This window comes from Vombatus ursinus, unplaced genomic scaffold (assembly GCF_900497805.2).
Source record: "Vombatus ursinus unplaced genomic scaffold, bare-nosed wombat genome assembly UNPS02007284.1, whole genome shotgun sequence".
Lineage (NCBI taxonomy): Eukaryota > Metazoa > Chordata > Mammalia > Diprotodontia > Vombatidae > Vombatus > Vombatus ursinus.
The window spans coordinates 16,591,198-16,663,286 of record NW_020947062.1 but is presented as its reverse complement, the minus strand read 5'-3'; the positions used below and the strand labels follow the sequence as shown (position 1 = coordinate 16,663,286).

At 38.6% G+C, this 72,089-nt stretch overlaps 2 protein-coding genes across 5 annotated transcripts in view; both read left to right on the top strand.

Moving 5' to 3' along the window:
• LOC114033657 (solute carrier family 22 member 4-like) overlaps positions 1 to 1,599 on the top strand; it is an 84,921-nt gene extending 83,322 nt beyond the window's left edge. For all 3 annotated transcript variants that reach the window (XM_027849301.1, XM_027849302.1, XM_027849300.1), the window contains one exon: positions 1 to 1,599. This exon is cut by the window's left edge and continues 227 nt beyond it. The gene's annotated coding sequence lies outside the window, so the exon portion shown is untranslated.
• Positions 1,600 to 13,535: 11,936 nt separating this feature from the next.
• On the top strand, positions 13,536 to 70,353 carry LOC114033647 (solute carrier family 22 member 5-like). Of its 2 annotated transcripts, XM_027849277.1 has the most exons (11): positions 13,536 to 13,923; positions 37,916 to 38,019; positions 50,582 to 50,736; positions 51,990 to 52,161; positions 53,545 to 53,671; positions 58,118 to 58,218; positions 64,586 to 64,800; positions 66,347 to 66,529; positions 68,822 to 68,957; positions 69,662 to 69,800; positions 69,928 to 70,014. In XM_027849277.1, the coding sequence occupies exons 1-10, from the start codon at positions 13,537 to 13,539 to the stop codon at positions 69,771 to 69,773; spliced, it is 1,692 nt and encodes a 563-aa protein (XP_027705078.1). In that variant the 5' UTR covers position 13,536; the 3' UTR covers positions 69,774 to 69,800; positions 69,928 to 70,014. The 2 variants fall into 2 exon arrangements, with proteins under 2 accessions (XP_027705078.1, XP_027705079.1); XM_027849278.1 differs by lacking the exon at positions 69,662 to 69,800 and having other exon boundaries at positions 69,928 to 70,353.
• Positions 70,354 to 72,089: the final 1,736 nt, after the last annotated feature.

Genomic DNA, 72,089 nt, shown 5'->3' with positions numbered 1-72,089 from the left:
TTTTGATACTTTGTCTTGTCAACCAGGATCAAAATATGTTTCCATAGAATTCTCAGATGCAATGGCTTCGTTTACATCTGTGAACGAGGTCCACAATGCTTTTTGAGGACACAATAACTAAGAAGTGAAATGCTCAGGGTGTCTCACTTATTTTTAGACATGCAAATACCACCCACATCAGAAATGTCTCAGACGTTAAAGGCAGAAGTACAGCTTTGGGTACTCAGAGGTATTTAGGTTTTATTTATTTTTTTTCATTGATGCTGCACTTCCAATGTAGTCATCTCTGAAGCAAAAATATTTGGTATTCCCTATAAAGAAGAAAGAGTTTCTTAGTATTCGTATCCTCAATATTTGATGTACACTAATGTAAGAATCTTTTATCCTAGTATTTGAAAACATCTTTAAAAACATTTACTCTGTTTCCCAGATACCCTTCTTGAAATAAATTAATGGCAAAAGTCCTTATCATTGTGCGGGTAAATTGTAGAGGTAAAGAAGCTGGTCAGAGTGACCCACCTGCTATTACCCACAATGGAGCTAGGAGGATAATCCTTGGCATCATAGTCCATTACCAGCATCCCCATCCAATACATTCTCCTAAAAACTCCAAATTTTTCAGTATTCATTTTAAATATGAGAATTATGCTGTTGTATTAGGCTTGTTTATAAATCAGATATTTCTATTGTATATTAGGAAAAGTTTGAAATAAAAAGTGCTGTTCATTGTTCGTGGTGACAATCTTACCTAAACATATTTTAAAATGGAAGTTGCTCAAAGCTAGAAATAGGTTTTTGTTTTTTAAAAAAACATCATTAAAAACATCTCCTTTCCAGAAATAGCTTCTCTGTTCCTGAGCACAACTATACAGATGTGCTCCCACCTTTCTAATTGTACATTGTCTGTGGAAGGCATAAGGGTTTACCACTGGGGTAACTGATTAAGTTAGCACTCCTGTTAAGATGCAAAAGTTTGTATTTGATGTTGGTTAACCTACACACTAAACAATCAGACTGCAAATGCCAGTGTTCCTACTCAATCTTTACATGGCACTGTCTCTGAAAGCAGCTGAAGACCAAGCCTTGTTATCTAAGTGTTGTCCACACACATTCCTCTTTAAAATAGAGTTTTTCTGAAGAAAAATACAAAAGTGCTTGAAGCATCATTGCAATAACCTGACTCATCTTACTCCCCACAATGTGTAATACTACAGGATATATGGAATAAACCACTAATGGCCACCAGATTTTTATACGTTTTCTGTGACTCCTGAAAATAATTTTCTGTGACAGAAAAATTCCATGTAATAAACCACTAATAGCCACTAGTTTTTTGATATGTCGTCAATGGCTCTTGAAAAGAATTATCTTCAACAGGAAACTTTCCAGGTCTAAGTATTTTTCAAAGGAACCTCTGATTTGGCATGTAGAGAAGTTTTTTGATCATTTAAAGATGCTCATCTCAAAATCTTTGACATTGATATCAATTATTATCCTCCTTAAAAGAGGATTTGTCAGAGGGTACTATTATTGTGTGTGTGTGTGTGTGCGCGCACGCCTGTGTGTATATGTATGTATACAAATACATATATATAGTATTGACACACTGAACCTATTATATATTATTACAAATACATATATATAGTATTGACACACTGAACCTATTGTATATTATTACAAATGAAATTTTAAATATATTAAAGGATTTTATAAATCTCATGCCCCTTATGGAGCAAAAAACTTAGATATTCATTTTTTAAATGTTTGGGATTGAGGGGTTCCCCCCTTGCCATTTTCACTCATTCACTTTACCTATTATTCAGTCTCATAAATTCTAGAGGGGACAATCTGTCTCCTCTGGGCCTTAAGGCCTCTCTCATTCAATCCAAATAAGCGTTCATTAAGAGCATTTGATAGGGATGTAATGTATGTATAATAACTGTCAAAGAGCAAAGGATTTATTCAGTAACAACCCCAAGCCACTGTTTAACTTATGTAGTGTGGTTTTAATTTTTAATTATGGTTTGCTTCCTGAAAATTATATATGGTCAAGAATATAAAGTGAAACAATCTCTGAGAAATATTTTTGGAAAGGTCATAATGCATTCCCTAACCAACAATGACTTGAATTTCAAACTGTGTCAGTGATTTCAAGATGGTACAATATATAGAATTATAAGTGCCTTAAACTTTTCTGTATTATTCAAAGATTATAAATGTTAGAGCTGAAAGGGACCTAGAGATTACCTAGTACAGTCTTTTCATTTTGCAGATGAAGATACTGAGACAAAGAGGAGTGACTTGCCCACAGTTACACAGCTAATGGCTAGAAGAGACCTTAGAATTCATCTAATCCAACCTCCCCCTCACCCATTCTACAGATGAGTAAACTGAGGTCTAGAGAGGTGAAATGGTTTACCAAGGTCCACATAGCTAGTAAGTATTTTAAATGGGATCAAAATGACTCTAAACCCAACAGTATCTCCTGCAATGCACTGCCTGCTCAGCTGGGATTCAGAGTGAGTCTTTTGATTCCAAATGTACTGGAACAAGGACAGATATCACTAAGAAATTATTTCATTTCATTATATTCATCTTTCACTTTCTTTGGAAACATCTGTTGCTTTGTATTTGAACATTTGATATTATGAATTAGTAAAGAGTAAAATGTTTCTATTTTTATTGCCTGATGATGTGTTTATTTAAATTTTATTTAAACCTTTACTGCTTTTTCTCCTAGATGGAGGCATAATCATCTCCCTTACCCAGGCCCTGTAAATATAAGTCCAAGAGTTAGATATGTCTGTATATTAGCAGACTAAGGGGTCTCAATACTGTCTTCCACAGAACAAATTAGTCCTGTGGGAATTTTAGAAGCCATGATTTAAAGAGAGTCACAATAAATCCAGTATCATAATTCCTTTTTTTTTTAATCTCCCTCTATACCCCAGTTTGATCTCATTCTGAATTTTTCCTTCAAGTATCAATGACAAGATTAATTAGTTATTGGCCCAGAACGCACATCAGGAAAGCACACGTTTCATTAGGGTTTTTAGAATGTCAAATTTTTAACTTTAAACATTTTCCCCTTTAAAATGAAAAGGTCAATATTCTATATTTTACTCCTATAGTAATTTTAGCATATTTCCAAGTTCTTCACATTAAACTTAGTATCTTTATATATACACATATATATGTATGTATGTGTATATATATTTGTTTGCCTATTGTCTTCCTGATTAGATTGTAAGCTCCTTGAGGGCAGGGACTGTCTTTTGCTTCTTTTTATATGCTCAGCACTTAGCACAATGCCTGGCATAGTAGGTGTTCAATAAATGTTTATTTATGGATTCATCATGTGTGAGCACATTATTACAAGTTATGGAAATAAGATAAAGATGGAGAAGAAATAGGAGATGATGGTTCTGCATGCAGGCCAGAGGTCATGGTCATTATAATCAACTGGATAGGCACTGTTGTGACAGTATGAGGGCCCAGATTGGAATAGGACCAGTTTACCCCTCTGTTACTAGCTGATATTACCCAAAAGACATATTTCATTCTTCTGTTTGATAGTGCCAAAAAAAAATAGTACTTAATCATTGTTAATGATGTATTAAACTAGCTGTAAAGACGCTATGCCATGATTCATTTATAGTGTCTTTTCCTGAAGGAATTAAAAGGAGTACTCTCATTAAACAAAAAACAAAAAACAAGACATTCATTTGCTAGACTTTAAATAGCTAGACAATAATCTCATTCAGGGACTAGAGGTTTGGAGTTCTTTGCAGAGGAGACTCCTGGAAGGAGGGTAAAGAAATAGGGATTTCTCTTTCTTCTTCCCACTCTTCATTGTTCATAGGGCCTAGTAGTGACTTGCCCAGCTGTAAACATCCCATTCAGTTCAATAGTTCTTTAGCTTGAGAAAATTCAAGGCCCAAAGAGGGAGCAGAGACACCTATTCAGAGAACCACTCTAGGGAAGAAGCAGCTTCAGGAACTGTGGCTACCCTCTAGGGATCAAATCATCAAGTGTGAGAGAAAATTGGGAGAACAGTCCAGAAAAATAAATTGATCCTGGCCCAGATCTACCTTTTCCTCTACTCTTGTTTAGTGTCTGGCTCAGAGAAATACTCTATAATATCCAAATAGAATTCTGATAACTGCCCTAAAAGATCTCAACTTCTTACAGAATCTAGAGCGTTGCACATTTAGGAGAGTATATTTTGATGGGGTTTCGGCCCAAGTTGAGATCCTCACCCCTTGTCCCAAAGGGAATCTGGCTCTACAGGCCCCAGCTCCTTATTTCCCTTTGAAAGCCTTAGCCTTATGATCTTATTCAGATGTACCTTCCTCCCTAGCCCTAAAAAGAATCTGGCTCCTGTTTATTTACGGGTCCCAGAAAACCCTTAAACTTTTAAGTTCCTTATCTACTCTCTTTATCTCTCTTTGAAAGCCCTAACCCCACCTTCTGATCCCTTCAAACTTCTACCTTCCAGTTCCCTTTATTATCAATTCCCATTGTTTATTCAATCTCTCAGACCTTCCAATTGGAATTCTCATCTAGACCCTTTCCCCAGCCCCTTCCTCTGGCCACCCAAAATTTCTTTAGTGTATAAAAGATCCACCCTGGCCCCCATTCAAAGGCTGAGAATCTGTCATGCCCAGAGGCTGAGCTTTCTCATGCTCGCTTACGGCACCTGGCCTATATGTTTTCTCTGGCTGGAAGAAGATTTGAGTTGAATTCTTTCAGGAAGGGCTCATGCCACAATCTTGGGGTCCATTCAAGGAACCCAAAACCTCTATACCTCTTCATATTTTATATACTTTTAAATATATTTTATATATTATATTTATTTATATTATATATATATATATCACCCATATATTTTAACTGCATCTATGATTCAATTTGCTATTATTTAAGAAAATTTTTTGAGAGATTATAGGTAACACTCACCAACATCTCTAGAAGGAAGTGTGTGCCTTTCTTTAGAAGCCAAACAATGCATTTAGCTTCTCCTGTGTCCTAAAGTCATTTTCTAAAGCAGGGCTTCTTCACCTTTTTTTCTATCATGCACTTCTTTGGCAGTCTGGACCCATTCTCAGAATAATATTTTTATAAGTGCATAGAATACAAAGGATAAAAAAAAAAAGAATTGTATTGACATACAGGTATAAAAATATTTTAAAAGTTCACTGACCTCAAGTTAAGAACCCCTGGTTTATAGCCACTAATTCCTGATTTTAGAATATCAAGGTATACTAAGGGGATAATCCCATTTGTTCAAATTCATAATTATCTTTCAATTATTTAATTATTTAATTTTTTTACGTTTTCAACATTCACTTTTATAAGATTTTGAGTTCTAAATTTCTCCCCTTCCTTTGTCTCCTCCCTCCCCAAGACGGCATGCAATCTGATATAGGCTGTACATGTACAATCATATTAAACATATTTCCACATTAGTCAACTCATGATTATTTCAGTGAAAATTTCAGACCCCCTCCTTTAAAATAATATTTTATTGGTGCTTTTTTTTGTTTGTTTTTACACCACTGTCACTTCCTGATATATTACCACCACCATCTTCCCTTGTACAAAGAACAGTTAAACTCTGAGAGAGTTTAACCACATCTGACTAGCATTTTTCACCAAAAGGAAGTGTGTATCAGCATTGGTCCTCTAGAGACAAGATTGGCCATTGCATGTAATCTGAGATCTAATGTCTTGTGGTGTTGTTTTCATTTACATTATTATGGACCATACACTCACACACACACACACACACACACACACACACACACATATGACATCACCCTTATGATGTCATTGGTCCTCTTTGAGAATGAAAGACTAACAACCATATACATGTGTGTATACACCCCCACATACACACATACACACACTGCTCTTCATCACTTCATATAATTCTTACCATGTATATTTGAATTCCTCATTTTTATCATGTCTTATGGGACAATAATCCATTAAATTAACATACCACATTTTTTTTCAGCCATTTCCCAAAAGATAGAAATAGTTTTGTTTCCAGAGACTGCTGCTAAGAATATTTTGTGGAATATGTGGAACGTGTGAAATACTTCTATCACAGACCTGCTTGAGGTATACGCCCTGTAGTGAAATTGCAAGGTTAAAAAATATGTATGGGCTGTTTAGTAGCTTTTCTTACATAATTCCAAATTGTTTTTCAGAAGTCTTGGACAACTTCACAATACAACAGTGTATTAGTGTACGTCTCAACAACAACTTCCTATAGCCCACTATCTTGCTGGACATGAAATGAAACTTCAGAAATGTTCACTTAGAACACTTCATATAGTTCCTTACTTCTTGAATTTATTTTCTGGTAAATTGTTTGTAATCTTTGATAACATATATTAGGGAATGGCTCTTGGTCTTCTATATTTATATCTGTTCCTTGTAGAGCTTGGCTTTCAGATTTTTATTGAAAATATTTGAGGCTGGGGCAGCTAGGTGGCACAGTAGATAGAGCAGTGGCCCAGGAGTCAGGAGGACCTGAGTTCAAATCAGGCCTCAGATGCTTAACACTCACTAGCTGTGCAACTCTGGGCAAGTCACTTAACCCCAAATGCCTCACACAAAAAAAAATTGATGCAAAAATTTCTTCTGGCTCAAAAGTTTCTTTGTATGCTAGTTGTACTGATTCTAATTATGGAGGGATTATTTTTTTAGGTTTATGTCACCAAAATTATCTATTTTGCCTTTTACAATCACCTCTATCTCTTGTTTAGTTGTGAGTTCTCCCCTTAATCAAAAATTTTAAAGGTATCTCCTTCCATTCGTCTCTATTTTTATGATACGGTCTTTTACATTTAGATTGCTTATTCATTTGGAGCTTATTGTGGTATATATGGCACATGTACTGGTCTAAACCTATTTTCTTTTATACCCTTCCACTCTTCTCAATAGTTTTATGGGTTAGTCAAACACGGAGTTAATTGTGTTTATTTGCTTATATCTATTTATCTATTTTTTATCTATTCTCTTCCACTAATCTACTTTTCTGCTTTTTAAACCAGTACCAAATTATTTTGATGATGACTGTTCTGTAATTATATTCTGAGATCTGGTAATGTTTATTGATATTTAGTCATTCCATCCTGTTTGACTCTCGGTGACCCCATGGGCCATACTGTCCAGAGGGTTTCTTGGCAAAGATACTGAAATGGTTTGCCATTTCCTTCTCCAGTGGATTAATGCAAACAGGGGTTAAGTGACTTGCCCAGGGCCACACAGCTAGTATCTGAGGTCACATTTGAATTCAGGTCTTCCTGACTCCAGGCCTAGCTCTCTATCCACTGAGCCATGTAGCTGCCTCTAACATCTGGTTATGCTAGGCTTTCTTTATTACAGCATTTAAAAATTATTTCCCTTGAAATTCTCAAGATTTTTTCTTATTTTTATTATAATTTTGTCAAGTTCTATAAAGCAACTCCTCTGCTCTCTTAAAGGTGAATTGTGATCTTAAATGATAGACATTGAGCTCATAAAATTAAGGAGGCCTATTTCTCTAAGTAGTTTCAAGTAATTAAATGTGTTGTTGGTTTTTAACCCCATATTTCGCAAACTTTGATCAGTTTTACCAACATCTGCAAAATGTTTCAAGCCCCACTCTGATTTTAATTAATGTCATGCACTCAACTGTGCTGACAAACAAAACAGGATAATAAAATCGATAATTACAAGGTAGAGTCACCTAGAAAATCCTATTCCATGAGAAGAAAGGCAGAAACTAATGAGCTCCAGGAAAAGGAAAGAGGTTTTAAAATTGTATAGAGCTGAGTTTGAACTTTGGACACATCTTCTGAATCTTCTGCTACCTTTCTCCTTCCTGGTTATGTTAGGATAGAATGGCCATGTTAACTCTTTACCTAATTCATTAACAGGACAAGGCCTAGAACTTTGAGTCTCCCAACAAATTCTTTCTCAGCTAGTTTATGAATTGAAAACGCTAGCTATCAATCTAATTCTAGATTTGTACAATCATAGAGCTGGAAGGGACCTCTTGAGAGCATCTGGGCCAGTTTGTTGCCTTCAGGCAAGTGAAAGTCTAAGCCAGGAATTGTTAAACTTTTTTTGTGACATGCACTCACTTTGGCAGTCTGGCCAAAACTTATGGACCCCTTCTCAGAATAATGTCTTTAAATGGATAAAATAAAATATATTGTTTTACAAAGGAAGCCAATTATATTAAAATAAAGATATAACTTTTTTCATACCTAAGTTCCCAGACTCCCTAAAATTTATCTATAGACCCTAGGTTAAGAAGCATCTAGTATAGGTAGTTTATTCATCTATTAAAGATATATAACTTTTAATCAAGTTTTTAATATTTTTGAAGAATTTCTCATATACAATCAAAATTTCAAATTTTTTTTTAGCCCAGCAGTTCTTAATCTGAGGTCCAATGGATTTCAGGATATGGATGGATTTCTGGCCGTCTATGAACCTGGACATGAAAAAAAAAATTACATCTTTATTTTCACTAACCATTAAGTGAAATTTAATATTTTCTTCCATTACAAATGTACGCCACAAATCCCTTCTGAGGTGTCATAGATTTCATCAGTCTGCCAAAGAGGTCCAGGACACAAATCACTAATTTAGATCCACTTCATCTTGTTTTTATCAAACTGTTAACTAATCCTCAAGTACCAGTGAGTTCTCAAAGGTTACATATATACAAGCAGAGCCAAAGTTCTAGCTGGTACAAGCCTTAAAAGCTTTTTGAGGTTATGAGCCTTTGAACCCAATAATAAGTAAAGAGCAGCTTAGATAAATTCAAAGTAGACTCATTATCAGATTGGACTCAGGGTGATGAATTCTTACCCACAGAAACTCAGTAAGATCATATAATATGCAGAAGGCTTGTGATCTGCACTGTGGGGTGCCCACAGTAAGGCTATAATAGATATTTCACTTTGAAGTATCTAAGTATTGTTAACTGAACAAGGAAGTGCTCATTTTTAAAAAATCCTTCACATAATTGAAATCATTGAAACACTTCACAGAGAACAACTCTGGCAGATTGTCCCAGAAAGGGCTTTGTTAATTAAAACAAAATATATAGAAATTAGCAAGATTGTAAAAAGCATAGCCAGTCAATTCTAAAAGAGTAGGATCACAGAAACAGTGAACAGAGGGGCAATGATCAGTGACATTTTTTGTAATGCTAATGATTTTAACCACTTTTTTTAAAAAAAATTTTAATTTTAAAAATAAATTTTATTGATATCTTTCATTTTCAATATCACCTTCATTTCCCACTCTACTGATCCTCCCGGAAAGTCATTCCTTTATTAAAGAAAACAAGAAAAAAACAGGTCAGCAAACCAAGACATTGAATAAGTTTGACCTGTATGCAGTGTTTCACACCCATGCTGCCCCACCTCTGCAAAGAAGAGGGAAAGAGGTGGTATCTTCTCATATCTCCTAAGAGACCAAGTTTCATCATTATAATTTCACAGTATTCAGTTTTTATTGTTTTGTGGTTATTCCTTTCCATTTATATTGTTATACTCATTGCATATATTGTTTTCCTGGTTCTGCTTACTTCACTTTGTATTGGTTCATACGTCTTTCCACACTTCTCTGTATTCAATAAGTCAGTCAGTAGTTATCAAGCATTGTGCTAAGTACTGGGGATATGGAAAGACAAAAGACAGTCCCAGATCTCAAGAAACTCATAGTCCAAATGGGGAGAAAATATGCAAACAGCTAGAGACAGTTCTTGCTTTATGTAAATGAAGACCTTCTGGAGACTTCTACATAAACTCTTACACAATGCAAATTGCCCCGGACTTGGGAGAGGAAGGGAGAGAGGGAGGGAGAGGGTAAAGGGGCCATGTGCCCATGGAGGGAGGGACCAACACACAGATTAGCCAGTCAAGGAGGGACCTGGCCAGAATAGACAGGAGGAACGTGTGGAAGGGGGAAGAAGGGAAGACCGGACGGGCTACATGGGACCAGGATGGTACTGGAGGCCTGACATGTGGGCGGATGAGCTGAATAGGCAAAGGTTTTCTTTCTCAGTGCTGGAGGTTTCAAGCCAAGCCTCTAATCAGGCATAGCCATAGTGGCAGTCTCTCCAGTGCATCCATTCTTCTGAATTCACTTGGAAGGTTGGTTTTTTTTTTTTTTAAAGGTTTCTTGGGAGGCAGAGAGGGGAGGCTGCAGAGGGCTGAGCTGAGGGGCATGCGCAGAGAGAGAGATCACAGTACTGAACATTAAAGTTTACTTAGGGTTTGGAGTTTTTTTAAAATATGGATTTCTTTTGGAATTTTTTATGAATTTATATAAAGCAAGAATTGCCTTATGTACAAATAAACTATATTCAGGATAAATTGGAAACAATCAACAGGGGGAAGGCACTAGAATTAAGGGCAATCAGGAAAGGTTTCTTGTAGAAAGTGGAATTTTAGCTGGGACTAGAAAGAAGCCAGGAGGCAGAGATAAAGAGGGACTGCATTCCAGGCAGAGGGGACAGCCAGTGAAAATGCCCAGAGTCAAGAGATGGAATGTATTCATCATACTCATCCTTTCTTTCAGCAGTTATATTCCATTACATTCATGTACCATAATCTGTTTAGCCATTTCCCAAAGTACTAGCATCTATATATACACTTTGTTTCAGTTCTTTGCTACTGTGGAGGAGGTGACCTGTAAGTTTTGGGTAAACATCTCCTCAGAAAAAGTAACCTTAGAAATCAAAGAAACAGAGCTACAGGGTTGTGTAAATAGAGACCCTCAAGCTAGCAAGGACAGGATGAGACTTACTGATTTCTATGTTGAAGGAAGCCTCTACTACCTTAGGAATTTCCTACCCCACAGGATATTCTGAAGAGATTAATTTCAGAAAAAAACAAACACTAGAACAAACTTGATCTTTGACAATTCCTGAGACCTGGAGGTTACCCCAAGGTTAACACAGTCTCCAGCAAATCACCTGACCTCCTGTCCTTATTACTCAATATCCCAAATAAGAAGCTGAAAAGCTTCATGTTGTAAAATCCTAGATATGCCTTAACTCCCTTTGTTCTAGGCACTGCTTATCCAACTGGCAACGACCCTTCAGCAGATGCTAATTAAACTGTTTATCTTCTGACCCTGCCTCTTGATTTATTGATATCCAGTCAAATGGACCTAGATGGGAGGAATTATTCTCCTTGAGGATTGTAGGACCTTTGGGTTAAAGAATTCCCCAACACTAACCATAGGAGTGCTGTGGTAAATATTTTAGTGTACATTGGGCCTTTCTGTTTGTCATTGACCTGTTAGGCCAAACCTAGCAGTGGAATCTCTGGGGCAAAGGGTACCAGACAGAAATCTTTGAGTAATTCCAACTTACTTTCTTGAAAGGTCAGATGAATTCACAACTCCACCAATACCTTTCCAGATCCCTTCAAAATTGACTTCCTGTCTTTTGTCATCTTTTTCATTTTGCTAGGTGAGGTGAAACTTTACTCCTTTGTAACTTCCCACATTTTACAGAACTGGCTACATTTGCTTGTGCCCAAATTACCAGAATAAATGTTGTGATGCTAGGAGATTTATCTTTGTGTTTTGGTGTTGGAACTAAAATATATTCCTCATTAACTATGACTGCGTCCAAATGACAGGGTACTTTTTCTATTACCAGCTCAGTTGTATCATAGCAAAAAAGTGGTTTAAATGTTATCTAATAGTTTAAGTTGTTGAGGTTTACATTCCAATTCTTACCTGATCTTCATCACTGACAGATATGAAAAATGTGTAAACTTTCATCATAGGTTGTTTTCCCCCAGTAATGGGTTCTAGGCCTCTTAATGAAGCTCGTGAGGCTCAGGAAACATAATAGTCAGATTTACCTAAACAGCTTTCATTTCAAAGCCAAATATAAATAATATCAGGATTACTTTTAAGCACCACTCCTCCTTTACTAGGGTGAGGGAATGCTTAAGAAAGATCTCCATTTACAACTTTCCTTTTTTTAAGCACTTCATTTTATTTTACTGATTTTGAACTTATATACAAAAAGACCAAAAAAAAAAAAACCCCAACCCATTTCCATGTACACAGCACAACACAAAAAGAAGATTCAATATGAAGCCATGAATCTCTATTTTACACTATTGAATACTACACATTCTTTTCAAAGCTACCCAGTTTTCTGTGCTTCCCGAGTTTTCTTTTGTTCTCTGTTGTGCACTTTTTTTTTCTCCCATTCTGCACTAGAGAAGGCCACCATTAGACACAGATGTGTGTGTGTGTACATATATATATATAAAACTATACTATATATGGTTCTATTTAATAGTTCTTTCTCTGGAGGTGAATAGCATCTTCCCTCATAGGACCTTTGTAGTTGATTTGAGTATTTATACTACTCAAAATAACTTAGTCGTTCACAGTTGTTGTTCGAACAACACTGCTGTTACTATATACAGTGATCTCTTGGTTCTGCTCATTTCACTCTTCATTATTTCATGCAAGTTTATAACTTCCCTTTGAAGAAACTAAGGGCTATTTAGAACTCTTCACCTTTGTCTTGACTTGGGTGCGAACTGGATTTAAGTGAGGCAGAGTTTCGAAAAGTGAACCTCACTCTCTCCTCCAGCCACCGAAGTCCAGTGGCAAGGGATGGCCCCAAATGCAGTGGATGACCTTGGCCTTTCTAAATCAAGGTCTTTCCCAAGCCTCAATTTGTCTGAGGCAACGACAATTCAATGACTACGGGCTGAAAAGCTCAGGATCGGGGCTCAATCCTGTGCTCAACAGGTGGAAGATTCTGAGTCTATTTTCTTTCTTGATTTTATTTACACTTATCTTTTTTACAACACTTCCATTTCCATATACTGAATCCTCTTCCAATCGGGTGAGCCATCCCTTGCAACAAAATAGAAAAAGTAAGAGTTCCGCAAAACTAAGGCAGCAACTGACCCTGACATTACTCGCACAGCTCTGAGCCTGCACAGCAAGCCCCTTCTCTCCAAAGGGTTTCAGAAAGCCTCACCTTTAGACAGCAAGCGGCTGCAGGTGGTTCCTTTAACTGGCGCGTCCCCTCGGATCGGGAGCACCACGAGGCCGCGCTCCCCCCTGCTCCCTCTGGGACCAGCCAATCGCAGTCACCTCTCTGCAGGGGTTCGCCCCAGACTTAGACAAGGAGGCATCTGCACGCAGCGCGCCCGGGCCTTTGGAGAGTCCTCCGCGGCGGGGACGGTGCCTGGGGGGAAAGAGCGGCGCTGGAAGCCCGGCCGGTCCCAGCTGGAGGAAGCCGAACGGTCAGTGGCCCCGCCCCAGGCCCGCCCCCGGCCCCTGGAGCCCGCTCCTCCTCCGCTCTGCCCTGCTAGTTAAGGCCGGGGCGAGGCGGGCCGGGGGCGCTCAGTCTGCCGGGTCCGGTAGTCGGCCAGGCCGCCCTCCCGCCCTCCGCGCACGCGCCCTCCGGCTGCTCCTCCGCTCGCGCGTCCCCTCCCGGGCCGGGCCGTCTTCCATCGCCCCGGAGCCGCCCGCGACATGCGGGACTACGACGAGGTGACAGCCTTCCTGGGCGAGTGGGGACCCTTCCAGCGCCTCATCTTCTTCCTGCTCAGCGCCAGCATCATCCCCAACGGCTTCAATGGCATCTCCGTGGTGTTCCTGGCGGCGGTCCCCGAGCACCACTGCCGGGTGCCCGCCTCGGCGAACCTGAGCAGCGAGTGGAGGAATCACAGTATCCCGCTGCAGGACGGCCGCGAGATGGTCAGGCAGTGCCGGCGCTACCAGCTCGCCGCGCTGACCAACTTCTCGGCCCAGGGGCTAGTGCCCGGGAGGGACGTGAACCTGAGTCAGGTGGAGCTGGAGACCTGTCTGGACGGCTGGGAGTACAGCCAGGACACGTACCTGACCACCATCATCACGGAGGTGAGTACCGGGCCGGGCCGGGCCACGCGGGGCGAGGGTCTGCAGCGTAGACCGGCGTGCTCCGTCTAGCTCTCCTGGCGTTGAGATGCAGGCTAGCGCTTTCTGCTGGCCACTGTCATTCATCCAGCCCCTGCCCCCTCGCCTGCAACAAAGCATCGCTGCACGAGTAGTCCACGAGAAGTACAAACCCTCACTTTTCACTGAAGCCTGTTTGGTGAGGGCGCCTTTAGGGATAACTTAAAGGGACCCTTGAAAGCTTTATGACTTTCAGCCTCTCCCGTAATGCACCCTCTTCCACACACACTCAAAGCGGAGTCTCAAAAAATATACAGGATTAAATAAAATCACATAATTTTTCTTCCTTGGATTCTTCGGCTCCTTAGAAATGAGGCAGCCCTGATAGCCATCTACCACCCCCCCCCCCCCCCCCCCCCCCCGATCTTCACTGGCATACTTTATACCTGGAAGGAATAGAACATTCCTAGAAGGTTAGAACTAAAAGGCGTCTTGGAAACCTGCTAGAATAAATGTTGTGATGCTAAGAGATATCTTAAACTTGTGTTTCTCATTTTGCAGATGGGGACACTGAGGCTCATAGAGAGGAAATAGTTTATTCATGGTTACATATAAAAAGGTGTCTTGTGTCACCAGCCTTTCCTTTTTATAAGATGTCAAGACCTGGTAAATATTGTTCATTTTCAGTAACTTTTACTGATAACATGAAAAGAATAAACAAGTCCTTAGCAAAGTGCTTCTCCCCTCTAACACACAGAGGTATCTTCTTCCCCCCCCCCCCCCACAAATTTTTCAGGGTCATTTGGTTTGAGCTGCAGGGGTGGGGAACCTGTGGCCTCCAGGCCACATGTGGTCCTCTGGGTCCTTAAGTGGGGCCCTTTGATTGAATGCAAACTTCACTGAACAAATCCAGGGCTGCACTTGAGGACCTAGAGGGCCACATGTGGCCTGGAGGCCACAGGTTCCCCACCGCTGATTTAAGGGATTTGACTCTGCAGTTTTATGGAAGAACTTTACATAAATGGGATGGGAATCCACGAGATGTTTTCTCTTTCTGCAGCTCATCCCATCTTTACCTACAGCCTAATGATAACCACCTTTTAAAACGAAAACAAATTAATCTGTCCCTGATAATCCATTCCTGGTACCCAAACTACCTAAATGGTATAAATGTGGTTTTTGTATGCTTCGAGTTGAGACTAGTTTCATGGAACTCAACTGAGAAAATGAGGTAGACTTTAGTAGTTGCTCATATCTTACGATGATGGAAAAGTTTCAAGTTTTATTCTTCATACCAATTGATATATCAGTGTTCACAGAGAGCAGGTGGTATGATGGAGAAAGTTCTGGGGTTAGACTAGGTGACCTTCAAGGTGTCTTCCAGTTTTAACCATCTATGGTTTTATGATTTCTTTTTTTCTTTTTTTTTTTTTTTTTTTTTAAAGAGGGTGGTCTAGTGGAAAGAACATTGGATTTGGAATTGGAGGACCTAGCTTTGAATTCTGGTGTTGCTACTTACTTACTACCCATGTCACCTTGGGTAAATCCCTTAACTTCTTAGAGCCTCAATTTCCATCTCTGTTATAAAAAAAAAAAAAGGAGGTTGTTAAGAGCAGGTTATTTATAAAACCCCTTCCAGTTCTAAATCCTGCATAAGAGTAAGATAGTGTAATAAAAAGACCACTAAAGATTGGAATCAGGAAACCTGGATGTGAATCTCAGGTATGTTCAGAATTTTTGCTATATTCCTCGTTTAAAAATTTTGAGTCATGCATGTATAAACACCTTTACGTATATATAACTTTAGTATATGAGGAGACAAAGGGTTATAAGGATTGTGAGTATCATAAGACCCAAGGAAATATGTGGAATAGTAAGGCTGCCAATCCCCCAGACTCTCCTCCCCCCTCCAATCGGTGGAGCCTAGGAGATTTCAAGGCAATGGATTACACCAGTTTTTTCTTCTTCCTGAATTGACTGTGCTTACTGATGACTAATCAGACTTTAACATGGGAACAGGGAAGGGCTGGTTATTCTTACTATGGATTTGTTATCTTTTGCTTTATAAGAGTCCAGTATAACTTCCTTTCCCCATGTCTGGTTGTTATGAAGTTGTATGTCTTTGTCTCCCATCTAGCTGTACTTGACAGTAAAGTTGGTGTGTGGTTTCCCTCTCCCCAGTAGTAAAAGAAAATGGTTCAGTGGAAAGAAGGCAGACAGTGGACTTTAACCCTTCAGACTTACCCTTTATAGATGTAACCTTTCCAGCCTCAGTTTACTCATTTGTAAAAATAGGGACAATTAAATAAGTGTGAGGAGAGTACTTGAAGTCTTAAAGTGTGGAATGGCCCATTTTGCTTTTACCAGAGTGGTATTTATGCATTTTGACAAAAGAATAGAAAAGGTTGGTGAGATGTGGCAGGTGTCTTATTACCAGAGATTTTTAACCCAAGATGGAGTTTTAGTTCTTTAATGGAAGTTAAGGTAATCCTCCTCAAGATTAACTACAAACATTTTAAACTAGCCCTGGGGCCTATAGAAATAAGTGATTTGAATGACTGAAAGTTTCCTTTGAAAGTAGGATTTGCAAGTGCTTATAAATGGAAAGAGTTGTCTTTGGTCAACTGATATTGTTAGGTGCTAGGTTTTATGCTAAGCATTGTTAAGTAGCTACTGAAATGCTGAAGAAGATAGCTTACTAAGAGTTTAAAAAAGGCTGGGGGGGGGGGATGGATTCCTTCCCTAGGTAGAAGGATTGGACTAGATGCCCTCATGTGTTCCTTCCTTGAACTGGGATTCTCTCCCTCTTACTCTGATGCTTTTTATCTTCTTTCACCACACAAGGCAGATAAGCCAGTTTGGATTTTTGTCCTGTCATTTAAAAATGCTCTTCTCTTCATTTTGCTAGTGAATACTTTACTAGGCTTCAGAATGCTGGATTGGTAGGTGGTTGTTATTCAGTCAATGGTAGAGTAATTAGCCAGCAGCGTGATTCCAGCGTCACTTTTTTACACATAAGGTAGTGATTTATACTGTCTTAGGAATGGCGCAAGAGCTGTGTGCCCTTTCCCCTACTTTCAGGCTGTCAAAGTTAGCTGAGAGGCAAGCCTATACCTACCTAAGTTTGCTTGAGGACCTCTAGGCCTGAGCTCTTTATATTTCTTTATTCACTGTGACCAACTGTCATTGTTGGGCAATTCCTGTGCTTTCTTTTTTCAGATCCATTTTCTTTCAACATTGTTGGTTTAAGATAGACTGTACCTTCATCAGAATGTATGGTTGCCTTTGAGGATTGGCCTACAGCTGCCTTCCCTTTTCCTTTTCTGTCACTATCTCCCTTTTCCATTCAGATGAGCCAGAGATCTGGAAGCACCAGAACAAAACACAGATCTCAGAGCCTGCAGTCATTACCAGATGTTTGTGAGACTAAGGCCACTGATGTCCTAAGATGAAGATGATAGTTGTAGCACTTGAAAGCCTGAAAAATTATTTATAATGGCTGGCATTTATATAGTGTTGTTTTAAGGTTTGCTGAGGGCTATACATATATTATCTCATTTGACTAATATAGTGCTTCGGCCAAGTTTGCTAAACTCAGTTTTCCCAGTTGGAGAATGAAAATCCTTCAGTGCATCCTGACCAAGCAAGTGCCATGTTCCAGGTACTGTATTATAAGGGATTTTTAAAATTAAAATAATTAAATCCCTGTCTTCAAGGAACTTACCTTCTAGAGGGGATGGTGTAGGGGATAAGCCTAAAATATAACTATCAGGTTGCGTGTAATAGAGTCAAGGTGATGTAGGGGACAGAGAGTTTTCCTTGGAGTCAGCAGGCCCCGGATTTGAGGTGTACCACTATGGCATTCTGGCTGTTTCACCTTGGGCAGCCCCTTAGTGTTCTAGACCAGGGCTTCTTAAACTTTTTATACTTGCAGCCCTTTCACTGTGTCTTAAACTGTGACCCACAGTTTAAAAAGTGCTATTCTAGACAACCCTCTAAGACTAGAAGATACAGAAAAGGTGTCTACCTGAATTATTAAAGTTCCTCACCAAAAGTTCCCAAGACTTATGAAATCACAGGTCTCTTTAAAAAAAAAAAAGTGACATAAAGTGTTAGGAGAAGTTCACAGAAGAAGAACTAGGCTCCAGCCATGAAGATGAAGACTTGCTGCCCTCTAACGTAGAGCTGGTATCTGAGAAGGATTTGGAAAAATCAGAGGATTTTGACATTTAAGGGTTGACAGAGAAAGACATAAGTAGAGAAGACAGTGCAAATAAAAGTATAGAGTTAGGAGTTAAGAGGGGGCAGGATGTGTACTGTGATAAATAGGGCAGACTGGCTAAAACAAGAGATGTGTAAAGAGCCGTCCTGTGGGAGATTCAAACAGGTTAAGGCCAACTCTAGAGGGTTTTGAATCCTGGGCGGAGTGTGATCTCCAAACCAGTTCAATATCGTGTTAGTTGATCCCAAGTAGTGAAAGAGTACTGGCCTGGGGGTTAGGAGATCCAGGATCTAAGGTCTAGCTCTGCCATTAATTCTCTATGAGGCTATGGATGAGTCATGTCTCCTCTCTCAGCCTCAGTTTTCCCATCTGTAAAATGCAAGCGACTGGGTGTTAGTGGCTTGCTAGTAAGATATTATGTATGCCTATCATCCTTTAGCCAAAACTAATTAATGTGAATACCCGAGTGTTGAATCATCTCATTAATGGGCAAACATTAGTAAATCATTAGCTTTAGAGATAAACAGAGCTTTCATATTCCTTTCCTCTCCTCTGTTAAAGTGTGCCCCCACCTAAGCCTTCTTTCTTCCTACTTGTCTTCATTTAGTTATTTCCCATTCTCTCTCTCTCTCTTTCTCTCTCTCACACACACACACACACACACACACATTTTGCTGCTGTCGTATTTCCCTTTATCTTACCATTGTTTTGTCCTTTTCTAGTACCTAATCCCTGTAAGGCCTAAACTACCCTACCTTCTAAAGTAAAAACTAATAGTTAAACTCAATTTACCATTTACACTAATGGTAGAAGACAAAGGTCTTCTAGAGACAATGATTATTTATTTTTACTACTAAAATGATTTATCTAAATTAAATAATATATAAAATGGTACAGATGAGGTCAGTGTAAAATCTTTCTGGTACCACTGAAAATACAATTTAAAAAAAACAACTTTTCAAAAAGTTATATTCTAAGAATGCACAAAAAAACCCGTCTTATGAAAGTGCTTGTTGCTGAACCAGATGAACTAGATCCCTTCGAGCTTTAACGTTGTGCCCCAATTCTGCGGACCCTTCCTGCTCCATGATTATGATTCAAGGATCTGATTGATAGGCCTGAGGAAAATGGGCCTAGGAAGGAAAGTGAACTCCTTCTGCCTATTGTAGTATTTAAGCAAGTAAAGGTAGATAGATTGTGGCAAGATGTGGCTTAGCACACGCTACTGATTTGAACAGGGCTGTGGGCTCAATGCAGTACAGACAAGTTAGTGTTACACAAAGGAAAGGCTTTGTTCTAAGGCATTCCTATGCCTTATGGCGTCCCTCACCCAGGCCGCACAGGGCCCATGGAAAGAGAATGGAGAGCTTTCCCTTCCCACTGCAGAGGTCAACACAAAGAATGGGTCCTATAGACTGTAGGTCAAGAACAATAGAGGATCCCAGATTTAGAGCTGAAAGGAACCTTAGTCCAATCTACTCATTCTATAGGTGAGGAAACTGAGGCCCAGAGAGGTGACAGACTTGTCCCATGGGTAGTAAGGAGCAGAGCTGGACCTTTAGTCATGTTCTTGGACTATAAATCTAGCATTCTTTCCATTACACTAGACTGCTCCTACTCTGTGTGGATGAATAGTGACCCTGGTGAATTTGTCAGATATGAATTCAGATTTGCTAAACCACGGTATAGGACAAAGAAGTCTACACTAGGAGTCAGGGGACTTTTGCTGACTTGCTTATGCTGATGAATCTGTGTCATTGTCACAAAGATAGTCCAACTGTAACGAACAAATCCCTTGAGTGAACCTCATAGATACCCTCTGATGGTCCATGATTTTGTTTAATGCAATCCCATTCAGTGATTAAGGCTAGGTAAGAAATGAGGCAAAGAATGGCCTCTTTTACCTACTCAAAAAAAATCGATCAGGGAGGGGAAGACCCTTAGGGTTTCTGGCCAAAACAGAAACAATGGCTATTTATACTTTGAGAAGTCAAACTGAGTCCTGGTAAAGCTTGAAAAGGCCAACGTACCCTACTGCATCCAGGGTCATCTCCAGTCTTACTAATCTATACCTTGCCACTGGACCCAGGTGGCACTGGAGGAGAAAGTGAGGCTGGTGACTTTGCACAGCCCTCCCTAACTTAAATCCAATCCACTTGCAAGTCATGACATCACCTTCCTGATGTCATGATCCTCTTCAAGAACGAAGGACAAACAATGAACAAACCAACAAAGTAATCTACAGATGGGGAGGTGACTTTCTACATCTGGTGGGACAATACAGGACAATAACCCAGGAACACTAATTCCTAATAAAGATGGCTTGCCACATCTTCTGTATCTGCTTTTTTGCCTACTATATGTAGGCAGCGAATGGCCTTTTTGAAGTGTGAGTTTGGCCCAGGTCCATTTGTTAGTGCCAGGATCCATCCCAGGCTTAGGCTTCTTGTGCTGTTGTCTCTCAGCACCTGTGGCAGCAGGACAGAGTTAATTTATTTTAGTGTTAGAGAAAAATACCAATGAAGCAAGCCTGAGCACAAGACAGAACTGGAAAGTCAACATACTATCTAACCCTAAAATTCTGTGATGCTGGATTTATGTCAGCATATGCCTTTTAAGACAATACAAATTAGTTTCACTAAAATCTTAGTCATTTGACGGTACATCTGTATTTTGGGAATTCCCTTGTCAAAGATATCATAGTTTCAGTGGTTGCTAAAGTACATCCATTCGGTAGGATTTCATCGTGTTCTACACCCAGAATGGTTTTTTCTCTAAACATCCCAAAATGTGGAGTAGGGAGGCTTGGAGTATGGTTGTATCCTGAAGCAGTTTATTTGCCTAAATTAGCCATGCCTTAACAAATTCATTCTCTACTTGGGCCTTGCAAGGCATGAAAGTAGAAATATATAACAAAAATATATTGTTTCTGCCTATCCCTGGGGAGACAGCTAGAGCACTGAGGGGAGAGCCTCAGTCTGTCAAGGCCCAAAATCCTGATCCTGGCTTCAGCCTTTAAAAGGTGCACTGGAGATAGAATTGTGATAGACTCCATTCAGTCTAAGGATCTCTTCCCAGTGAGGTAACCTCATGCTGGTCCTAGCAGAGTAAGTAACTGAGATCTGGAACTGAGGTAAAATAGAGCTCATAGTTTTTACCAAGAACAAGCTTTGTCCTCTTGACTTTTCACTTTTCTTTTCCTTCTCTCCCTTCTCACTCTCCTATTTCATCTGTCAGTGCCTCACATTCTTTATAAATAAAGAAAATGGCAATTATCTTTGTTACTTGGCAACTAATTAATATGCATGCATGCCTATGGAAGTTTTTCAAAGGCCCTGAACCAGTAATAATCAAATCTTGTTATAAGAAATGACTCTAAGCCATAAGTACTTTAATATTTACCAGACAGCTCGACTGGGAGCTGGTCCAGTTCTTCCTTTGTTTCTGAGTCAGATCTAGGATTTCCACACAGGGTGATAGAAATTCAAATCCACTTGGATGATAGTAGGATAATAGTAGGGAAGTAGTTAGTTGGTAATTCTTGAATCCTTTGTGGGAATGCTCAGTGGAAGGGGTATTTGGATATAGAGAGTGGCATGGAAGGGAGACAAAGAGTTTTACCTTTTTGAGGCTGCTGGCTTGCACAGTGGATCAGGCAACAGACTTGGAATCAGGAAGACCTGAGTTCAAATGTGACCTCAAGACACTTACTGGCTTTGCCTAGAGGGTGGGCAAGTCACTTAATCTGTTTGCCTCAGTTTTCTCAACTGTAAAATAACAGCATCTACCTCAGAGGGTTGTTGTGAGGATCAAATAAGATATTTTCAAAGCACTTAGTGCCTGGCACATTGGAGGTACTATATAAATGTCAATTCCCTTCTCCTTCCCCCGTATCTATAGCCTAGTACCAGACACTCAAAACACAAGGTGAACTCCAGATCTCTCCTTCTGGTTACCTTGTGTTTATGAGAACATAGTTCTTAGTGAACTGAATGAGTATTACATGTTCAGAAACAATAAATGAACTAACTTTGTATGGAGTCTGTATGTTTTTTAAATATAGTTCTGTAATGTCACTCCCTTACCTTAGGTGAAGCATTTAAGAATACAGCCGATTAGGGACTTCAGGGAGGTTAGAGGAAAGAATCAGTTGGAATATCAGCTTCCATTAATTTCTATAACAGCAACTTCAGGAAAACACAAAACTTCTAGAAATATCAACAAGAAAAATAGGAGGGGTCACATTATAAACAAGATGGAAGACTAGACATTTTCTGATTCCCCTCCATCAGAGAAACAGAAACCTCTCCAGAACAGAAATAATGAACCAAAGATAAAGAAAACTTCAGATGTCTTTGTAATTTAGGATACTTTGAATCCAAAAGAAGGAAATAAAATCCATGAACCGACATTTAGACTGAGCTTACTCGGCACCCCATGCCCACACTCCATGTTGGGCAATGAGGATGCACCAGCTGACCTACATGCGCTCAAAACAAAACCCATCTGCACACCCAGGTCTCTCATCCCTCTTTCCACTGCTATGTAGATTCTGGTTTCATTCAGGTGCCATGGAGATCCCAGCTCGAGGCTATGGAAGTCCATTCTGGCCAGGACAGATAGCCCGCTTGCCTTTGTAGCACTCTAGACTGGGGAAGTTCCCTGAGGCCCAATAGCCAGTGCTGCCTCAGTGCTTCAAAAGGGGTGGAACAGTGTTTGGGCTGGAAATAGACCTCCACACCACATCCCACCCCATCCCTTCTTCCCAGAGCCACAGAGTCCCAAACTACAAAAATGAACCAGTAGCACCAGTGTGGTAGCTCTCTGAACAGGCCCGGAGACCTAAAGAACAGAGGGAGAGGGGCAGGACACAATGTGTGTGTGTTAGGGGTTGAGGGAAAAGGGCATTGGGGCACTCCACTCAGATTGAAAGACAGTGCTCAGCATCCTGCTGGGGCCAGTTCTGTCTACCCAAAAGTCACTAGGTTAGTAGAGTCTTAGGCTGGTATGGCAGTGAACTGCCTCATGTGGGAGGAGGCTGATACACTTTTAAGATTCAGCTCCTAAGGAAACCTCCATCAGAGAGGACAGAGCCAGGAAGTAAATGGGAGAAAATTGAGGTGGGGGGGAAATAGACTGAAATTCCCAAAGATCTCAAGAAGAAGAAAGCTCAAAGACCTTGAACACAAGCAGATAAATCAACAGGGAAAAATTAACTGCAGAATGAAATATGCTCTCCAGATCTAGTAAATGGGTTCAGGCATCTATGAATAAATATTGCAAAACAAAGGAAAATGATCCAGCATTTGATAAGATGCTACTCCTCGCTGGTTTAAAAGAGAAATGAGGATTACGATAGCAGAATTTATGGCCTGCATGGCAAAAATGATGAGCACAGTAGAAAAACTGGAATTTGTAATGGCAAGTCTCACCAGAGAAACAAGAGAAAACAATAGGTTGGGAATGCAAATACACAGAAGTGAAGGAAAATCTAGAAGAAAAAAGAAAACAACAACATTAAAAGAAAATATACTCACAATGTAAGCAAAACAGACTGTTCTCAAAGATAGGACATATAGGAGACCTAAGGATCATAGGCCTCCTAGAAGAACAATAGGACAACGAAAAGTAAAAGAAGCCTAAAAGATACTGGGCAAAGCCAAGGAAAGTTCAGATGTCATTTTAAAACATCTGCAACATCAGAGAACTAAGAGACAATACTATGGTAAAGGATAGTAGCACAGCCAAAGATATTAATAAAGAAATTTGGGAAGATGAAATAGAATAGATAACCGTTATACTGAAAGAACTGAAGAATGACATGATTCTTCACCTAAAATACAGGAGATGAAGAAAGAATTTATAAGATTGTCAAGCAACATGGAGGAAATAAAAACATCCCTGAGTGTAGCACAAAACAGAATTTATGCCATGAGGCAAAAAACAACTGACAGCATAAACAGATTGGGGGTCAGGAAAATAAATCCCAGAATTTAAAAGTAATTAACAAAGATAAATAATGATCAGTCTTAAAGACAGGATAAAAAAAAAACAAACCTAAGTATTACCAAGAAGAGGAAAAACTAGGACCTATATTTAAAGAAGTAGTTGAGGACATTTTCCAAGAACATAGAAGTGTCTTCAGTCAGAAAGAATCCACAATAAAGATCAAGAAAAAAACAAACTGAACTCAAGGTACGTGATCCTTATATTCTAGAAGTCTTGATATTAAGGGAAAAGATCCTTTAAGCCTCAAACATGAATTGACATATGAAAAGATACCAGTATACCAGCCTACCTAGAAGAAATGGTGAAAATAAGATGGCAGATAAATCAAAACATACACAAGGTTGAAAGGTGTGGGGATGGGTCTCAGGCAGTATGGAGCAATGGATTTCATGTCCTGAGTTTGAATCCTCATTCTGTGACTATGATCTTGGCAAGTTTTTTAACTTCTATGGACCTGTTTCTTTAAATATGCAAATGAAAGGATTAAAAGAAATTATTGCTGAGTTCTTCAAGCTATAAATTCTGTGATCCTACAAATCACCCTCCTAGCAAATCTAAACATTTGCAGAAGAAAGACACTTAACAACAAGCTTTCAAATAATTTGTTGACCAAAAGCCCACGCTTTAAAAGAAACTCACAATTGGAGGTGAAGCAGCAACTCCAAGTGTTGGTCTATCTAAAAGGTTTCCAAAGTCTGTTTGATTTGATGTGAGACACAAGATACAAAAAGAAGTACTAAGATGTTTTAAGTTAAGTGTTTTATCTTAATGTTTTAATGTAGTTTGTTTTTTAAAAAGAAAAAAGAGAGAAAAAAGTAAATCATCAAACATAGAAACTATTCCAAAGTGGAGTGCACTAATTTGGAACTCAAAATTTTTAAAAATTAATATTAGGTATAATATTCAGAAGTAAATGAACCCAATAACCTAGTGTTTGATAAACTCAAAGATCTCAGCTCTTAGGTCAGGAACTCACTATTTGACAAAAACTGTTGAGAAAATTAGAAAGTAGTCTGGCAGAAACTAAGCATAGAACAGTAACTCACAGTGTATACCAAGATGAGCTCAAAATGAGAAATGATCTAGACATAAAGGGTGACATCATAAGCAAATTAGTAGAGCATGGAAGAAATGACCTGTCAGATCTATGTAAAGGGGAAGAATTCATGACCAAACAAATGATAGATAGGATAACAGGAGGCAAAACAGGTATTTTTAGATTACATAAAATTTAAAAGGTTTTGCACAAATAATATCAATGCAGTTAAAATTAGACATAAAGTAGGAAATGGGGATCTTTGCAGGAAATTTCTGATAGAAGTCTCATTTCTAAAATATATAGTCAATGGAATCAAATGTACAAGATTAAGAGCCATTTTCCAAATGACAAATGGTCAAAGGTTGTGAATAGGTAGTTTTCTAAGGAAGAAATCTAAACTTTCAGTAGCCATATGAAAAAAAAATGTTCCAAATCACTGACACTTAGAGAAATGCAAATTAAAACAATTCTGAGGTATCATCTCACACCTCATAGACAGGCTGTGATGACAAATGCTGGAGGGGATGTGGGAAAATAGGTACACCAATGCATTGTTGGTACATTAGTGAATCAGTCCAGCCATTCTGGAAAGTAATTTATCCTCAAAAGCTATTAAACTGGATATATACCCTTTGGCCCAGAGATACTGGTACTACATCTATACCCCAAAGAAATCAAAGAAAGAGGAAAAGGACCCATATTTACAAAAATATTTATAGCAGCTCTTTTTGTAGTAGCAAAGAATTGGAAACTAAAGGGATGCTCATCAATTAGGGAATGGCTGAACAAATTATGATATATAAATATGATGGAATACTATTGTGCTGTAAGAAATGATGAAGGGTATAATTTCAGAAAAATTTGGGAAGGCTTGTATGAATTGATATCAAGGTGAAGTAAGAACCAGGAGAACAATTTATACAGTAATATTAATATTATAAAGGTAATCAACTATGAAAGACTTAATAATTCTAATCAACACAATGACTGATTACAATTTGAAGGACTTATGATGAAAAATACTATCCACACCTTCAGATAGAGAACTAATGGACTCCAAGTACAGAGTGAAGCATATTTTTTTTCTCTTTTTCTTGTTTTTTTTTGGGGGGGGGAGAATCTGGCTAATGTGGAAATTTGTTTTGCATGTCAATATACATTTGTAATAGGTTTTGTTTTTCTTGTCTTCTTAATAGGTGGGACAGGGAGAGGATAGAAGCAGAGAATTTGAAACTGAAATCAAAATAAAGTTAAATTTAAAAAAAATCAAAACTCAACAAATATGTGGCTTACAAGAAATACATGTAATGCAAAAAGATTCAGACATCTTGAAACTCATATACTGGACAAAAACATAACATGTGCAACCAGTTCAAGAAAGGTAGGTAGATCAGTGATAACATTGAACTTTATGTAACTAGAAAGCTTAAAGGAGAGGCAAGGATTAAATCATGTTTAAAAGTAAATGATTTTTAAAAAACAAATATCAAATTTACTTGTCCTCAAATAACAGGCAATTAAATACATTTAACAATGACTATTGCAAGAGGAAAAAGAAATTTAATAATGTTAGAAGATCAAGCAAAAAGATAAAAAAGGAATCACAAACCAGAAAAAATGTACTTAACAAGTTAAAATCAGGGAAGGATTCTAGGAAGATAGTAGAATAAGGCAAGAAATTCCTTGACTCTTCCAAATTTCCCCCACAATTTAAAATGATGCCTCAAAGTGAACTCTGAGCAGCAGAAACAATTAAAAGTTGGGGTAAAGCGCTTGTCTGCTTTAGACAACTTGGGAGGAAGTTTGGAAAGACCTGACCCCCCCCCCCAGGTGGTGGCCTGATTAAAGTGCAGATATCTCTGGGCAGATACTACTGAATCAACAAATAAGCCCTGGGAGCAACTGAGGGGTGGGGGGGGGCCAGCCTCAGCTTTAGGAACTTTAGCCCCATTGATCAGGGGAAGATTGCTGCCGGCATGGAGTCCGTGTGTGCAGAACTTTCCAAGCTGTGGCTGTGGTCAAAGAGGAAAGAGCACACACCAGTGAATGTGGTTGCAGAGGGGCCGTAGGGGCCCTGCTGGTCATGCTCACTTGCAGGGGAATGGAGTCCCCGTTTTTGTTCCTGTGCAGAGAGAGGGGCTGAAGCTTACACCCATGAGAGGGACTGCAGGAAGTAAGAGCACTTGCAGTGACGGTGTTGCTGGGGGCCTTGATTGTGGCTCAGAGGTGGAGAGAACTACCTGAGGCCGGGTCCCCAGACAAGAGTTTAGAAAACAATAGCACGAAAAAAGAAGCCTGACACATTATCCACCATACTTTGAGACTAGAGCGCAACTCTAACAAAGTTAAAAGTCAAGAAATAAGATGCTAAAAAAAATGAGTAAGCAAAAGAAAAACAACCTAACCATAGATAGCCACCATGGTGATAGAGAAGATCTGAGTTCAAACCCAAAAGAACACAGTGAAGTTAAAACAACTACTTCTACTTAAAAAAAAAAAAAGTAAAATGGTCATAAGCCCCAAAAGAGTTCTTGGAAGACCTTAAAAAGGACTTTAAAAATCAAATAAGAGGGCAGCTAGGTGGCATAGTGGATAGAGCGCCAGCCTTGGAGTCAGGAGGACCTGAGTTCAAATCTAGTCTCAGACACTTGACACTTACTAGCTATGTGACCCTGGGTAAGTCACTTAACCTTGATTGCCTCACTTAAAAAAAAAGCAAAAAAAAAAAATCAAATAGAAGTTGAGGGAAAATTAGGGGGAAAATGAGTATAATATAAATATGAGTATAATATAATATAAAATAAGGAAATCAAGAAAATTATAAAAAAGAAAGTCAGTGAGGTGGAAAAACATTTAAAAACTTACAGAAGAAAATAGCTCCTTAAAATTAGAATTGGGCAAGAGAAAACTAATGACTTTATAAGACATCAAGAAATAATAAAACAAAACCAAAGGAATGTGAAACATCTCATTAGAAGAACAATTGATCCGAAGAACAGATCAAGGAGAGACAATATAAGAATTATTCGACTACCTGAAAGTTATGATCAAAAAAAGAGTCAACACTATATACTTCAAGAAATTATTAAGAAAAATTGCCCTGCAGTTTAAGAACTAGAGAGTAAAATAGAAATTGAAAAAAATCCTTTTATCACCACCTGAAATAGATTCACAAGATGAAAACTCACAGGAACATTATAGCTAAATTTCAAAGCTAGGTTAAGGAGAAAATACTACAAGCAACTAGAAAAAAAAATTTAAATACCATGCAGCTATAGGCAGGATAACACAAGATTTAGCATCTTCTACATTAAAAGACTGAAGGTCATGGAACATTATATCCCAAAGAGCAAAAAAGCTGAGTTTGCAACCAAGAATAACTTACCCAGCAAAGCCAAGTATAATCTTGCATGGTTTAAAGGGGAAAAAAAAGAATATCTATTGGATTAAAGGACTTTCAAATATTTGTGAGGAAAAGACTAGAACTGAATGGAAAATTTGACCTAAAAAATCAGGAGAGACATAAGAAGGTAAACATTAAAGACCAATTATAAGGGATTTAGTAAGGTCAAACTGTTTACTCCTTATATTTGATTCTAAAAAATAAAATTAGCTAGAGAGAGGTAAAATGGAGCAATCATCTCCTACAAACAAGGCATGAGTGGAAGAACTGTTACAGTGGAGGCAAGAGCAAGTAGAAGGCTAATAGTACTAGAACCTTATTCTCATGAGAACTGTTTTAAAGAGGGAATAACATCTAGAAGGGTATAAAAGTCTTCTTAACTTATAAACAAATAGGAGGATGAGGGGATAGGATAAGGGAAGGACTCTTAGAAGGGTATGCAGATCAAGAAATAAGAGGATAAGAGAGAGACTCTTAGAAAGGTAGGTAAATTAAGGAATAAGAAGGTAGGGGAGAAGATAAGGAAGGGATTCTTAGGGTGAGGATTAGGGAGGCAATGGTTAGAAGTAAACTAGACTTTGAGGAAAGATAGGGTAAAAAGAGAGGGAGAGGATAAACTGAGGAAAAATAGAAATGGAGGGAAATACACAACTAGTAATTATAACTTTGAATGTGAATGGGATGAATTCACCCATAAAATGGAAACAGCACAATGGATTAAAAAACAGAATCCAACAATGTGTTGTTTACAAGAAACACATTTGAAAATGAAGTACATGTAGAGTAAACTAAAAGATTGAATTAGAATTTATTATGCTTCAGCTGATGCAAAAAAAAGCAGGGGTAGCAATTCTGATTTCAAAGTTAAATCTAAAATAGATTTAATTAAAAGAGATAAACATGGAAACTATAATATGAGAAGAGGTACCATCAATAATGAAGTAATATCAATACTAAACCTATATGTACCAAATGCTATAGCATCCGCATTTTTAAAGGAAATATAAATGAATTACAGGTGGAAATAGCAGAACTATAATAGTGGGACACTTCAACCTTTCCCTCTCAGAACTAGATAAATCTAATCAAAAATAAATAAGAAGGAAGTCAGGGAGATGAATAGAATCTTAGATAAGCTAGATATGATAGATATCTGAAGAAAATTGAATGGGAATAGAAAAGAATAAACATTTTTCTAAGCAGTATATGGTACTTTTACAAAAATTGGCTATATATTAGAGATAAAAACTTTATAGTTAAATGGAGAAACATTCAATGCATCCTTTTCAGATCATAATGCAATAAAAATTATATTCAATAAGGGATCATGGAAACATGGATTAAAAATTAACTGGAAACCAATCTAATCTTAAAGAATGAGTGGGTTAAAGAACAAATCATAGAAACAATAAATAATTTTTATTAAAAAGAATGGCAATAATGAGGCAACATACCAAAACTTATAGGATGCAGGAAAAGCAGTAATCAGAGGAAAATTTATATCTCTAAATACTTATATCAATAAAATAGAGAAAAAGCAAACCAATGAATTGGGGTATGCAATTTAAAAAACTAGAAAAAGAATAAATTTAAAATCCCCAATTAAACACTAAATTGGAAACCCTAAAAATTAAAGGTGAGATTAACAAAATTGAATGTAAAAAACATTGAATTAATAAATAAAACTAGTAATTGCTTTTATGAAAAAACAATAAAATAGATAAGCCATTGGTTAATATAATTTTTACAAAAAAGAGAAGAGAAACAAGTTGCTAGTATCAAAAATGGAAAGAGCAAATATGCCACTAATGAGGATGAAATCAAAGTAATTATTAGGAGTTATTTTGCCCAATTATATGCCAATAAATTAAAAAATTTAAGTAAAATGGAAGAATACTTACAAAATTATAAACTGCCTAGATTAACAGAAGAGGAATTAGAATACCTAAATAAATCTATTTTAGAAAAAGAAATTGAACAAACCATAAATGAGCTTCCTAAGAAAAAAAGTATCAGGACCAGATGGATTTACAAGTGAATTCTACCAAATGTTTAACTAATGAATTTTGTTCAACTAATTCCAATATTAAATACATTATTTTGAATAATAGGCAAGGGAGTCTTACCAAACTCCTTTTATAAAACAAATATGATGCTGATACCTAATCCAGGAAGAGCAAAAACAGAGAAAGAAAATTATAGATCAATGTCATTAATGAATATGGATGCACAAATCCTAAATAAAATATCCTAAAGATTTAACTAAAATGTTAGTTGAAACAATGAATAATTTTAGCAACAGAGCAGGATATTAACCCACATAAGTCATCAGCATTTTTATGTCACCAACAAAACCCTGCAAGAAGAGAGAATAAGAGATACCCCTTTTAAAATAACTATAGACAGTGTAAAATAGCTGGGAGTATACCTGCCAAGACAAACCCAGAACTACATGAACTTTTTACACAAATAAAAATCAGATTTAAATAATTGGAGAAATATTAATTGTTCATGGGTGGGTGAGCCAATATAATAAAAATGACAATTCTACTTAGTGTACTTACTCAATGCTATCCCAATTAAATTACCAAAATATTATTTTATTGAGCTAGAAAAAATAACAAAATTCATTTGGAAGAACTAAAGATCAAGAATATCACAGAATTAGTAGGGGGAAAAGTGTAAAGGAAGGAGGTTTGGCAGTACCAGATCTTAAACTTTATTATAAGGCAGTAATTATCAAAACTATCTGGTATGAGCTAAGAAATAGAAAGAGGGATCAGTGGAATAGAGTAGACATACAATACACAGTAGTAAACAATTATAGTAACCTTGTGTTTGACAAATGTAGAGATTTAAGTTTGAGGTATAAGAATTCATTATTTGATGAAAATTGTTGGGAAAACTGAAAAGCAGTCTGGCAGAAAATGGATATAGACCAATATCATACACCATTCACCAAGATAAGGTCAAAATGGATACGTGACCTAGATTTGAAGGAAGATAGCTTAAAAAAAATTAGAAAAACATGGGACATATTACCTATCAGACTTATGCATAGGAGAAGAATTTATGAATAAGCAAGAGATAGAGAGCACCATGAGATGTAAAATGGATAATTTTATGTTAAACTGAAAAGGGTTTGTACAAATAAAACCAGTATAGCCAAGATTAGAAGAAAAGCAGAAAATTGGGAAATTTTATAGGTAGCTTCTCATATAAAGGTCTTATGTCTCAAATATATAGAGACTTTCATCAAATTTATAAGAATATGAGTCATTCCCCAGTTGATAAATGGTCAAAGGATATGAACAAGTAGTTTTTCAGTGAAGAAATCAAAACTACATATAGTCATGTGAAAAAATGCTCTAAATCATTATTGATTAAAAAATGCAAATTAAAACAACTTTGAGATATCATCTCACACCTATCAGATTGGCTAAAATGGGGAAAATGACAAATGTTGGAGGAGATGTGGAAAAATAGGGACACTAATACACTGTTGGTAGAACTGATCCAACCATTTTAGAGAGCAATCTTTTGGGATTATGCTCAAAGAGTTATAAAACCGTGTATACCCTTTGACCCAGCAATACCACTATTAGTTCTGTTTCCCAAGATAGTCAGGGAAAAAGGAGAAGAACCTATATGTTCTAAAATGTTTATAGCAGCTCTTTGTGGTGGCAAAGAACTGGAAATTGAGGGGATGCCCATCAACTGGAGAATCACTAAATAACTAAACAAGTTATAGTATGGGATTGTGATGGAATAATACTACTGTGCTGTAAGAAATGATGAGCTTGTTGATTTTAGAAAAATGTAGAAAGATTTGCATGAAATAGTGAAGAGTGGAATGAGCAGAACCAAGAGAACATTGTATATAGTAACACCAATATTGTTCAAAGAACAACTATGAGTGACCTAGTTATTCTGAGTATTATAACTCAAATCAACTACAAAGGACATATGAAGGAAGACACTATCCACCTCCAGAGAAAGAACTGATAAATAAACAATAAATTGCATAGTATGATTTTATATAATGGTGCCTTCTGTAGTGTAGGGTGGGGAGGGAGGGAGAGAGACAATTCTGAACTTAAAATGTAACAACAACAAAAAAAGTTAAAAGGCTCTGCAGCAAACCTGCAGCAAAAATGAGTCAACATCTTCATTTCAATTACAATATTTCCATAAAATGATTTGAACCAACTAATTAAATACATTACTCACTGTAACAGGCAGCAAATCCCCTTTGAATAGGCTTTGCTGTCATTTATTTTTTTTTATTTTAATAAACTAGGATTGAGCTTTAAAAAACAGTTGGAATCAACAGATATCTGGAAAGAACAAAATGGAAAAAAGTAAGGAATATGCCTTTTTATTCCAAGTGCTCAAAGACCTTTTACAAAAAAATGGTCACTTATGCAAAAATGCTCTTAGCAAACAGAAAAAGGCAGAACATTTACACACTATTTCTGAAACAATCTAATAAAGTTAGAATTAAATGACAAGAACATAATTACAAAAGGAAATAAGGAAAGTCTTTGAGATACAGCCAAATTCTCAGAGGTAAAATATGATCCTAATCCTTTGCTAATGAGAGAAAAATGAAGTATGTACATGTTAATGGCATTGGAGGGGGAACAGGAATAACCAAAGGAAAGTAGGAAAAGAAAAAATAATCAAAATATTAGTAAACAAATGGTGAATATGAATAATGCAGAGCAACATGAGAAGATCAGTATGAGCTGATGAAGAGTAAAATAAGCAGTATCATGAGAACAATATGCACAATTAGTAAAGCAACATAAATGAAAAGATCAATAAAAGGAATTCAAACTCAGAGTAATTTTAAAAAACCACGATGGTCCAAGAGAACAGATCATGCAATGTAACCCTCGGCTTTTGACAGAGAAGCAGAAGGCTACTGAGGCAGAATGTTGCATACGTTGTTAATCATAGGGTTATTTTATCAGTTGCTTTTGTTTGTTTTCTAACACATTTACATATAAAATATATATATAAATTTAGAGTACTTTTTCATATATTTTTTATTTGTCACTCATTTCTATAAAAGAAACTTTCCCCTTCCAGAGTAAACTGTCTTGTGACAAAGAAAAAAACAAGCAGAAATGTTTGATATAGTGAAATCTGATCATATATAAAGGTCTGCCCTAGCAGTCTCTTTCCCCACCTCTCTTCTGTGAGCAGAAGGTATGTTTTATTAGTAGTGATTCTTTTTGCTTAACTGTTTTCTTTGTTACAAGAAAAGATTCACTTTTGGACTTGGGTCAAGGAAAAATAAGATAAGTTTAGAAAAGACGATATACAAACAAAAGGCATCAATAAAACTATTTCAAATTAAGCTGATAAAGCAAGTTTTTTTAAAGACCAATAAAATTGACAAATCATCTTTAAAAGGAGAGAAGGGGCAACTAGATGGCACAGTGGATAAAGCTGCGGCCTTAGAATCAGGAGGACCTGAGTTCAAATCTGGCCTCAGGCACTTGACACTTATTAGCTGTGTCACCCTGGGCAAGTCCCTTAACCCAGATTGCCTCACCAAAAACAAACAAACAAAAAAGAGAGAGAGAGAGAGGGAGGGAGGAGACAGAGAAAAGGGGGAAAGAGAGAGAGAAACACAAATTGCCCAAGAGGAAAAAATGTGATGGCTACAATCAGATAATGTTATAAAATCAGGTAATATTATACATAGTTGTGTGTAGATGGATGATGGAAGATAAAATGAACAATTTTCATTACATAAAATTGAAGTTTTTGCACAAAAATAATGCATCTAAAATTGGAAGGGAAGCAGATTTCTCTGAAAGAGTCTCATTTCCTAGAAATATAAGAACTGATTCAAATTTATAAGAATAAGAGCCATTCATCAATAGATAATGGTCAAAGAATATGAACAGGCAGTTTTCTTTTTTTATTGTTCTTTTTTAATTATTTATTTTTAGTTTTCAACATTCACTTTTCTAAGATTTTGAATTCCAAATTTTCCCCCCTTCCCCCCTCCCCAAGACAATAAGCAATCTGATATGGGCTATACATGTATAATCATATTAAACCTATTTCCACATTAGTCATGTTGTGAAAGAAGAATCAGAACAAAAAAAGAAAAACCATAGAAAGAAAACAAAAGAGAGAGAAAATAGTATGCTTTGATCTGCAGTCTCCATAGTTCTTTCTCTGGATGTGGATAGCATTTTCCATCATGAGTCTTGGAATTGTCTTAGAACATTGTATTGCTGAGAAGAGCTAAATCTATCAAAGTTGGTCATCACACAGCATTGCTGTTACTGTGTACAATGTTCTTCTGGTTCTATTCACTTCACTCAGCATCAGTAAGTCTTTCCAGGTTCTTCTGAAGTCTGCCTGCTCACCATTTCTTATGGAACAACAATATTCCTTTACATTCATATACCATAACTTGTTCAGCCATTCCCCAATTGATGGGCATCCCCTCAATTTCCAATTCTTGGCCACAAAAAAAGCTGCTATAAATATTTTTGTACATGTCGGTCTTTTTCCCATTTGTATGGTATCTTTGGGATACAGTCCTAGAAGTGATATCGCTGGGTCAAAGGGTATGCATAGATTTATAGCCCTTTGGGCATACTTCCAAATTGCTCTCCAGAATGGTTGAATCAATTCACAACTCCACTAACAATGCAGTAGTGTTCCAATTTTCCCACATCTCTAACATTTATCATTTTCCTTTTTTTTTTGTCATATTAGTCAATCTGATAGGTGTGAAGTGGTACTTCAGAGTTGTTTTAATTTGCATTTCTCCAATCAATGGTGATTTAGAGCATTTTTTTCATATGACTATAGATAGCTTTAATTTCTTTATCTGAAAACAAACAGGCAGTTTTCAAAGAAAAAAATACAAATTATGAATAGCCAGATGTAAAAAAATGTTTCAAATACAATAATCAGAAAAATGTAAAGTAACTGAAATTCTACCTTATGCCCCTTAGATTGGCAAAACTGGCAAAAAAAAAAGGAAAATGAAAAGTGTTGGAGAGACTGTGGGAAAATAGGTACATTATCGCACTGTTAATGATTTTTTTAATCATTAATCATTTAATCATTTAATAATTAATGAGCTGTGAACTGGTCCAGCCATTCTGGAAAGCAATTTATACCCAAAAAAAGTTATTAAAGTGTGCATACCTTTTGACCCAGTAAAACAACTACTAAGCTTTTTTTGTGGTGGTAGAGATCTGGAAACTAAGGGGTGCCCATCAAGGGGAATGAACAAATTATGGTATTTGAGTATGACAGAATACTATTGTGCAGTAAGAAATTATGAAGAGGATGGTTTCAGAAAAACCTAGGAAGACTTGTATGAACTTATGCAAAGAATAAAGTGAGCAGAACCAATTCATAAAATAACAATATTGCAAAAACAACTTTGAATGATTTATCTGACCGATGTAATAACTTATCATGATTTCAGAGGACCAATGATCAAGCATGCTCCCCACCTCCTAACTCCCCTGAGTACCACCCAACTGCCTATGTGATGTAGCTGCAGCTGTGCTCTGTGTAGCCCTGGAGCACCTACTGACTGACCCAGAAGCCAGAGAAAAAGGTGCAATGGAAAAAGCCATTACATGTCTTTCTTATCATACTGTTGTCTGTTTTTTTGTTCTGCCCATAATTTTCCTTGCAAGGTCAAGGCTCAGGATAGAGGAGATGATGCCCCAAGAGCTCAATTTGAAAAGTGTAAAAGTTTTGCAAATGTTGCCATAAATATTTTGTACCACTTTTGATGGTACAGGTTGGGAGACAAGTTATGCTCAGGCCAAGTCGCTGTACCATTAGGTTAATCACTATCCCAGAGACAGTGAGAAATCTCTAAGCTTTTGGAATCACTAACAATAATAGCTGTAGGTAAAGCCTATCTAGGTTTCTACATAAATGTTGACAAAGTGTAGCCTTAACCATAGACTAGTTCTTATTGAGGTCAGTATTGAGTGTTGTTTGTGTCTAAGGGCAGCTAGATGACTCAGTGGATAGACCGCTGGGTCTGGAGTCAGGAAGACCTGAGTTCAAATCTGGCCTCAGACATTTACTAGCTGTATGACCCTGGGCAAATCACTTAACCCTGTTTGCGTCAGTTTACTCATCACCTGGCAAAAAAGTGGTAAACCACTCCAGTATATTTGCCAAGAAAATCCCAAATAGGGTCACAAAGATTCGGACACAACCGAACAACAACAAAAGAACAGGCTTAGAACCCCCTAGGTTGGCCCAAGCCATTAGAGATAGTATTACTACCTAAGATTACATTTCAGATCTTCCTAAGGTCTGAGAGATAGAAAGAGAGGGTGATAGAAAGATAGACTAGAGAAGATGGAAGGGAATAAGGGGAAAGATGGAGATGAAGAAACAGACCTGACACCAGAGGCAGGGGCTTCACTTAACCAGCTTGGAGACCAGCAGAGTGTTCAAGACCAGCTCCTTCTTCTTAGGTTGCTTGGTGGTTTCTATGGTAGGCTTTTTTTCTTTTTTTCAGTTGCTTGTTGGTAGTTGGCAGTACTCCCTGTTAAGAACTTCAAATGGATATAGGGCATATGCTGATCCCTATCTCTGATGCTGGACTCTTTGATGAGTGCCCTAAGAACCAGAAATTTAGCCCTTTCCTGAAAGGTCAGAGGAAGGCTGTTTTGTGCTTTGTTTCAAGGCAAGGGTTGGGGAGAGGAGTAGGGGGGCGGGAATCTTTTGCCTGATTTTGATGGAGAAGGAAAACTGTTGTTCTTCAAACCAAAAAGTAACTTTTTGTAACCTGGGAGGAGCAACTACTGATTTTCTTTTTCTCTTTGTTTGGTTTTTTCTTGAAGGCTCATCTCTAAGCCCATATGCAAGAGAAGAGGGAGAGAGGGCAGGAGAACATTGACTACTATCCCCAAGAATGTCTGAGTACTGTGTTGTTTGAAAAAATAAACCCAATGGCCTGGTGGTTTTATAATTCCATGTCTTGAAACTATTTAGTTACTGGACACATTGGATTGAATATTATATCAAGTACCCTAAAAATTTCCTGCTTCTTCCTCTTCCCACTTCTTTTTACCTCCCCCACTCCCAGTGATATCTGGACACAAAACAACATGAGGTGTACACCCGGGTACATGCATATTTGCATGTGTGTGTGAAGACAGAATCATGGGTACTGGAATCCTCACTAAATGTCTGAAACAGTTGGGATAATGGGGTGCCTCTTAATAGAATGTGCCAAGATGATGTTGATAAACTGTCAAAGTGAAGTCTTCCTTTGTTTCTTTTACAGTGGGACCTGGTCTGTGAGGATGACTGGAAAGCTCCACTAACTGCCTCCTTATTTTTTGTGGGTGTGCTTATCGGATCCTTTATTTCAGGACAGCTCTCAGACAAGTAAAGTATATCCACTCTACTGGCTCTGAAGCAATTAGCTATCTCTCTTTGCTGCTCAGTTGTGCTCAGTGTGAAATAGTATCATACAGCAGGGCTTGCATGACCTGCTTTGTTTGGGATGAGGTTTTTCGGGTGAAGAAGTCCTTAACCTCTCCCATAGACTCCACTCCTAAGTGTCTTTTCTTTGTTTCCCCATGACTAGGGAATATTTTCAACTGAGGCTCAGATAATAAAGGGGGGAGAAGCATTTTGAGTTGCTTCCTTAGGCCTGAGAGTTCTGTTTTTAAAGACTAGCTTTGTCTTCACCAGCGAGTTCTGCTGTAAAGCTGGACAGATATCTAGCCTCAGGAAATAAAAGCCCTCATCCCCCCTCCTGATGAAGAAAATCAAAATGTGTAGGGCCTGAACTATCCAAGGGGTTTGTCTGTACAACCCAGCAGGCAACCAGCATTTTCTTTTGTCTGTATAGTCCCAAAATATCTGTGCCTGATTTTTATTCCTTCCCTTTCTTCCAGGAGTTGGTGGGATCATTAAGGGGTGAGGGAGGGGTGACTACAAACATAGATAAAATAAAACCAAACTCTAGATCTTCAAGCGATATCAGAACCCTGTCTATGTTGCAACCTTTGCATTCTCACAGAAGATATATGCCTGACAAATGAGAGGTCCTATCTATATGAGATGTCTCTTGTAGCCAGAGATTGGATAATTGGTAGAATATTGATTAGTGCTGGTGACATTTTACCTCTACCATGTATCTAGTACCTATTTCATATTTGTTGTAAAACAGTGTTGGTGTGGCCAAAGCCATCCTTTATATGAAATCTTCCTACCTAGGACCTCTCTTCAAATATTCTAGGTGCCCTTACCTGGAAAAAATACTTAGGATATATAGAAGAATGGCTTTGAGTAACCATAAGTCTTTCCAAGTAAAGGATGTTAGAATCTTACAGGATAAGTATATGAAAAGTTCAGGCATAAAGGTTTTTTTTCTTATAGGGTTTCTGCTTGAGTGGCAACTATGTCTTTAGAGTCTATAAAGTTATCAGCGAGATCAGGATGTTAAGGCTACATTATACTTCTATTGTCATTCATTTTATACTTTCCTCCTGGCTATTTGAACTTTGAGATTATTTTTCCAGTAAAGAAACATAAAAAAGAAAAACATTTTTCCTTTATAATAAAATTGCCCTAGGCTATGACACAAAGTCACAGCCTAGCACAGGTTTGTAATTGTATAAATATTTTTATATTGATGAGAGTTACAGAAGAGAGCTACAGATTTTTTCTCATGAAGGTATTCTCTAGGGTAACTTGAATGGCTTCTGAGGTTTCTTCCAACTCCATGATGCTGTGAAACCAAATATGTTTATTTCTCAGTAGAACTGGCTTCTTCCAAAGCATTATGCAAAAGTAAAGAAAGAGAAATTCCTCTAGTCTTCTTTGAGCTAGATTAAGTGAAGATGTTCATTGAAGACAGAGACAATTTCTGAAACAGAGAATGCCCATGTCCCTGCTATACCAGTGTCAGTCACTGATCAACAGGATACTCTCTCCTGACTTTGACTGGTCAAGGGATTTCCTGACTTCAGCTATACCAGGGCCCAGAAGTGTCTGGGCAGAAGACCAGGAGTGCAGTTTTCTTTTCAACCAGTAGCCTCCTTGGTGTAGGTAAGATCAGGATGACAGACTGTTTCTAGCACCATGAGCTGAATTTGAACATGGAATGCATTTTTCTCACAAAAACAATATTAATATTTCAACAACATTCTTGGTTAAATAAATTTTTGTGGGCTGATCTGGGATCCTACCACTTAGATCATTGTTTCTCTGGGAAAACAAATTCCAAGTGCCAAGCAACTGACCTGCAAATTTTGGGAATAGAACCCATTCATAAATTGAGAGGTGGCGTGGTACTACGGAAAGAGTGCTGGATCTGGTGGTAGAAGAACTGCATCCAAATCCCAGAACTACCACTTACTACTACCTGTGTCACCGCCCTTCTCCGGCCTCTTATATAAAATGAGGAGTTGGGACCAAATGATCTCTAAAGTTCTCTCCAGCTCTAACTGTATGATCCTAATTCTCTAGAATATTTAGTAAGTTGTTAGTAAAGACTCAGAGCAATAACTTTAAGGGCAGCAGGTTTAATTACCATCTTGAATGAACACTTTGTTCATGCAGGCCAATTTGTATGCGGGTCAAGGTCTAAGCTCTTTCTCTGCAAAATAAATATTCCCTAAGTTTAAAAATGATTTGAATCTGCATTGGCAGAGGCTCGAATCTGAATATTATATATGTATTGTATATGTACATATATATTATGTATATATATTTTAATGGAACGGTATAAGGACAGAAGATAATAGTTTGATATTTAGTGTTGTTTTCTTGAAAAGAAGTTGCAAGTATGTGTGTGTGTGTGTGTGTGTGTGTTTTCCAAAGCTTCCTTTTTCTACAACCTAAAAGTTTACTTCTTTAGAGCTGGTTTGCTAGGCTTTCAGTCAATTCAAGATTATTAGGAATTGCTTATCCAAGACAGTGGGTTCCCTGGACCACCTTCTTTTTTCTTCTTTTCACCATTTTTTTGCTTCTTAGAATTTCTCCACTAGGAAGAACTAGGGAAGGGAAAAGAGATGAAGATCAAACCAGTTTAGCTAGGTAGGTTGGGTTTGTTAGGAGAGAAGAATGTTGTTCTTTTGACAAAGATTAAACAGATTTTGCTTTTTCCTTGCTGTCCCCATGCCTCATTACTAAGGGATAATGAATAGCTACAGGATTAACTGTCACTTTTGCCCACTTTGGGCTTGGTTCCAGATGACATTATAGCTAAAGAAGGACCAAGAAAGGATTTGGATCCAAAACACTGTGGTTTTTATAAATTGAATCTTTGTTCGGTTGAAAGGTATATGGGATGACTTCCAACTTTGTCTTCCACCTCACAGAGTAGGTGAAAAAGAAGTGCCAAAGAAAGATCTATAATGATCTGTATAGATCTATAAAGATTTAGAATTTTGAATTGACTGAAGTCTAGCAAACCAGCTCTAAGGAGGTAAACTTTTAGGTGGTCTTTTAGAAGCCCTGATAGAAATATTAACACTGCCTTCTCAAACCCTGGATCACCTGTAACTTTCATACACATGACTCCACACACCAGAAAGCAACTCCTACAGAATACCACATAACCACATTTTTTATTCCTAGGATCAAGTACTTTAGGCAAAACCAAATTTTTTGAAATGTACTGTAGGGGGCAGGGCTACTTTCTTCTGGCTGGAATGTTAAGCTTATTGCTGTTATTTGCCCTCCTCGCTGGAAACAGCTATCATGAAAACCCTACAGAGATATGGAGGGACAGGGTCCGTTCTGTAGAGGTACATTCCCAAACCTATGTTTTAGCTAATGAGTATAATTTTGAGGGTAGTCATATCTCTGGCAGCCAAAATATACAAAAAAGGGATTATGCTGTCATCATTCGGCACCTCATTCCCTCACATTAAAGGGAAACTGGTGGAGGCAGTATAATGCTTTTGCCTCATAGTACATGCGTTCCAGGCCTTCTGAAAATGCCAAGAAAATTCGTGCTGCCTTCTTTGAAGATTACAAAGCCATGGGTGAGGAACTGGAGAATGTAAAGGGCACAAGCTCTGTTTTCCTCACTAGTGCCAATCAAAGCTAAGGATTTCCAAGGAAGAAAAAAGTGAAGTTTGAGAAATGAAATGAGAAGATGGTATTTGAGAATAAGATTTCGTTTTCTGCACTATGGCTTGAAATCTGGGAATGATGGGATCTTGGCCAGTGATGGTGTACCTGCTGAAAGCTAATAAAAAAATATGTATTTGCAGGGACAGGTAGGTGACGCAGTGCATAGAGCACTGGCCCTGTAGTCAGGAGGACCTGAGTTCAAATCTGGTCTCAGATCAGACACTTGACACTTCCTAGCTATGTGAGACCCTGGGCAAGTCACTTAACCCCAATTGCCTCTCCAAAAAAAAAAAAATCCATTTGTCTAAAGACTTGTGAATCTGATATGAAGGACTTCAAATGGAGAATTCAGGAGGGAAGAAAAAAATTTACCCACATGTATTTGCCCAGGCCAGATGCCTAAGGAAGAGAATTATCAGTGGAAAGGAATAATAACTGACAAGAGACAACATAGAGGAAAGAGAGGCAGTAATTTTAAAAATCACAACTCTGAATACCTACTCACAAAGATAAGTGAATTAGAGAGCATAAATATAAGAAGATATAGTAAATATCATAGTAATTTGGGGAGTATAGTAACACTTGGGGTTGTGACTTAGGATTGCAATATGGCTGAGGAAGGCCATCATATCTACTCAAAAAGAATATCTTAGATTAAAGGGGAGATGGAATAACATTGCTAGAAGATATTCTCATATGAGAAAATCCAGGAAGCATAGTAGAGAACATTTGAGTAAAAATCAGTGGAGGGAGAAATAGGGATAATATCATAGTGGAAGTAGATGATAGATTTCCAAACCAAACAAGTTCAGGAAATGGATCATAAAAGTGGGATGGAGGTAGGCTATAATAGTGATCAGAGACTTGAGCTATTTGCTCAAACTCATTGTCTGCTAAATCAGAACAGCTGATAAATTCTTAACTTGCCCTATGAAAAGAGTCATCTCTACAAAGAGATCCTCCCTTCTGCTCCCCCTAACACCCCATGGAGCTTAGAAATGTACCATTCTAATTAGAAATAAGAAGAAACACCTTTATGGTCCTCTACCTAGCCCTGGAATAATACACAGAAGGACCCTTGGAATCCTGAGGTATACTCCATAAGCTCTTGGTGGGAGGGAGAAGGGGAGGAAAGCTCTCTAGGCATAAAGGTACACTGGATAGAGCCCTGGAATTGGAGTCAGGAAGACCTGAGTCCAAATCTGGCCTCAAACATTTACTAGCTGTGTGACCTTGCACAAGTTAGTTAAGCTCTATCTGCCTCGGTTTCTTCATCTGTAAAATGGGGATAATAATAGCACTTATTTCTCAGATTTGTTGTGAAGATCAAAGAAATAAATGCCCTGAATATTGAAATGGGCCAGATAGAAAACAGCAATTCAGTAAGTAACAAAATATTACAACCGCCAAAAGATTGGGGGGTAAAAAAGAGGATCTAGGGGAAGGCATATTGGATAGACCATTGGCCCTGAAGTCAGGAGGACCTGAGTTCAAATCCAGCCTCAGACCAAACACTTGACACTTACTAGCTGTGTGACCCTGGGCATCACTTAACCGCAATTGCCTTTTAAAAAAAAAATCTAATAAATTGTATATCAAAAAAACTGATAATACTTGTAAAACACTTAGCACAGTGCCTGGCACTGTAAATGCTTAATAAATGCTTGTTTTTGTTTTTTTTTTAAGTCTAATGCAGCAGGCAGGAAAGGCCTGGTGCCCTGGGGTAAGAAAATGCCCCCAGGCAGAGGGCAGTCCTGGAGCAACCCCAGTGTCATTGAAGGAGGTGCCTACACTTAGATACCGTACTCAGGACCTTGCTCATGCCACCACAATGGCAGAGCCTGGCCCAAGCACAGAATCCCCAACCTACATATTGAGACTGTTTGAGATGATCAAACTAAGGTAAACTCCAAATACAATGAGGAAATATCTTTATTTAAGAGATGCCCAATGGGTTGCCTCTGAGGAAGATAGCAACCCTACAAAAAATCCAAGCAAAGTCTCGAAGAAAAATATATCCTGGTCACAGAGTTTACTGGAATAGCTGGAAGAAATGAAACAAGCTACATGGATTAGCCAGGGAGGAGAGAATGGCAAGGAGAACTGATACCTTAGAACAGATGGTTCTCAAGAAATAAATGCCCTGAAAATGGAAATGGACCAGATAGAAAACTCAATATGAAAAGAAATATTACAACAAAATCAAACAATTGGAGAAAAAATTCAAATAAGGTATATATATATATATTTTTTTAAAGCTGACCTGGAAAATAGATCAAGGAGCAATAATTTAAGAATTATTGAAGTAGCTAAAAACTATAACCAAAAATAGCCTGGACACCAACTTTCAAGAAATTATAAATGAAAACTCCCCAGAACCTTTGGACTAGAGAGCAACCTGATAAAAGAACCCACTGGTCACCTAAAAAAGACTCCCACATGAAAACTTCCAGGAATATCATAGCCAAAATCCAGAGCTTCCAGGTCAAAGAAAAAATACTACAAGCAGCCAGAAAGAAAGAAATCAAGTACCAAGGTGCTATAGTCAAGGTTACACAAGCCTTGGAAGCCACTGCTATTAAAGAGAAAATTTGGAATATGCTATTTTGAAAGGCAAAAGATAAAAGCATATAACCAAGGTTAATTTATCTATCAAAACTATATATAATCCTCCAGGAAGAAAAAAAATAGTTGAATAGAAGATTTCTAAGAATTCCTTACTAAAAAGCTAGAGTTGAATAGACATTTTGAAATGGAAACACAGGCTCCAAGAGAAACAGAGAAAGGTACACATATTTATTTAGAATTTGTTTGGAATGGAATATGTAGGGAAGAACTGTTACCCTGTTAATAGAAAAAAATGTCTTCTCAGACCTTAATATCTTTAAGGGTCATAAAGAATAGTCAAAAGGACAGCAGGCTTATGGGTGGGTTTTTTTTTCCATTTTGATGGTTTAAGGAAAAAAGTAAAAAATCAAAGAAATGGAGGACTGTACTGTAGAAGAAAGAAGGAAAGGGAAATCCCTATCACATAATAGAGGTGCATAAGATGAAGATTATATAGTCATGGAAGAAGAGATGGGGGAACAGGCATCACGTGAACATCATTTTCATCTGAACTAGATAAAGAAAAATCAAAAACAATTATGCCCCGCACACAAAGAAGCTTTTTGTACAAAAATACATTAAATTCAAAAGGGAAATAGGAAAGGACAGGGACAAGAGAGGGGACAGAGGAAGCTAGGAAGAAGGGCAGGATAGGAAAGGGAATAGTCATAAGCAAAAAAAAAAACTTTCATGTTATAGAGAGTAATGTAAAGGAGGTATTAAAAGGAAAGGAAGAAAGAGTAAAAACTTGGAATCAGGGTCAGGACAAGGGAAAGAAAAGATCCTCATCAGAAGAAACGGACCATTTTATACATGGATCACAAATGTTAGGCAAACTCGTTCTTTTTTACCACCTTCTTATTTGTAAAGAGGAGAGTGGGAACAGAGACCGTACAAGAAAACAAGATGGAATTATACATTTAACAATTATAACTGTGAATGGGATGGATTCATTCATAAAACAGAATCTGAAGATATGTGAGATATAAAAAAATGTTCAATATAACCAGAGAATCTACAAAATATTCTGGTGTCTATCTACCAAGAAACAACCAGGAACTCTTAATTAATCTAACTATAAAACACTTTTTGCAGAAATAAAGACAAATAAATGGAGGAACATTTGTTTCATGGGTAGCTGATCCAATATAATAAAAATGAAAAGTGTAGGTAAATTAATTTATTTATTCAATGCCATACTAAACTAACAAAGGAAAATTCATATGGAGGAACAAAAAATCCAAGAATCTCAAAGTAATAATGAAAAAAGTGAGTAGGAAGCAGGGAAGGGAATTAACAGTACTAGAACTCAAACTGTATTACAAAGCAGTAGTAATTAAAACAATCTGTTTTTTCCACTAATTGATCAGTGGATTAAATATACATACAGAAGCAATTGAACACAGTAGCATAGTGTTTTTTTAGACCCATTTACTAGGGCAAAGACTTATCATTTAACAAAATCTATTAGGAAAAGTAGACAGCAGTCTGACAGAAATTAGATTTATACCAAAACCTCATGCTATATGCCAAGATAAACTCTAAATGGATACATGACCAAAAAAATGACTAATGTTGAAAGTTTCGGGGGGGGGGGCCCCTATGCTGCTTACTACTTCCTGTTGGTCCAGCCATTCTAAAAAGCAATTTGCAGCTACGCCCAAAAAAGTAATTAACCTATGCATACCCTTTGACCAAGGTATAACACTACAAGAACTATGCTAATTAAAAAAAAAAAAGAAATCAAAGAAGAAAAGGACTTACATATACAAAAATATTTATAGCTGTTCTTTTTATAAAAAGTAGCTCTAAACTGGGAACTAAGGGGCTGTTCTATTGGGGAATGTCTAAACAAATTATGCTGTATGAATGTAATAGAAAATTATTGTGCCATAAGAAATGAAAAAAAAGGAGTTTCTGAGGAAATGAGGACGACCTTTATGAACTGATGCATAGTGAAGTGAGCATAACTAGAAAAATAATTTATATAATGATAACATAAGGGAAAAAAACAACTTTGAAAGACATTAGAACTCATTCAGTGCAATGATAACCACTAATCCAGAAGACTGAAAATGAAACATGCCATTTACCTCCTGCCAGAGAGAGAATTAACTTAAAATGCAAAGAGAGACATACATTTTCAAGCATCACCAATATGAGAGTTTCTTTTGCAGGACTGTGCATGATGAAGGGTTTTTTTGTTTTGTTTTGTTTTGTTTTCAGAGTGGCAGTTTTGGGGATTTTTATTCAATAAAGGGATTAATGGAACAGATCATAAATGCATATGAAAGTAAATAACATTTAGAAAGAAGGGAGTAACAAGGGGAAATTATATTATAAACCTAATTCTAAGATAGAGGAAATGGTAGTAGAAATGATGGGAAATTTGGAATGAAGTGACCATTTCATCTTAAGAGTTTGTGATAGATAAGGAAGGGAAAGTCAAAATACTCTATGTATCCTAGATTTTAGGAAGCAAAGGGAGAGGGAGAGAAGATGAAAAATATATATGTGTGTGTGTGTGTGTATGTAAATGTATATGACAGGTATTCCCTGCCCTAAATTTCTGCTTAGGAAGTCATTCCAATATCATTATTGAAATCTGTATGTTTAGGATTCTCTCAAGAATGAAATCTTGTGACACTAATGACTTTGATGAGGAATAGCTCTCTAAAGAAATGAGTTCGTGTGTTCATAACACTTACAAACTAACTTAGATTTAAAGAAGACATACAGAACACAGAAGCAAGAACAGGTAACTAAGGATGAATATAAACAAGAGGAATGGTGTTGTAAGAATAGTGTTAGAAGCACTAAAACTGAGAAGCTGAAACTGCAATGAATGTTTAGAGAAATGAAGACTTTTTTAAGCTTATGATGGAGGCAAGGAAGGGTTAGGAAGACTATTCAGGGGAGTTGGGATGATGATGATGGATAACAGAACTATTCAACTCTTAACCTCCTTCTGTTTCTTCTAAGGAAAACAATCTTCAGCTTGGGAAGGACAGAACAAAAATAGATGACAGGAAAATGAAACCCTAGATCAGGCCTGCATAACAGTGAAAAATGTAGAGGAAAATATCCTTTGTAGGTAGAAAAAATCCTTTGGCTTGCCTCAAGCTACCAGCGAGTTGTAAGCTGCCTGCAGGCTGAAGGCTGTGCAGGCCTGCCCTAGAGAGTAAAGAGATGGTAGGGAACACCTAGCTACCTTCAGTGTTCAAGTCACCAGGTACAAATGAACTTCATTACAAGATACTCAAGGAATTGGCAAAGTGATCTTAGAATAATCGCAGAGATTAGTAGAAATGCCCTAAGGATAGGAGCTGACTATATGTCCAAATTATTGAAAAAGGGGAAAGGATGAACTCTACAATAAATCATAAAACTGATCATACCCTTTGACCAAGCAAATCTGTTACTGAGACTTGACTGTAAATGTTTCATTAAAAAGGACCTATAGATACAAAATATTCATGACTGCTTTATTTACAATAGTGGAAAAAACTAGAAGCATCCTATGGATCCAATCCCTGGGGAATGGGTGAGTCAATTTGTGGATCTTACGGCGCCATAAAATTTTAACTATAGAACATAAGTGGAAATTTGGAATGATTAATATGAAGTGAAAGAAAGCAAGATTAGCAGAATGAGAACAACAAGCACCATGATTATGCAGTCTTCAGTGTAACTGTGATCTCATCCATCAGTGTAGGTACTATTTTCCAGCAGTATGGATTTGCAACACACTGGGCCTTCAATTTAAGACATCTGTTTTAAGTGCCTCCAGTGCTAGCAGCTGATGATACAAAGTCTCAAACTGAATAGCCCCTGCCTTCAAGGAGCTTGCATTCTATAGGGGAAATACAACAAGTATACAAATGAGGAATTTGAAGAGGTAAATGTATTAATAAGGGACATATATATGGGTGGGAGAGGTTTAAAGTAGGATGTAGTTAAAACTTCCCCTTGAAGGTAGAAGCTAGGGATTCTAAGAGGCAGAGGTCAGGGGACATGTATTACCAGCATTTTCGGGGGTGGGGGGAGGACAGCATGGAGATAGGAGATGGCATATCAAGTTCAGGGAACAGCCAGGAAGGCTGTTGGAACACAGGGGAGGGAAAGAGAGTAATTTTAGTAGGGAAGTAGGAACCAGGCTGTGGACGGTTTTAAATGCCAAGCTATGGACTTTGCATTTTATCCTGAAGTGAGATTGCCACTGAAGATTTTTGAGCAGAGGATTGACAAATTCAGGCCTTTGCCTCAGGAAAATTATTCAATAACTGTACAGATGATGGATTAGAGAGGGAAAGACTTGAGGAAGAGAGAAGAATTAGGAGGCTATTGTAAATTAGTCTAGGTAAGAGGTGACAAGGACATGAACTACAATAATAGCTGTGTGAGTAGAGAGGGTTGGATATGAGATGATGTGAGGGAAAAATAGACACTGTCTCCTCTCCCCCAAGTTCTACCTTTCTACTAGAGTTCAGTAACTATGCTGATGCTCCCTAATCTCCCCATTCTTCATTCTCTTTAAATCCCATAACCTACTCCTTTGCTCTACTTTAGCTGCACATGGGAGTGATCACACCCTGGCTTGCCATTACCCGTAAGTGTTCTACTTCTTCAGTCAAAAACTCTGACATTCTCCTACCTGAACATATACAACATCCTATCATTCCATCTCTCTCTATGCCTTGATTCTCCTAAACCTATTCTTTTCCCTCATCGTGGTGTTAGATCCTCTGACTCAGTACTTTCTCAGGCCATTACCCTGGCTGAGCCTTCACTTTCTTCCTTCCCAGTCTTGACCCTCTGGTTAACCAGTTCAACTTCATATTTTTATCAACTCTAAAATCCCTTGCCCCTTTGTGTTATGGCCATTTTTTCACTTGCCAAACAATATTTCTCAATTATTTCCATCATCCACCTCTTCTATTCCTACTTACATGCTGCTGAACCAAACTGGATGAAGTCATACAACCATGCTGATTAGGAACATTATAAATTCATGTTATCCAACTTCAACTGGACCCTCACTGTAGCAAAGTGATCATTTTATTCCTCCTTACCCAATTCCCTATTTCCACAAAAGCTTTTTTTGAGACAGCTGGTGGCACAATGGCTAGGGCACTGGGTCTGCTGTAAGGAAAATCTGATTTCAAGTCTGGACTCAAACAGGTACTAGCTATGTGACCCTGAGCAAGTCACTTAACCACAACTTGCCTCAATTTCCTCAACTGTAAAATAGGGATAATAAATAGTACCTACCTCAAAGGGTTATTACAAGGATCAAATGAGATCATGTTTATAAAAGCACTTAGCACAATATTTGACCTATGCTTTTTCCCTTCCCAAACCTCTCTTCAAGCTTCCTATATTTCCCCTTCCTTCCTTTCTCTCTCTCTCTTTCTCTCTCTCTCTCTCTCTCTCTCTCTCTCTCTCTCTCTCTGTCTCACACAGAGCAGAGCTCCTTACTTTATTGAAAAAATTGAAGCCAGTTACTGTGAACCCCATCTTCTCTCCTTTTCATGTCAAAACTCCTTGACATCATCCTCACTCTCCCCTCCTTTGCCTCAAGCTCTAATGAGGTGGCCTTTCCCCTTGCCAAGACAAACCCTTCAGCATGTGCCCTTGAGCCTATCCCTTCCCATCTTCTCCAGCGCATTGAAACCTAAGTCATGCCCCATCTCTCTAATATTCAACCTCTCTTTATCTCCTGGCTTAATCAATGATTTAGAGGAAGGCATAGATGGCATGCTTATCAATTTTTCAGATGATGCAAAATTACCAGGGACAGATTGCTAACATGCTAACAGAGACAGGATCTACAAGATCTCAGCAGGCCAGAACAATGGACCAAATCAAATATGATGATTTTTAATATGCATGCATGTAAAGTCTTTACACTTGGGTTTTAAAACAACAATAGAGAGAAAGGATGTGGTTAGACAACAGTTACATGAAAAAAAAACCCTCCAGGTTTTAGTGCATTGTAAGCAAGCTCATGATGTGAAATTGCAGCCAAAAAAACTAATGTGACCTTAGGCCAAGCTTGGGATCCTTCTCACCCATCCATTAGCAGAATGGTAAAATCAGATTGCCTGGCACTTGTGCTTCCAAGTTTTGCTTTCCCATGGCTTTAAGGAAGGGCTTCATTCCCATAGAAAAAGTCTCCACTTCCTTTCAGTAGATGTGTTGTTCTCACGATGTCATTCCCTTGTCAACATACTTTCTCTCTTTCTCTAAGGTTTGGCCGAAAGAATGTTCTCTTTGTGACGATGGGGATGCAGACGGGATTTAGCCTTCTACAAGTCTTCTCAACAAGCTATGAGATGTTCACAGTGCTCTTTGTCATTGTCGGCATGGGACAGATCTCTAACTATGTAGCTGCTTTTGTTCTTGGTATGGCAATCTCAGCTGAGCTGAGTACCTGTTGTGTGTCTCATTCACATCCCATCCTTTATATTCCCCATGACATCCCTTGTGTTCCTCACCCATGGGCTCATTCCTGACTAGAAGGCTTCAGTGGATCCTATTTACAAATAGGAAAACTCAGTCAATAAGTGTTTATTTAGTGTCTACTGCATGCCAGGCACTGTGCGAAGTGCTGGGGATAAAAAAGAAGCAAAATGGGAGCCAGTAATTACTTTGTCCAAGATGAGCTAATGGAAGAGCCAAAGTCAGAATTGTTTTCTAATCCTCTGAGCCCCACTGTTGCCTTGATCTCAAAAACAACTGGACATCTACATCTTTTTCTTGTTGGGCCTTTTAAAGCAGAGATCTAGTAAAAACCTAGCCAATAAGGCAGTTTTCACCAATTCCTGGCACTTAATGTGGCCTATGGAAGAGGAATGTTGTTTGATCTTTGGGACTGCATGAAATAAGGGCACTGTTTTCCAAGGAGAAGGTTGTAATCAATGATCTTTTCAAAACAGAAATTGCTCCCTCCCAGAGAAAGGCAGAAACTACTTAAAAGAAAATGTTTGTAGGAAAGGAGTTTTATTAATATGGGCTTATAATTCCTATCCAATTATTTAATTAAAATTGCAAGCAGGGTCAGAGAAGACCAGCCAGATCCACAGAAAGGCTTTTGGTTTTTGATATGTCTGTCTAGAAAATCAGAAATTACTGGAGCCAGATCTTCTTTCCTCTCCAAAGTTTTTGTCCCCTGGACCTCTGGCTCCAGGGTCACTGGTCTTTGGGTTCCTTTGGTTTGTACAGTTTTAAGGGAGTTATTTTCTCCTCAGATTTAATCAACAGTATTCCCTCTTGGTTTAATTTCATTATCACTACCTCACCCCCCAACCTTCCCTATGGACCTTTTTAAGTACCTTTCCCTTTCATTGGAACTTAATATCAACTACTAAGAAACACATACCTTACATAACATCATTAGGACTTGACTTTGTATTATTACATTCTCTTCAGGTTGATATGAGGAGAAAGTGAGTGATCATATAAGTGAGCCAGCAGTGGACTCATGCCACTCTTCTGAAATTGTTAATCTAGTTCCTGCCTCATCTTTTACCTTCGTGTTTGTTAGCTAGTCTGAAATATTTTCCAGTCTCTGAAATGAAGACAGTATCATACTGTCGCTATAAACAGCCAAGTTACAATGCTAATGTATGTCCCTCTCTCTTTTTTTTTTTTTTAAGGAACAGAAATTCTGGGCAAATCAGTTCGAATAATATTCTCCACATTGGGAGTTTGCATATTTTATGCAATTGGCTACATGCTCCTGCCACTGGTTGCTTATTTCATTCGAGAATGGAGGATGCTACTGCTGGCCCTAACTCTACCAGGGTTGCTGTGTATTCCACTGTGGTGGTGAGTATGACCTCATTCATGGAGAGACAATTATTGTAGCTGATTGAATTTGGCCATAAAACTAATATGTTCTATAGTTTGCTCCTAAAAAGAAAGGAGAAGGAAATAATTTGGTTACTTCCTAATCAAAGCTTCCAAGAAGAGGAAGCCCATTGATTTTTCAAATTTTTTGAAAGAGGTTATTATTTTGAAAGAGATTATATTTTGAAAGAGAATATAAGAGATATATTCTCTAATATTATTAATTATTTATATTATTATTTTGAAAGAGAATGTTTCTCCTATTATTTCTGAAATAACAAAAAATAAATAATTCAACAATCTAGTGTACAAGGCTATGCTTGGAGCTAGAGTTACAAAAGAAGGAGAAAACACAGTCTCCTCCCTATAGGAATTCTGAGTCTGTTCAGGGAGAAGAAAAAATACTTGGCATATGATATTAAGTGCTAAATTTTGTGATTAAAACTCTTTCAGTGCTAAATATGTGAGGCCTTATGAAAAGTGAGATCACTGAAGGCCAGAGTAATCAGAGAAGACTTCTTGGAAGATGTGAGACTTAGTCTGGGCTCTAAAGGACAGATAGAATTTGTATATCCTGAGGGAGGAGGATGTTCTAAATAAGAACAAAATGAATGCAAAAGCATAAATACAGGAATAGAGTATGATGTGTGGAAGGTCCAGTGAGAAGACTAACCGACTAGAGGAGAAGGCACACATAGTGAGGGGCAGTGGGAAATCATATTGGATAGGTAAGCAGTGAACTTTAAAATTGTATGCGGTTTTCAGGGGTTTTTGGAAAGATCTGCCAAGGCTATTGAACCCGGACTAGGATAATGGCTGTGGGAGAGTGAGAGATGTTCAAGAAATATGTCTAAATTTCCCATTCAGTTTCCAAAGAAATCTGGCTACACCACAAGCCCATTTCTGCCACACATCTTGCTACAGTTAATTAGCCTGATTGACACATGGCCTAAAAAAAATTTCCCCAACTCCTATTGTCCACAAGGTGGCACCAATGTTTTTATGTTGCACTGGTATGATTCAACTATCAGCGGTAGGGTGGTAATTTCAAATGTCACGTTTGGTTTACCCACACCAAAAAAAAAAAAAAAAAAAAAAAGGAAAGGGGGCCAAGTTACCAAACAACCTTTGTGTTTAGATTTTATTGTGGTCTGGCCTATCTTTGAGTAGGGAAAACTCTGGGAACTTAGAATATTCATTCATATATGTTTTTCTGAATAGAGATCTTAGGGTTTGTGCCCTAACCTTGTCCATCAGTATATCAGTGTCACAGTCTGTTTTCCTTGTAGCTTTCTGGTAGTGCTTACCTTGTAATTGTCATGCACTGTAGATTTAGCATGTTTATTAAACTTGCTGCTGCAGGGTCATTCCTGAATCGCCCAGATGGCTCCTGTCTCAGGGAAGATTGAAAGAGGCAGAGGTCATCATCCAGAAGGCTGCAAAAATCAATGGGATTGTTGGGCCATCGATAATATTTGACCCTATGGAGGTAAGTGCTGAAAGAGATATGACAATTTAGTCATGCATCTGCATCAATCTGAGACCATCTATCTCTAGGTGTGTTAACGTGCCAACAGAAGAGAGTATTCTCTGTCCTTAGCAGTGGGAGCAGGGTAGTTTCAGAGAAAGAAGCCTCTGGTGTCAATGAATGGCAGTTTCTTGATCTTCAGGTTAAATTAAGGCTTTGCTGGCAAAATTGGAGATCAAACCTTCATCTGTATTTGCTACTAACTGTTGGAGAAGCAGGTACTGTTCAAGCACAAATTCTCATTCTAACTTTTCACTCAGAAAAAAGTGTTAAATGTTTATTTTATGCAGAGTTAGGGAGGAAGAGGAGAGAAAGAGCTATCAGTCACACTTTCATCCTTATGGGTTGATTTTTTTTTTCTCAAAGCAGGAAGCTGAGCTCCCTGGAAACCAATCATTATTTATTAGGTTATTGATAATAACTCTTTATTGGTAATAAATATTAGGTATTTGACAGCATTTTGCATAGTTTTTATCTATTTGAATTTCTTACTGCTTCAAAGCAGCTAATTGAAGTAGCGGATAGAAAGCTGGACTTGGAGTCATTAAGATTTGGGTTCAAATTGGTCCTGTGACCTAAGTAAATCACTTATTGTCTCAAAGCTTCAGTTTCCTCATCTGTAAAATGAAGGTAATAATAGCGCTTACTTCATAGGGTTGTTGTGTGTATCAAATGAAAGATTATATGTAAATCTCCACTCCTAACTCTCTGGACTTTCTCTTTCATGCCCCCTCAACCTCCACTTCCCCCACCTCCCTTCCCTCTACCTTTTTTTGGCCCAAAACTATAGCAGGGCTATTCTGCCCCCTTGGTCCTACCATCAACCAGAAAAGACCAGGGGTATTTGTTGCTAAGCTATGGCCTGGCTGTATCTTTGGCAGGCTCCCAGGAGCATAGATTTGGGAAACCATGAATGCAGAATAGATCCTAGGAATTCTTCCAGGAAACAGTAAACTTTGTGCTCTAGCAAAGATGTGAAGGACAGCATGGTTAGATATTCTCATCTTCACCACATTCAGAATCCAGGACTGTTGTAATTCTTAAAAGGACCAAGAGGAAAAATGTCCTCCATTTCAAGCAGGAGCTCTGATAACTTCCGTAAACTCATGGGATCATAGATTTAGAGGTGGACAGGTCTTTAGGTGACCTAGTATTTCAGAGCACTAAGGTGCTTCTAGCTAGCTAACAGTCTTCTAACAAACAGTTCCCAGAACTCTGTGTCCCATCCCCCACCCACTTACAATACTCTAGTTTATGTTTTCGCCCTTTCCTTTGCTCCCTGGAGAGGGCCCACAACTAAATACTTCCTCACCCTTTAGCCTAGATATCCTGGCGCTGCAGTAGGAGGGAGGCTTGGAAACACTCACTGATAGCCCCTGATAAATGGAAGAGGAAGGAAGCATAGTCACTGAAATATGTTCAACCAAGGTTCATTTTGGGTGAACCAGAATGTTTGGAGAAAAATTGAGACTATGATCTATCACCCTCCAATAAAAGATTGCTTTGAGGAAAAAAGGGATTTTTCAGTGATTCCCATTAAGTCACAAACTGACCTTTCATTGAACTGCTCACTTAGGGAAAAATCCACCACTCAAAGCCAGGTTTACTTAAGAAGAAACATCAGAATGTTTGGACACGAGCTTGATTAATGGCGACGGCTGCACCAAGTTTGACAGGAAGTGACTCTGGGTGAAGCTTGGGTCAGCTCTCCTGTTTTTCTTTCCAAATTCTTTTTTCCCTTGGACCAGTTCTGTAAACATACAGTGTGAGAACAAATAACAGAAATGCTTCCAAGCAAACAGAACTGGTTTGGGTTCAGTTCAAACATTTATTGAGCACCTACCATATGCAAGGCCTCGGCTAGAAGCTAATAAGGAAAATGGCTTGTTTGTTGTTGTTCATCCTTTATTTTTGAAGAGGACCAGTGACATCACAGGGTGATGTCTTGACTTGGTTGTGAATTGGATTAAGTGAGGCAGAACTGTGCACTCTTCCCCCAAAGGTATCAAAGTCCAGTGGCAAGACAAATGTCAATGCTACTGGGAATGACCCGGGATGCAATGGGTGACCTTGGCCTTTCTGAATTAAGGTCTTTCCCAAATATCAGTTTGTCTGAGCAACACCCATTCAATGATTAAAGGTCAGGTAAGAATTGAGACAAAGAAAAAAAAGGCCTAGTCATTACAAAAATATCTATCTGGAAGGGGAAGACTCAAAGTTTCTGGCCAGAATAGAAAACAGTTGTTATTTACACTCATTCTAAGCCATCAAAACCTAAAGGCTTAGGCTGGAGGCTATTACTGGCCATTCAATGAAAGCCAGAGTGATTTGGGTTTAAAGATGAGGGTATAAGAAAGAAGACAGTGTAAAAGATGGCTTAAAGTTTAACATAAAGAAACCCAACTAAGATCTTGGCAGCTGCTCCCATCACTTCCTGGCAAATAGAGTGAGAAGAAATGGAAGCAGGGTCAAATTTTCTATTCTTGGGCTAAGAGATCCCTCTGGCCTGCAACTTCAGCCATGAAATGAAAGGATGCTTAGTCCTTGGAAAGAAAGCTATGGAAAATCAGGACAGCATACTGAAAAGCAGAGACATCACCTGACCAACAAAGGTCTGTATAGTCAAAGCTATGGTTTTTCCAGTAGCAATGTATGACTGTGAGAATTGGACTATAAGGAAAGCTGAGCATTGCAGAATCAATGCTGTCAAAATATGGTGTTGGAAAAGACTTTTTAGAGTCCCTTGGACAGCAAGAAGTCAGATCAGTCAGTACTTTAAAAAAATTAATTCAGGCTATTTATTGGAAGGTCAAATACTGAAGCTGAAGCTTGAATACTTTGGCAACAAAATAAAAAGATGGGACTCATTGGAAAAGACCCTGATGTTAGGGAAGATTGAAGGCAAAGGGAGAAGAGGATGGTCGAGAATAAGATGGATAGATAGACAGTATCATGGAAACAACAAACGTGAACTTGGACAGACTTCAGAGATAGTAGAGGATAGAAGGGCCTGGAGTGCTGTGGTCCATGGGTTCACCAACTGTTGGACAAGACTGAACAACTACAAGTAGCTCCATGTCAAACACAATGGGCTTTTTTAAAGCCTGTTTTTTCAGAGCTATATTGCAAGAAATCATAAATGAAAACTTCACAGAGCAAAAAGTAAATCATCCCAGCTTTTGAGAAAAAAAAATAATATATAAGAATTAATTTTTTTAATGGCTTGTTTAGCTCAGACACAGAGGAGTGGCGGGACCTGCCCAAAGATTACAATCACTGATGTAGATGTCTTATGGCCCTCCTCTGTCAAATGATGACCTCAAATGTCCCTTACAGCTCTCATAGCCTGAGGATTTAAAGATTCTATTTAACCTGCACTGTGAATTCTTTCAAGGAAGTCAAGGAAATGAGCTGTCAGTTTGTGTTCTTGCTCCAGCTTCATGCCCAACAGGGAATGATTCAGTTCAACAAACTTTTCAGTGTTGTTGAGTTGTTGCAATCATTTCAACCTCTCCATGACCCCATTTCGGGTTTTCTTGGCAAAGATAGTGGAGTGGTTTGCCACTTCCTTCTCCAGCTCATTTTCCAGATGAGGAACTGATGCAAATAGAACTAAGTGACTTGCCCAGGGTCACACAGCTGTAAGTATCTGAAGCCAAATTTGAACTCAGGTCATCATGATTTCAGGCTCAGCACTGTACCACCTAACCTATGGCAAATCATTGTTCTAACACTAGGAGAAAGATAGCATTCAAGTAAGACAGCCCTTGCCCTCATACAGCTTGTATTATAGTTTGGCAAGAAAATATAAAGCAAAGCAAATAACTACAATACAAATAATACATAAAAACATCAAGTAAACAAAATGGTGGATAAGGCTAGGAGAGGGGTCATTACTAAAGGAATCAGAGAAAGCCTCATTCGAGTTGGGCTTTAAAGGATGGCTAGGAATTCAATAAAGTCAGGAGAGTGGGGAGGAAAGAGGAAAGAGAAGGAAGAGGCCATTCCAGGTATAGTACTTAAGCAAAGGCACAAAGATGGAAAAGGTCAGGGATTTTATGGGGGATAATGAACAAGCCCAGTTTGACTGCAACATAGAGTATATGAAGGAGAGTAATGCAAGATAAATTAGAAAGTCAGGGTGGCATCAGATTATGAATGGCCTTAAACTCTAAGCTAAGAAGTAGCTGGCTATCTTAGCATTGTGGTGCAACTTCATAAATATTGCAGGTAGGAAACTTTCCTCCAGTTTTGCCACTGCTAAAGTCTAGGAAGCTCTTCAGAAGACTGGAATCCTCAAGGGGAAAAAAACCCTGTGTTATGAAAAGAATTTGACACCCTGTCCTTTGAAGTCATGCTCGTCTGCTGGCTGAAGTCTCTTCCCTCACTACCCTGTCTTTCCTGCAGTTGCAAGACCTGAATTCCCGCAGGCAGCAGTCCCATAGTATTTTGGACCTACTTCGAACCCAGAATATCCGGATTATCACAATCATGTCTATAATTCTGTGGTGAGTAAGTGTGGTCTCCTTAGTGCTACCAGAACAGCACTAGTGGCTGGATTATCACACTTTAAAATCCCGATTACTTAGAAACAAAAAAGCAGATGGGAATCAAACCAGTAATGTAAATTTGAAGAAAAAAATCAGGTGAAGATGTGAAATGTTAAAGATGCAACATTGTGTAAAGCCTTTCTGTCAAACATAGCTGTACAACCAAGAACGTGGATGCTACGCTGGTTGGTGCATATATGATTCAGTATTGATATTTCTTCATTGTCTATGGTACCTTTTAATAAAATGTAGTTTCCCTGATTTTCTTTTAATTAGGTCTATTTTGCTTTTGCTTTGTCTGAGATCATGACTGCTATCTCTGCCTTTTTTACTTCAGATGAATCATAGTAAATTCTGCTCTAGCCTTTTAATTTAACCCTGTGTGTATCTTTCTGTTTCAAGTGTATTTCTTGTAAACTATATATTGTTAGATTCTGGTTTTGAATCCATTCTGCTGTCTGTTTTATGTGTGAGTTCATCCCATTCACATTCACCGTTATGATTACTGTGTAGTTTCCTCCATCCTATTCTCTTCTACTTATTTTTTTTCTTTTTTACCCCCTCCCCTCCTCAAAAGTATGTTTTGCTTCTGACGACTGCCTCCCTTAATCCTCCCTCCCTCTTATAACTCCTCACCTTTTTCTTATTCTATTCCCTTCTTACTTCCCTGTTGGGTAAGATGAATTCTGTACACAATTGTGTGTGTATATATAGTCTTCCCCTCTTGTACTACAGTTCATATGTTGCCCACAACCCTCCCCCACTTTCCACTCCATTTTGTAAACTTTTCCTTGCATGCCTCTTTTATGAAATAATTTTCACCATTCTTCCTCTCTCTTCAATATTCTCCCACTGCATCTATCTTTTTCACCTTTCTATTCTTCTTTTGAGATCATCCCAACATAATAGACTCACACGTGCCCTCTAAGTAGACTCTTTTTTTTTTGGCAATTGGGGTTAAGTGACTTGCCCAGGGTCACATAGCTAGTAAGTGTCAAGTGTTTGGTCTGAGGCTGGATTTGAACTCAGGTCCTCCTGACTTCAGGGCCGGTGCTCTATCCACTGCACCACCTAGCTGCCCCTAAGTAGACTCCTTCTAACTGCCCTAATGATGGTAAAGTTCTTAGGAGTTCCAAGTACCATCCTCCCATATAGAAATATAAAGTTTCTTATAATTTCTCACTCATGTTTTCCTGGAGTCTTATGTTTAAATGTCAGATTTTCTATTCAGCTCTGGCCTTTTCATCAGGAATGCTTGAAAGTTCTCTATTTTATTAAATATCAATTTTTTTTCTCCTGTAGTCAGTTTTGGTGGGTATATTACTCTTGGTTGCAATCCTAGCTCCTTTGCCTTCCAGAATATCATTCCAAGCCCTCTATTCCTTTAAAGTGGTAGCTGCTAAATCTTGTATAAACCTGACTGTGGCTCTATAATATTTGAATAGTGTTTTTTTTTTTCTAGCTGCTTTCAGTATTTGCTCCTTTACCTGAGAGATCTGGATTTTGGCTATAATATTCCTGGGAGTTTTCATTTTAGGATTTCTTTCAGGAGGTAACTTGTGAATTTGTTCAATTTCTACTTCGCCCTTTGGTTCTAAGATATCTAGGCAGTTTTCCTTTCTAATTTCTTGAAATATGATGTCTAGAGCCTTTTTTTTATCATGGCTTTCAGGTAGTTCAATAATTCTTAAATTGTCTCTTCTCAGTCGATTTTCTAGGTCAGTTGTTTTTCCTAAAATATATTTGACATTTCTTCTTTTTTTTTCAGTATTTTAACTTTGTTTTATTCTTTCTTGATATCTCATGGATTCCTTAGCTTCCAGTTCACCAATTCTAACTTTTAAGTAGTTATTTTCTTCACTGAGCTTTTATATCTCTTTTTCCATTTGGCCAGTTTTAATTTTTAAATAGTTATTTTCTCCACTATTTTTTGTGCCTCTTACCAAGCTTTTGATTCTTTTTTCATAGTTTTCTTGCATTTCTCATTCCTTTTCCCAATTTTTTCTCTACCACTCTCACCTGATTTTTAAAATCATTTTTGCTCTTTTTTAACATCTCTTTCTTTAGATTTTTCTAGGAATCCTTGTTGGACTTGTTCCAATCTGCTTTTTTTTTTCTTTGAGGCTTTGCCTATAAATGTTTTCAGGTCATTGTCTTCTTCTAAGTTTGAGTCTCAAGTTTCCATGTCATCATAGTAGCTTTTTATGGTCAGGTTCTTTTTTGTTGTTGTTGTTTCCTCATTTCCAGCCTTCTTCTTGACTTTGGATTTTATGTTGTGTTGGGCGCTGTTCACCTTGGGGTGTGCATTGGGGGGAAGTTGAAATGACTGGCCTGAGCTTCTGTCTTTTATGTTCTTTTGATGCTTTTGCAACTAGGTCTGAGGGCCTTTAAGTTTTCAGTGCTTTCAATGTGGTATGATCCAGGGAAAACTCTGGTCACTGCTGTCTGATCCATTGTGACCCAGAAATAGATAATGGATGACAAAGCTGCCATTCCTGCTCCCGATGCTGGTGCAGGGGTCCCCTGGGATATCTTTCTAAGTAAATGTTCAATTTCCTTATGGTCCCTAGGTGCTGGTCTGCTCCCCACTACTGCTACCACTGACACAACCAGTTGCTGCCACATTCCTGACCACCTCCCACCCCAGTGTCCACTGACCTCTCCTTCTGACTTCCTAAGTTGCCCTGGGCTGGAAAAATGACTCACTGTGACTTATAATTGGCTTTCTTGCCCAGAATTTGGTTTGGAACATTTTTTTTGGTTGTTATGGAGGAGGAGTGTTAGGAGACCTTGGCAAAAATGCAGGATTCACTCCAATATCTTGACTCCACCTCCCAAATACCTCTCTCCATAAAGCTCTTTAATCTTCATAGTGAGAGACAAGAATAGTAAAGGTAAAAATGATTCCCCCTAAGAACCAGAACTGAAGAAACAAACACAGTGAAGAGAAGTGACCAGAAGATTCCCCCGGTTACCCCAAATCCTGAGGCAGGCACAGAGCCAAGTTCCTCTCAGTTTATGGATTCCAAAATAGGATTCTGCCTCAGCTCCACATAAATAGTGGTTATGGGAGTACAGATAAAGACCCATAAAGAAAACAATATCCCTTTCTCCTAGCCTTCTTGACTTCAGAAAATAGTGGATATGGAGGTGCCATATCCTGCATGTTGGTGTGGCTGGTAATCACATATCTGGAAACAGTGACTACTTTAGAAGATGGAAGCAGGATAGACTCATAGACTCTTCTCTCTGGGATGTCTGGGAAAGGACTCTATGGAGTCAAGGGAGTAAATTAGACTGTCTCCTTTAAGTCTATTCTAGTCAGAGGGTTTAAGACCAAGTTCCTGAGGACAAGGTCTGTCAGCTTTTCTAAATCACTCTCTATAGCACACAGGGCCATAGACAACGAGGTTATTAACAGAAACTATTAAATAATAGTAATGGTAAGGATGAACCTTATCTCCAGGTCCTTATTAAATTTTTTGATGTTCAATTGTGTCTAACTCTTTGTGACCCTATTTGGGGTTTTCTTGGCAAAGACATGGGAATGGTTTGCCATTTCCTTCTCCAGCTCATTTTACAGATGATGAAACTGAGGCAGACAGGGTTAAGTGACTTGCCCAGGTTCATACAGCTAGTAAGAGTCTGAGGCATCCTGGGTCCAGGCCTGGCACTTTTATCCACTGTGCCACTTAGCTACTCCTTATTATATACCCTTCCTTATATATAGGATAATATGTTTAGAAGCGTCTAGGTGATGGGGGAAGAAAGATCCTAATATACTTAACTACATGGTCTTCATTGTTATTCACAAAACTCCTAATGACGGGACCAAGGAACTTTAACAACCAAATAATCTTCAATACCTTAGGTAAGAAGGGGGAAAATGCTATTGAAGACTATATCCCCAAAGTAAGAAAAGTCACCTTTTCCTGCCTCTAAGGGAGAGGTATAGTGGCTGGAGTGCTGGAATTGGAGTCAAGAAGATAGGTACCAATCCTGTCTCAGAGAGAAAGACAGGCAGACAGACGCTGAATCACAGCATGTGTGCTCTGTGGAGCTACTCTAAGAAGAAATCTGGGCATGTCATGTTAGGGATTAGGGGTGTCTGTGAGACATTCATTTCTAAAGAAAAGCACAGGCTTCTTTAATGCCAGTATCTCTACATGAAACAACAAGGATCCCAGCCACACTAAGAACTTCCAGGCTACAGTGAATCACTCAGTGGTTCCCTACAATTCTTCTCCTTTCACTGAGACTTCTAGGTGTCGAAGAATACTTTTTAAAAGTAGATGTGTAGAGGTTTCAACATGCAAAACAACCCAAAAAATCCTGCCCAGGACACGGTTAGCCTCAGAGCATACCTGACACACCCTGACTCAGCACAGCCTTGCTCTCAGACTCTAAATGCTGGTCACTTGTTACCATGAACTAAACACCTCCTGTGTGCAGGCCTCAGCCTGTGAATGGGAAGAGTGATCTGGAGCCAATGAAGGTATAATATTTCTATCCAGTTAACCTTGGGGTGTGCAGTCCAGCAGGTCCCCTGGGACTTGGTGTGAGTGAGACTGCATGTGTGGGAATGGGGCTGAGGGTATTCCCATCATCCTGTGTCCCAGCGCTCCTTATCTGAATATCAGTATTCAGAGGGCATGATTTAATTAAAATAAGATTAAAAAATGAACCTCCCAGTAAGATTCCCCATCTGAGTGGCAAGTTTCTGAGTTACGTGTAATCTCTGCAAGGGAAAAAAATGTGTAAAAGGTTGGAGGTTGGGAGGAACCACAGAAGAAATATTAAACGTGGGTTGGAGTTGAGATCGGAATGATTATGTACCAGGGAGGTCTCAAGGTGGGGTGGAGGGGGACAGTGACAGTGATAAGTGGCTCCTCCATTTTTTTTTGAAGGCCTTAATTCTAGTGAAGGCAAATCATTCTGCTAATAATAACTGCCATTTATATAGTTCTTCAAGAGTGTTTAACATAGATTCTCTTATTTGATCTTCAGTCAATGAACATTTATTAAGCACTTGCTGTGTGCCAGGCACTGTGCACAAGATATAAAGAAAGTCAAAATACTGTTTATGTTCTCAAGGAGCTCACAGCCTGAAGTAGGGTAAGAGGAGGACAACATGTAAAGAGATGAGCTGTATATAGGATAAAAAGGAAATCCTCAGCAGAGGGAAGGTACAAAAATTAAGAGAGATCAGAAAAGGCTTCCTGTAGGAGATGAGATTTTGTTGGGACTTGAAGGAAGCCAGGGATGCCAGGAGGAAGAGATGAGAAGGGAGAGCTTTCCAGGCTTGGGGGCAAAGTTGGAGGGTCTTGCGTGTGGAACAACAAGGAGGCCAGTCACTGGATCAGAGGGTAGGTAGGGGTAGAGTTGTGGGGGGTGGAGGAGAGAAGATGTAAGAATTCAGAAAAGGAAAGGCCCTGTCTATAGAGAGCTGACTAGTCTGTAATCTCATCAGTTTTTTTGCTTTTGTTTTTGTTTTTGTGGCTGCAGTCGGGGGTTGGGGTGGTAACATCTATCAGTACCTTTCTCCTCTTTCATCTGACCTAGTTCTGTGACTAATTGTGTGACTTGAGTCACTTCATCTCTCTGGACCTCAGTTTCCTCAACTGTGAAGTAAAAGGGTTGGAGTAGATGAATTCTAAGGTCACTTCCAGCTCTAACCTTCCATGATTCTAACATTAATCTCTCATCAATTTTCATCCTGTTCATTGGATCTGATATTTCTTCACTCATAGTACTTAATTATTCTCCAGGGTGTTTTTGCTTCCTTAAACTGTTTAACATTCATTATAAATCTGCCCTTATAAAAGTCCCTTTTGTACTTTTCTCTAGTGGGCAGAGGATCCAGGGCCTTCCCCTCCTCTGTGTGTCTGGTTTGTGGTTTTTGATATGAATGGCAAAGTGCTTTTGTGAATCATAGAGGGGAGGGAGGGGGATGGACTATGAAGCAGATTGGAAATTATTCCTTTTCTTCATGGGCATCAGCGATACTTCATTTTCTGTACTAAATCATCTGAAGGTGGTGTGAGGCAGAATGTTTGCAGGGGTAACTATTCCTAGCTAGACAAAGTTTGTCTGTAGCTTCCTCCTCAGCAAGTTTACTCAGGAAGTTTTCTTTTAGAGTGGCGATAGATCAACGGACTGCAATCCTCTATCCTCTCCTTCTGCTTCTTGCAATAATCAAATCACAAAAGATTCCCTTCCATGAGGATCAGAGGCTGGCCACAGATGTAAAATCACATTGTGCGGTGGGGTGAGGAGTGGTCTTTCTAGCTTTGTTTTTCCCTTAACTATCCCCATTTCTTAACAGGATGACCATATCAGTGGGCTACTTTGGCCTTTCACTTGACACTCCAAACTTACATGGGGATAACTACTTGAACTGCTTCCTCTCTGGCATGATCGAGGTCCCTGCGTACGTTATTGCTTGGCTGCTCTTACAGAACCTGCCCCGGCGGTATTCCATGTCAGCTTCCCTTTTCCTGGGTGGCAGTGTTCTTCTCTTCATACAACTAGTGCCCCCAGGTGAGGGCTTTGTGGGTCATGCTTTTTGTTTTCTCTGCACGCCCTTGTAGATAAATGACTCCCCTCCCACACTAGTATAGGAGATAAAATCAAATGTCAATGCCTTCTAGTTGATCTGACATTACTGGCTGAGGACCATGGATATGCAGTTCTCTATAAGACTGGGGTATTACTTGAAATCAGGATTCAGTGAAGGGGCTCCAGCCCCGAGTCCCGAGTGGGTGAGAAATTTTCTAGGACACTTTGGCATTGTTTCCTCTCCAGAAGAGAAAGGAGAGCTATTACTGTTCCATTTTCCCCACCATGAGTCCTATGCTTAATGAGCCCAATCACTGTTAAAAAACCCTTTTTTCTTGCAGACATTGACATTGCCTTGATTATGGCCAACACATCTGACTCTCGGGTGAGAAATATTTCTGGGTAGAGAGAAAGGAAAGCTTGCAAAGTAGGAATTATTTCCTACTATGCCTATAACCATATTGATACCACAGGCAGGAACAAATGTCCCATATCATCATAGTCCCATCCTGTCCTGTACTGAACTGCAGTATCATTTCCCAGTGTTAAGGGAGCCACAGCAACATAGGAATTGAGGACAAAACCTGACACCAGGTACCCTTGAGTGAGTAGCCTTTCCTAGTCCCATATTTTTAGGACAGAGCTGTGACCTGATCCAGGACCTAAGAGGTCTTCATTTATTCAGGCCAAGTTCTGGCCACAGTTCACTCAAAGGAACAGAAGGTATGATGAGCAGAAATAGTTCAAAATAGAAATATTACTAAACTGCTCACAGGCTCCAGGGCCACCAAACTCTATCAAAAATCTGCCAACAGATCACTTATAACAGGGAAAGTCGTAAGCTACATGCAAATGCTGATGTGAGTAGGCATCCTTAAAGAACTTCAGGAGATGCTGACTCCGAGGTGGCATTGACATGTCACTGACTGAAACTAGTATCCACAGGAACAATGGGATGGATCTGAAGAAATCTGCCTTGGGAAATACAGGGTGGGGTAAATGAAGAAAAGAGTACCCATTGGGGGGACATCCTCCCCAGGCAGCTAAAAACACCCTAAAATAAATCCCAATGGGTGCAACACAGGGCCCAATCTCCATACTTTAGAAGCAAATTCACAGTGGGAATGTTTGGAAACCGGGCTCAAGAACTATCCAGTATAGGTTATCATAGAGTCAAATATAACAACCATTATGTTATTATAGAGCCAAAATTTTGGTTCTTGAAAGGACCTCTGCAGTATTCTTTCAGTATATAAGCTGAGGCTCTCAGTTTCTTGGTGACACTGTTCTGATGGTGGTCAGCACATGCACCATGTACACTAGGGTTTCTAGGTGGATCAGGACCTTGGGCACAACTCTCCTTTTGCGCTAGGAAGTTACATAAACTGACAAAGAAATGGAGAGGTCTTCACTGTTAAGGGAAAAATCTTCAGGCAAGGAGGAATGGATCAGGGTGATGTGGCAGGCAGGGTACTTGCTCCAAACCTCACTGAAGGGTGGTCTTCCTGCCCGTGCTTTGTCTCCCCAGACTTATACCTCTTGTCGAATGGCTTGGTGATGATCGGGAAGTTTGGGATCACCTGTGCTTTTGCCATGGTGTACGTGTACACAGCTGAGCTCTATCCCACAGTGGTCAGGAACATGGGTGTGGGAGCCAGTTCCATGGCATCACGACTGGGCAGCATCTTGTCTCCTTACTTTGTTTACCTCGGTAAGTCATTGTGGACAGTGTGCAGCCTGAACAAAAGGGATATACCAGTCATATTCTTAAGCTAACGTGGTAGAGTTTAACATAAGATTTGAACACACTGGTTTGGCTTTCCCTGACACGCATAGTCCTTGGTTTCTCTATGAAGTTACTCTATGAAAAGCTAAGTACAAGGCCATTCGAGGTGGGCACTTAAATTCTGTTCAGAGGTAAAACATGATCTCCAAGGACCCTTCCAGCTCTGACAATTTTTGTGATTCTACCACATGGTGTCTCTGGGTAATCATAAAGCATAACTCATGGGTTAGTGGTAAAAAGGTATGTGTGCTGATTGTAAAGATGGTAGTTACTTTGCTTTCTTTCTTTTTTTTTAATAGTATTTTTCCCCAATTACATGTCAAGACAATTTTTAGCATTCATTTTTACAAGATTTTGAGTTCCAAATTTTTCTCCCTCCCTCTCCTCCCCTCTTCTTAAAGTGGTAGGTAATTTGATATAGGTTATACATGTGCTATCATGTAAAACATATTTCCATATTAGTCACATTTGTGAAAGAAGAAACAGATCAAAAGGAAGAAAACCAAGAAAAAAAATAAAGTAAGTGAACAAGTATGCTTTGATTTGCATTTGGAGTTCATCAGTTCTTTATCTAGATGTGGATAGCATTTTCCATCATGAGTCCTTTGTACTTGTCTTGGATCACTGTGTTGCTGAGAAGAGCTGAGTCATTCATAGTTGATCATCACTCAATCTGACTGATACTGCATATAATGTTTTCCTGGTTCTGTTCATTTCACTTTGCATCAGTTCATATAAGTCTTTCCAGGTTTTTCTGAAATCTATCTGTTCATCATTTCTTATTGCCCAATAGTATTCCATTATACTCAGTTACCACAGCTTGTTTAGCCATTCCCCAACTGATGGGTATCCCCTCCATTTTGAATATTTTGCCACCATGAAAAGGGCTAATACAAATATTTTTGTACATGTAGGTCCTTTTCCCTCTTTGGGATGCAGACCTAGTAAGTGGTATTTTTGGATCAAAGGGTATGCACAGTTTGGTTGCCCTTTGGGCAGAGCTCCAAATTGTTCTCCAGAATGGTTGGATCTGTTCACAACTCCACCAACAATGCATTAGTGTCCCCCAATTTTTGCACATTTTCTCCAACATTTATCATTTTCCTTTTTAGTCATATTAACCAATCTGATGGGTGTAAAGTGGTATCTCAGAGTTGTTTTAATTTGCATTTCTCTAATCAAAAGTAATTTAGAGCACTTCTTCATGTGCCTATAGGTAGCTTTGATTTCTTCATCTGAAAACTGCCTGTTCATATCCTTTAACCATTTATCAATTGGGGAATGGCTTGTATTCTTATAAATTTGACTCAGTTCTCTGTATATTTGAGAAATGAGGCCTTTATCAGAAACACTTGCTGTAAAGAGGTACTTACTTTTCAGATGAGAAAACAGCCAAGGGCTCATATGGGGTTATTTATTATTTTTGCCTTAGCTCCTTCCATCTGCATTTCTCCCACAGAAGTATTCGTTTGAGATCCTGAGAATAAAAGAGCTATATGAAAATGCACATTTTATTAGATTCATAGAGTTAATAAACATCCAAGCTAGAACTAGGACTCCTCTCTCCCGACTTCAAGTTCAGTGCTTTTACCACTTGGCTACTTTTCTTAATTTGATGATCTTATTGTAGCCATTGTCTGCTCTGGAGTAGAGAAATATTACTTCTCAGCCAGGGACAGTCACACTTACCCAGCTGTGACCCCTGTCTTTGGACCTAGACTATGCTGCCTTTGAGCACTTGCAATTCTTTATGCAAAGGCTATGTGGCTCCAACAAGTGGAAACTCACCTCATTTAGCATAAAGTTACATAGACAGTTTGGGGCCTATCTGTGGGGCTGGTCTAGTCAGGTTATTTCTACTGGGTTGATGCAATAGTTGTCTTGAAGTATGACAGTGGGAAACATGCAGAAACAACACCAAGTGTTTTGGCCCTCAGTGACATCTTGATTAACTGCAGTCAGTCCAAGAGGCTACTGTCCTCAGCCCATTGGCTTTTACTTTTGTAAGTCAGTGCACTGCTCGGGCAATGCTGGGCTGATAGGCAAATTGTGAGAGCTGGTAAGGAGAAGCAAGGAGGGGATAGGGGAGGGGAGATGAGTAGGAGAGGGGATTGAAAGGCTACCCCAGTAAGTATTAGGACTAAATGACAATGCAACCAGATTATGGTGCACTGAAGGTCAACCCCATCATAATCATCCAGATCTTTTGTATCTTAGGTTCCTATGACCGGTTCCTGCCCTACATCCTCATGGGGAGCCTAACTGTACTGACAGCCATCCTTACCTTGTTCTTCCCAGAGAGCTTTGGGATCCCTCTTCCAGATACCATTGATCAGATGCTGAGGGTCAAAGGGTAAGAAACTTCTTCTCTACAATCCTATAATATTTCTTTTAAGATCCTATATTTCTTCTTGATTCAGTTAACCCTCACAGTTGGCATGCTCCCTGACTGTTCCATTCAGACACCACAGAATTCAGGACATCCTGTGGATTTGTATGTAGTGTAAAGGAACAGTTTATTTCCTTGGAGCAGCCCGAAGTAAAAATAGAAAAGCCCAACAAGTTCTCCATTCAGTGCCTACCAGGGGAAAGCAGGTCCAGTGATCTTGCTATCAGTAAGTAAACATTTATTAAGCACCTACTATGTATAAGGCACTGTACTAAGCACTGGGGATACAAAAAAAAAGTCAAAACACAGCCACTGCTCAGAGTCAAATGGAGGAGACAACATGCAAACAACTATATACAAACTCTGTGTGTTGTGCGTGTCCAGAAACACACAAACACACACACACACGTTAAACAGGAGATAGACAGCAGAGGGAAGACACTAGAATTAAGGGGGATCAGGAAAGGTTTTCTGTAGGAGGTGCAATTTTATCTGGCACTTGAAGAATGCCAGAAGGTAAATTGGAGGATAGAGAGTATTCTAGGCATGGGGGATGGCCAGTGAAGAAGCCGAGAAATGCTTTCTGAGTGGAAGTGTGAGAAGGGTAGGGATGTGGGGGTGGGGGAGGTGGTGAAATAATTCAGCCTTTGGTGTGTTAAATATTGCAGGTGTTCCCAGAATATATCTTCCTGTCTGATCCTGCCCAACACTGTCTCTGTACATGTCTCCACGGAAACAAGAGCTTTAGTACATTGCAAACAATGGGAAGAACAATCATAATAGGATATGGTTTTTCCTTTTCCCTTGGTGAAGTTCTACCCTTTTTAAAATACTTTCTAATATATATTTTAAATGCTATGATTAGAATAGATATATCTGATAGAGGCTGGCTTTACACATTTCTTACTAAATTTAATTTGCCATTTTTTTGTAGAATAAAATACAGACAAACTCCCAGCAGCAGCAGCGACTCAAGAATATTAAAAGAAGGTGAAGAGAGACACACAGTCCTTAAAACGACAGCCTTTTAGTGAAGCCTATATTCTATAAGAAGCTGAAGAAGACCTTCCTGTAAGGGCTTTTGAGAGCACTAAGTGTCCTGGGGTATTAAACATCCTGGTATTTATTACATTGAACCCATTCCACCCTTATTTGTTGAGTGGGCACATAGACACTGTCCTTAAGAGAAATCAAGACCAGGTTGCTTTCAATACCATAATGACTTGGTTTCTCATAAGTAGTTCAATACCTACTAGAATTAATGGGTATTTGAAGTGGGTATGGGGGTGATGTAATAAATTTATGGAGTAATTTGAGATTCTCTGAAAAAGGCCACTAATAAAATTGGATGTTTATTTTTCTTCCTTCCTTCATTTGCTGGGGGGATGGCAATTTTGCTTGTCTTGTTTTCCTGTGTTCCTCAGGAATGCTTAACCAGACTTGTTGCCCCAGGGCTGAAGAAAGGATGGGGGCTGGGAAAACTTAAATGTAGTTAGGGTGGAAATGGATTTTATTATATAGAATGTCACCATCCATGCAGTAATTTGCTAGCAGAATTTCTTTAATCACTCAGCACAGCTACTGGGTGATCAGTTGGGCTCAAAGGATTGGGCTTGTCCAGGCACCCATGTTAAAAAAAATAAAATATTACAAATCTGCACTTCTTCCATTGTTAGATAAGTCAAACCTTCAGTGCTGCTCCAAGATCATAGGTTATTGTTGTTGCTGTTGTTGTTTTCCTAGTAGTTTGAAGGAAACACAGAATTAGGGAATGTGTGGGGGAGGCTAGGGATTGAAAATAGGTTAATATATGTTTACTCAAAGTCTTGAGATTTTTCTGGCAGAGTGCGGAGGGGAGGGACCTTCTCTTTAAATCATTTACCCTTCAAATTATATTTGGAAAACGGGGCTAATTGGGCCCTAAGTTTTTGCCATCTGTGCCCAGCTGCAAATAAACCAGATGTGAGTAAATATTTGCTAGAAGCCAATGTTACTAGCCTTGTGTAGATGCCAAAAGTGACGACATGGGGTGCTTTCCTTTTCTGATCTTTATCATGGAAAAAATGACTGAGACCATGGATGTGTTTCTCCTGTTAGATTGTGGGTGTGAGTATATCTACTCACTAACAGAGGTACTTACTTCAGTCATGTGACAGCCATAGTTGAAACTTGTTGGGGGGTGAGGAGGGTAGTAAGCTTTTTATTTGCCTTCTTTTTTTCCCCCTTGAGTCTATTGCCATGGTACTACTAAAGTATATTCTTCAATTGGTCAAAAATGAATTTTTTTTGTGAAAACTACTGTGGTGTATTAGGGATATTAAAAAAAATTTAATAAACAAATTTTTTTAAAAAAATAATGATGGCTGTCTACAACCTTTGCTTCTATTAAAGCTGTTGATTTATTTATCACTCTACTACTTAGTTTATCTAAGTGCTAAAAGACTATATCATCATCTACTCTAGCTTCCCACTAACTTTGTATAAAGTCAGCTTGGCTGATTCGATAGCTAAGATAAATGGATTACCCTGTGGGTCAAACAACTTCACTCTATTCATCAGCCAAAAATTGGTACCCTAACCCCCCACCAATCCTGGTTACACAACTCAAACCTTTCTCACAAACTGACCTTTCCATAACCCAGCCCACAGATGCATCTTCCTGCCTGAAGCCTGACTCAGAGACGTATATTACTGTGCACAGCAGAACTAGATTAGAGGCAGTGCAAGGTCAGGGTCACCCATCCTCTCTGCTGCAGAAATCACTCAAAGCGCATGGAGCTCTCTCTTTTGCCCAGAGGATAAAGTACAAACTATCTAAGGGTGTCCACAACCTGACTTGTACCTACTTTTCCAATCTTATTAATACTGCTCCTTTTCATATACATACTATTGTGTTCCAACCAAAATGGAATATTAGCTATTCTCCAATCTCACCTTTCCTTCTCACTCTTCCATGTATTCACTTAGAATATCCCCTATCTCAAAGTGACAGTTGCTCTTCACTTCAAATTCTATTATAAAGTAGTAATCATCAAAACAATCTGGTGCTGGTTAAAAAATAGAAAAGTAGATCAATAGAACAGGCAAGATAAGGAA

What these genes read in the sequence shown, in the direction of transcription:
- LOC114033647 (XM_027849277.1), top strand. Translation starts at nt 13,537, where the DNA reads ATGCGGGACTACGACGAGGTGACAGCCTTCCTGGGCGAGTGGGGACCC. An exon ending in TAATATTTGACCCTATGGAG is followed by an intron (nt 53,672 to 58,117) that starts GTAAGTGCTGAA and finishes TCTTTCCTGCAG; the next exon opens with TTGCAAGACCTGAATTCCCG. An exon ending in CAGATGCTGAGGGTCAAAGG is followed by an intron (nt 68,958 to 69,661) that starts GTAAGAAACTTC and finishes TAAATATTGCAG; the next exon opens with GTGTTCCCAGAATATATCTT.